At 32.9% G+C, this 66,350-nt stretch overlaps 1 protein-coding gene across 4 annotated transcripts; it reads left to right on the top strand.

Annotated features, from left to right (window-relative positions):
• Positions 1–21,269: 21,269 nt before the first annotated feature.
• LOC143249431 (fibroblast growth factor 1-like) lies at positions 21,270–62,612 on the top strand. 4 transcript variants are annotated; one of them, XM_076499267.1, is made up of 4 exons: positions 21,270–21,331; positions 53,999–54,113; positions 57,850–57,956; positions 58,245–62,612. In XM_076499267.1, exons 1-4 carry the CDS (start codon positions 21,302–21,304, stop codon positions 58,425–58,427), a joined length of 435 nt encoding a protein of 144 aa, XP_076355382.1. In that variant the 5' UTR covers positions 21,270–21,301; the 3' UTR covers positions 58,428–62,612. The 4 variants fall into 4 exon arrangements, with proteins under 4 accessions (XP_076355382.1, XP_076355383.1, XP_076355381.1 ...); XM_076499268.1 differs by lacking the exon at positions 21,270–21,331 and adding an exon at positions 33,985–34,583 and having other exon boundaries at positions 58,305–62,612; XM_076499266.1 differs by lacking the exon at positions 21,270–21,331 and adding an exon at positions 33,990–34,583.
• Positions 62,613–66,350: the final 3,738 nt, after the last annotated feature.

Here is a 66,350-nt window from a genome sequence, read left to right as displayed (position 1 = left end):
TCTTTTTATTATAAATAAAGGTACAAATGTCGATATAATATAGTAAAATTTTATAAAAATACATAGGCTTAAATATCAGAAAATTAAACATTTTTATAAATGAAAGTGGAATTGTCGATATAATATAATAAAATTTTATAAAATAGGTTAAAATATCATGAAACTAAACATTTATATAAATATAAATACAAGTGTCGATACAATGAAATTTTATAAAAATAGATAGCAAAAGTATCATAAAACTCAACTTTTTATGAATAAAAGTACAAGAGTCGATATAAAATTATAAAATTATATAAAAATAGGTTGACGTATCATGAAACTAAACTTTTTTATATATAAAAGTACAAATGTCGATATAATAAGATTCTATACAAATAGATAGGTTAAAATATCATAAAACTAAACTTTTTATTATAAATAAAAGTTCTTGTTTGTTTGTTTTGGAATTTCGCACAAAACTACTCGAGGGCTATCTGTGCTAGCCGTCCCTAATTTAGCAGTGTAAGACTAAAGAGAAGGCAGCTAGTCATCGCCACTCTCCGCAAAGTCTTGAACTACTCTTTTATCAACGAATAGTGGGAATCGTAACATTATACACCCCCACGGCTGGGAGGGCGAGCATGTTTAGCGCGACCCTCGGATTACGAGTCTCACGCTTTACGCGCTTGGCCATGTCAGGCCGTAATAATAGTTCAAATGTCGATATAAGATAGTAAAATTTTATAAAAATAGATAGGTTAAAATATCATGAGAATAAAAGCACAAGATTCGATATAATATAATAAATTGTTTTAAAAATAAATAGGTTAAAATATCATGAGACTAAACTTTTTTTTAAATAAAAGTAGAATTGTCGATATTAGACCATAAAATTTTATAAATATAGGTAGGTTAAAATATCATGAAAATATACTTTTTTTATAAATAAAAGTACAAGGGTCGATATAATATAATAAAATTTTATAAAATAGATAGCTTAAAATATCATGAAACTCAACTATTTTATAAATAAAAATACAAGTGTCGTTAAAATATAATTAGATTTTGTAAAATAGATATGTTAAAACATCATGAAACTAAACATTTTATCAAGAAAAATACAAGTGTGAATATTATATTTTTTAAAAAATAGATAGGTTAAAGTATCATGAAACTAAACTTTTTCATAAATAAAAGTACGAGTGTCAATGTAATAAAATTTTATAAAAATAGTTAGGTTAAAGTGCCATGAAACTAAACTTTTTGTAAATAAAAATACAAGTGTGGATGTAATATAATAAGATTTTTAAAAGAGATATGTTAAAACATCATGAAACTAAAAATTTTATAACAAAATTACAAGTGTCAATATTATACATATATTTTTTAAAGATAAATATATTAAAGTATCATGAAACTAAACTTTTTTTTATAATTAAAAGTACAAGTATCGATATAATATAATAAAATTTTATAAAAATAGATTGGTTAATATATGATGAAACTAAATTTTTGGTTATAAATAGAAAAACGAGATTCGATATAGAATACAAAAATTTTATAAAAATATATAGGTTAAAATATGATGTAAGTAATTTATTTTTGTAAATAAAAATACAAGAGTCGATATAATATACCAAAAGTTTATAAAAATAGATACGTTAAAATATCATGAAACAAAACTTTTTATAAGTAAAAATAGAAGTGTTGATATAAAAAAATTATAAAAATATATAAGTTAAAGTATCATAAACTAAACTTTTTTCATAAATAAAAATACAAGAGTCGATATAATATAATGAAAGTTTATAGAACTGATAGGTTAAAATATCATGAAACTAAACTTTTATAAATAAAAGTACAGATGTCAATATGATAAAATTTTATAAAAATACATAGTTTAAAATGTCATGAAAGTAAACTTTTTCATAAATAAAAATACAAGTGTCAATACAATAAAATTTTATAAAAAATAAATATGTTAAAGTGTCATGAAACCACACTTTTTATAAATAAAAATACAAGTGTCGATAAAATGAAATTTAATAAAAATTGCTAGGTTAAAGTCGATATAATAAAATTTTATAAAAATAGATAGGTTTAAATATCATAAAACTGAACTTTTTATGAATAAAAGTACAAGTGTCAATACAATAAAATTTTATAAAAAGTAAATAGGTTAAAGTATCATGAAACTAAACTTTTTTTCATAAATAAAAGCACAAGAGTCGATATAATATAATAAAATTCTATAAAAATAGGTTAAAATATCATGAAACTAAACTCTTTTTAAATAAAAATACAAGTGTCGATGTAATATAATAAGTTTTAAAAGAGATATGTTAAAACATCACGAAAGTAAAAATTTTATAAATAAAACTACAAGTGCCAATATTATATATATATTTTTAAAAATAGATAGGTTAAAGTATCTTGAAACTAACCTTTTTTTTTATAAATAAAAATACAATGTCGATATAATAATTTTTTTTAAAAATAGATAGTTTAAAATATCATGAAACTAAACTCTTTTTATAAATAAAAGTTCAAGTGTCGATATAATAAGATTTTATACAAATAGATAGTTTAAAATATCATAAAACGTAACTTTTTATTATAAATAAAAGTAGGTATTGTCGATATAATATAATAAAAGTTTATAAAATAGATTGGTTAAAGTATTATGAAACTAAAGTTTTTAATAAATAAAAATACAAGTGTCGATATAACATTTTATAAAAATTTATAAGTTAAAATATCTTGAAACTAACTTTATATAAATAAAAATACAAGTGTCGATATAATAAAATTTTATAAAATGAGATAGGTTAAAATATCGTGAAAGTAAACTTTTTATTATAAATAAAAATACAATTGTTGCTATAATATAATAAAATTGTATAAAAATAGATGGGTTAAAATATCATGAAATTATTTTTTTAAAGTTTTAACTAAATAAGTTGTACAACTAAGTCTTGATAGTCTTCAGTACATCGTATTTTATTCAGCACTTGTAATTTTAATGTAAAATTACAAGAAAAACTTTATTATAAGAGAATCAATAGAACCGTACAATTGACCTGAATAACATTTTATTGAGCAGTTCGATCAATTTATGTTGCGAACTCGATGTATAAAGGAGATGCAATCTTTCAATAAAACTGCAGTTAATTTCTCTCTTTACAAATTCTAACTATCACCGAGTGTTTCTTTCTAATCGATATTTATTTTACCCTTTAATCGTTATATGTATCATACATTCAATCAGTAAAAACCTCCCAATTTTCATCAGTTTTATATGTTTAGTTATTTTCAGTACTTTTCTAGATATATATATTAGTTTTAGAAGGTCATCCAATACCAATTTCTTACTTGTTTTATCTTCCGTTCTGCATATTATGAATTCGTAGGAAAACAGTAGTCTTAGAAGTTGGCACTCACGACAGCTAGTCTATGTGCATTATATATATTGCATCAACATTGAATGCAATTTCAACGAGATTTATTATGGGGGCAAAATAGCTAAAATTCTCCTGCAATTAGCAGAATAATTAGTAAAATATTTTTGGTATAAAATCTGGTAATATAACCATCCTTTTTCAGTCTGAAGTAGTTTAATTTGCTTTTCATATCAAATCTTAGCAAAAATAAAAACAATAACTAGAACTGTATTTGATTCAACGTAAATAAGTAATATTAACCCATTTTTCTACAAAAAAGACCTTTCAATTTCTTCCCAGGTTAATGTAGCTGTCAGATTAATGATAACAAAATATATGTCCTTATTTTTTCAGGTCTTACATAGTATATCACACTCTTCTTCAGCTCTAGCTTGATTTTATGTAAATCCTCTTCTCACTTGCGAAATACATAACACTCTTTATGTATGAAATATTGAAATATCATAGCGTTTTGACAGTCACAGACATGGTATAATACATGGAAAATAATTCGAAAGATGTCTTATCTTAGTATCATTGATAATAATGATCACTTTATTATCTCCTGTTACAAAAATATTACAAAAACTTATGAAAACACTGCTATTATAGAAAGTAATTAAACCAAGTCGTCATTTGAAAGTGAATTACATTTATTTACAACTACATGCAACACAATTGCTAAAGCATTAAACTAGAAAGTCCTATATCTTGGACTATTGTGGAACTATAGTTACGCATATTGTAAATTATTTACTGTTATACATTTATTTTAATATCTACGTTTATATCATTTTAATGGATATATTGATAAATGTTGTATTGCATAAGTCCCGCCTGTTCTCTAAATCTGTAGAAAATTCTCGAGTGTAAGAATCGACAATACGTGTTTTACGAAAACACTAGCGTAGCTTCGAATATTGTTGAATTTTCTAGAATCTCGCCTAACGACTATAAAAGGTCGCCATCGCCAGACACCAAAAGACAGTTTTAGATTATTGTTGACCTGCTATAAGCCTCGGAAGCTATGATTGTGATAAACTCTTGTTAGTCGGAAAACTACAGGTATTTGATCAGAAACGTTTATAGATTTCGAACATCACAAACCATTCAACTTCAGTGAATTAACTTCGGATATTAGTATTTGTATGACGACGTCAAACATCCTTGTCGGTAAAAAACCCAATTTGTAAGCGGTGTGAGGCCAGCCAAAAAAGAAACAACATCTAGCTTGCTCAAACAAATGTGACAATAACAACACATAATTAATTCTCTCGTCGTGAACCTGTACCTTTGATAAAATATTCAGTTCTAGATCAGATGGAAGACTCAGTATAGTTTGTAAAACTCTTGTAAATAAACCAATATTTGTAATAACCGTTATTATAAATTGTTGTGTGTATAATACAATATATTTGTGTTAAGGAAGAAAATTTTGCGTATCGATCTTGTTATTAAACATTATGAATTTGATACTTGTAATACGATTAACTTTTAAATTAAAACTAAAATTTCTGGCTATTTGAAATCGTAAGATGTAACTTAATAAATCGGCGGTACGTCCAAGATAACTTATAATTAGTAACAATATTCACAAAAGACACTCCAATACAGTAGGAAACTAACCTTGTGTGGAAATCTTAATGGTATACTAGATACATAAACGTGTGTAAAAATTGAATTAACTCTGGAAAGACGATTGATGGTGACAATGTAAGTATGCATGAATATGTTATAAAAGTCCTTGGTGTAGATAAAAGTTCAGTCCAGCAAATTACTTTCAGGGTTAATACAGACAACAATATATGAGACTTAACCCTGAACTTACTAAACTAAAAACTAATCAAGACGTGAAATGTATAGGCAATATTTATACAAAGAATGTATAATACTTAATAAATTACGATTTAAACACCTAAAGTTGGGGAAGCATTAAACCTTATTAATAGGCCTAACGTTCTCTTGTGAAATTAAATGTTGATAGAATTTGAAACGACAATTAATAATGAAAGATCTCAAGTAATAATTTACTTCAATCTAAGCAGTGTCATATTTCATGATAATTTTCGCATCATATGAAAGTTTCTTTTTATAATACTTTCAAGTTTTACGCTCAATTTTAATGCTTAGAACTAAGTATATGTAGAAAGAGTGTACTGCAAAAATAAATCCTATTTGAACTTCTTTGATGTTTTTCTCTATTATAACTTTACTGGATTAAGTCTAAAAGTATGATATATTATGTAGCATGTTTGTTTATCACATATATTTATACTTATGTAATAAAGATTATTTATATCCCCTTCGCATATTTTCATCCTACTATACACTGGCTATGTTAATAAATTACTTATAAATGATACTAAGGTCTCAGTGAATAATAAAAACGTGGAACGTTTTCATGGGGAATATTTGTTTATTTTTTAATGTATTAAACATGTACAATAGTATGAGCCATTTGAATACATTTTGGCAGAGAGTTACCAAATATTTGATATTAAGAAGCATGGTACTGATTTGGTGTAGCGACTATGCACTTGATAGAATAGCGTGCAACCCTTGTGACAATCAGTATCTATGTGAATAGAAACGTAGGGTGTGTGAGCTATGCATAAATCAACAAACAAGACTAATGAACACAATGAAACGATAAATAAATTATACCCTTTGAAATTTGAAGCACATTTCTTGTGAGGCGTTGTAGTTCCATGTATTGTTAAGTTTAATAATTGTCACATACTTGAATCCAAACGGATAATGATTGAGTATTGTAGTCTTAAAGTTTCTGCAACGTTTTTAAGTGTCACCATTAACAAAGTGGTATCTGATGTTTTAAAGACGAAGTTCATAGTTTGATAGTAAAGGTCACAGTGTGACATCATGTTTGTAACATTAAGATTTTTACGCAAAGCTACTCCGATTTGAACAGACAGACTAGTCACTATTAGCCATTATTATCTTACACACTGCTAATGTTTGACCGAAAAATGGAATTAATAGTCATTAAGACAAACAGTTCTGGAAAGCTAACCATTATGCAAGGATCACTCAATAGGTACAAGATTCAAGGGTAACCCAATGGACTTGGAGATTTAAAGAAGTAAGAGAGTGTATTAATAACATCTCTCGGCAACGTTCTCATAGTTGAACATAACCATTATGCCAGAAAGATAAATTTCAAACAGGAAAAATAACTTACTTGATGTTGTGTACATTTTATCTCGGACGATTGATAACATTATGTGAATAAATTGTTGGTTTAAAGGGAGAATTACAAGTATATATTCCAAGTATATTAGTCTTCTATTAAAAAAATAATAGCAATTACAATATTTACAAGAATGTCAGGAAACGATATATAGAGTAAAACTGAGTTAGGTGGTTAAGGCACTCGACTCGTAATCCGAAGATTGTGGGTTCGAATTCCTGTCACATCAAGCATACTTGCCCTCTCAGTCGTGGGGGCGTTATAATGTAACGGTCATTCCCACTATTCGTTGGTGAAAGAGTAACCCAAGAGTTGGCGGTGGCTGGTGATGACTAGCAGCCCTCCCTCTAGCCTTACATTGCTAAATTAGGGACGGCTAGCGAGAAAGAAAACAAATTCAATGTAAAAAAAAGAGCAGTAATATTAACTAAACAAGAACAAAAATCGAAGTTGAAAAGAAAACAGGACATTATTCCAAGAAGACAGAACTGATTAATATTTGAAGACAATCTGAATGGTGACGAGTCCTAAAGAGACACTGTAAAAAGTTGGGAGATAATTATAATCAAAGCAAATTAGCCTCATTTCCCCCAGAGCGCATATGTGCTAAGCAAGACACTGTTGATTATACCAATAGCGAATACCTGTCAGCAAAAATATTATTGTCTATCTGTAGTGTGTTATAGTAAACAGCTACCTTTGCTATAAATGAGCACAAGTGGCACGAAATGACTCAAAATAAAAGGAAAACAAAGCGAATTGAGTGTAACTACATTTCTTGACAAGGGTCTATTGTCGAAGCTTCACAAACCGTTAGCTTGGGTATGTGCGAAAAAATTAAAACTCTAGGTAAGAATAAAACGTTCACTTTACTTAACTAAAAAAACAAACAAACACTTGGTACTTGTTTGTTGATATGGACAAAGCTGCACTATTTGCTGTGGGCTAATTGGTGGGCTCAAATTCTGTATGTTATAAGCCTTTAAGCTTACCGCTGAGCCATTCTAAATAAAAGTACTTATTCACCTCACAACAAGAATTCGACTTTCACTAGAACTGTACTGAGAGATCTTAAAACTATTATTTTTTCAACACAATAGTAGTTTTAATATACAGAAATATTACAGTTTATACGAGTAAAATTTATGAAAATTTGGAGCTCTGTACTTTCAATCATTTTGGCTGAGTGTATTGTGTAAAACTAAAGAATAAAATCAGAACATTTTTCCCATGCAGTATTTCCTAGAAAATATTCAATTTTTCTAATTTTTCTCAGTAGAGTATGAATACTTTGATTACCAATTACTAACATAAACAGTCGGCCGTAGGGCGGCGTTTCTGCTAGTATTTATTATTACAGAAACTTTTAAAAATATGATTTAATAATATATCTACTTTCTATTCTTGATTTTGAAGTTTATAAGTTGATTAAGGACTCTTTCGTCTATTTTCAGATCGTGTGATAAAATACGAAGTAAAGAGAGCATTTTCTATATTATTCTAATTCCTTGAAAGACCAGAGGTGAAATATTTTTCATATTTTATTTTCGATAATGAATACTAAGTTGAGTTAGAAAAGTTTAATAAATTTATTGAAACCCAATCAAGGTCTACATATAAAATAGAAGTATCTATATATAAAAAGTATTATAACACAAAAAAGCACCTTAATGGCATAACGCACACAATACTACTTTGTAATATTTCCCAACTTTACTAATTACCTCAGATACATTTTCAAAATGGCATCAAGAATCTTTAACTGCTATCTAATTCGTAATCTTGTAAGTTTTATGGCATTCCAAAGGTTCTTTGAAGACTCTCACTTTTTATAATTTTATAATTAACACATATTATTTACTCGGAATTATATACATATTTTATAAAGGACAAAAATAAAGGTTAAGATATAATATCTTGGAATCGGCAAATTACACGTGAATTATGTGAACAAAAATTACTTTTACAAATAGTGGATAAATATTTAAAGATTAACTGTTTTACAATGCATAAACTCACAAATGTATTTACTAATGAGGATAACTCTCCCCCGGTGAGTCTGTTGTAAGTTAATGGGATTATAACGCTGAAATCGGAGCTCGATTCCAGCAGTAGACAGAGCACTGATAGCCTATAATGGTAGCTTTGGGCTGAAACAGACAACCTATAGTTTATAACTGCAAATGGAGAAGAACAGCACCTACCTAAATAAATCAGTATTACACTCATCTCCAACAAAGCGGTTTGATTTGCAGTTCATTCATTCGCTATTATTATTGAAAATAAAATAACTTAAAAACAAATTTGAAGTATTTCTTATATCATTATATTTTCTACACAATTTAAACGTATAAACACGAAGATAAACAATAACATTAGAGTTACACTGTTTATTGCATTTGCCATTTTTTCACATCTTTATCCATTGAATATTACCTTCTTAGAACCTTCAGTTTTAACATTACAAACTTAAAAGGCCTAGCATAGCCAGGTAGTTAAAGCACTCGACTCGCAATCCGAGGGTCGTGAGTTCGAATCCCTGTCACATCAAACATGTTTGCTTTTTCAACTGTGAGAGCGTTATAATATGACGGTGAAGCCCATTATTTGTTGGTAAAAGAGTAGCCCAAGAGTTGGCGGTGGGTGGTGATGACTAGCTGTCTTCCCTCTAATCTTTCACTGCTAAATTAGGGATGGCTAGCTCAGATAGGCCTCGTGTAGCTTTGCGCGAAATTCAAAAAGCAAAACGAACAAACAAGACAAACTTAAAGATGCCCAAGGGACTGTTGTTTTATAAAAGTACTCTATCATGTACATAACATTCTATTGATATGTAATTATTTGTAAAATAATATGAACATCTCCCCGAATGGGTTTGTGTGTAAAGAGTTGTTTAAGCACTGGAATTTTATATTTTATGAAATGGATATTATTTCTCCCAGCGTTTGATGCTTTGTAAAAAAAAACAAAACCTAGTATTTTCTTATAAATGGAGGTATCAACTCAAAAAGCTTATTTGCCATCTGTGGAGAAATATATTAAGAGATCACATAAGGTGGTGCGATAATGAAAGGATTGTCAAAACACTGAACCATATGTTAATGTTACTTAGTATATCTTAATCGTAGATACGACTTTTGAAGAAAGAGTAACCCTGTGCAATATGTGGTTGATGGCTTTAGTGGCAATGAGAAATTCTATAGATTATACAAATCGAGATTTGGTATTTACAATTTTCGCACTATCCTAAAGAGCACACCTTTCCTCTTAGTTCCGATACCCGATATGGGCGTAGCACATATAGCCCATTTTGTAACTTTCTATTTATCAAGAGACAAACAAATGATATAGAGCATTATTTCATTCGGTTGTATTCCTATTTTTAAATGTATGTGTGTGTGTGTATATATATAGACATAGTCTATGTTTGTATAGAAAAATGCTAGTTTTAACATAATATTGCAATCTCGAAGTTTAGAATGGAATATAGATGTATTACAAATAATCGTAGAATTTGATCTGCTTTCTTTTGTCAGTTTAATTACTAAACAGTCCCTATTTTCGTGGTAATATGTTTTTATTGATGTGCTTATTGATTTGAGACAGTTAGCGTCTCAGTAAGCTACGAGAGGTGATAGCCATCTTCTTTGTATGCATGGTTGTGTTATGTTGAACCTATATGGTTGCCATGGTAACTTATGCGTCGCATGATTTATGAAGGTTGGTGTCTACCGTCTGCTTTTCCTTCCCTCGTGCCCTCCTCTGTTAAGTTCCTGTTAAATGCCGTTTGTTTTATATGTAAGATTGTATTAAATTTCGTTGCTTCTCAACATGATAATCATGTATGCGTCAGGTTACACAGTACTTAGCTCTGACTACATGTTTGACTAAATTGACATTTATATAGATGTATTTTGAAGAAGTTTATTTGTTTCTGATACTTGAACAAAGCTGCATAAAGGTTATCTGAACTCACCGTCCCTCGTTTTACAACTGCTGGAGGAAATGTTCGTTTGCTTTTTTGAATTTCGCGCAAAGCTACTTGAGGACTATCTGCGCTAGCTGTTCCTAATTTAGTAGTGTAAGACTAGAGGGAAGGCAGCTAGTCATCACCACCCACCGCTAACTCTTGGACTACTCTTTTATCAACGAATAGTGGGATTGACCGTCGCATTATAACGCTCCCACGGCTGAAAGAGCGAACATGTTTGGTGTGACGGGGATTTGAACTCACGACCTTCGGATTACGAGTCGAATGTCTTAACCCACTTGGCCATGCGGTGCTACTAAAGGAAATCTAACTTGCTAATAAAAAGAAACTCTTCAGCTACTGTCATCCAATAGTGATATTTTTCCATCGCTTTTATAAAGCACCTACAACCTCAAGGTGTGGAGTACAATTTTTTGCAATGTGTCGCGAAACATGAACTCTAATGCTCGCAATCAGTTGCGAAAAATAGACCATATCAATCTCTCATGTATGCCTGAAATGTTCTTGTTTTTAAAATTGAACTTAAATTCAAACAAATTTATTCGTCAGAGTTGGTTGATTGGTCGGTTGTTTGGTGTTTAATGACACAATGGAACTTTATAATTATAAACGACAGATTTACCACTGAAATCTGTTGGGAAATAAAGTAAATAACTACTGATTATAAGAAAAAGTTGAAATTATTCTAAAGTATACTAATGGATAAAACTAGTATTTTTTATAACTTGAAACGTTCAATTCTGAACGCTTATTTGTCATTTGTGAAAAAATATATTAAGAGGTTCCTCGTTGAGACAGCGGTATGCTTACGGATTTACACGCTAAGATAGGGTTCGATTCTCCTCGATTGATACAGCAGATAGCCCGACGTGGTTTTGCTGTAAGAAAACCACATGTTTTAAGAGACTACATAAGGTGATGTGATGATAAAAGAATTGTCGAAGAACTGAACCATACGTTAATGCAACTTCAGTTAAGTGATTCAAATGGCTTATTTGGCTTCAAATGGACCGAATATGACATCAGTAAATTCTCCAAGGAGAAGAGTTCATGTTTCATACTTAATAACTGACAATTTCAGTCAGGAACAAATGTATTCCTGACGTTAATCTTCTGTTAAATAATGTTACTAACCACGTCATGTTGTATCTATCTTTGGATACGACTTCTGGAAAAAGAGTAATCCTGTGCAATATGTGATTGATGGCTTTAGTGGCAATGAGAAATTCTATAGATCAAACGAGTCGAGGTTTGGCACTTTAAATTTTTGCACTATCCTAAAGAGTACACTTTCACTTTTAGTTTTAAACTCTGCAATTACGATTTCTCTATGGCAGTCTTTAACCAAACCCCTTCCTCTGTACAGGTTAAAGTCAAAATTCTCTAATGAATTCCGCGACTACGTTTAACAAGAATTTTTTTATCATCCATACCATCTTCATGCATATCTTAACGAGGCTGATAAATTGTTGTTTTAAGTGTATCTAAGCACAGTAGGCATAGCAGAGTTTTGGTTTCAATAGATTGTTCATATCGGTTTCTAGAGCAGAAGTGAAGTGTCCTTCAGATGGAAGTGAAAGTTCTTTCTTCCTATCTTTTACAGGTGTTTAGGATTTAATACTTAAAGTCGGAAATTAAACAACTTTCCTTCGCCTCGCTCGTGGTATAAAATTTACAACGATATAAGAGAAAACAACACATATAGTGTGGATGGATCAAGTGCCAATAAATCGTATGTATATATATATATATATATATACACATATATGTGAATGTGTATGTATATAAACGTGTATGTAAACAAATTTAAGGTCAGGTAAAAGAGGCAGGCTGTGAACGATATCGGCTGCAGTGATGTAAACCTAATGTACAAGAACTGGATGTAGGAAGAAAACGAAACCACCCCTAGAGAAAAATCCATTTTCATTGGGCTGTCGCCTAAAAATGTTCCAGCCCTGTTTTCAAGCTATAATTTGAAGCTAAACGAAAAACAATCAGTTAAAGTGTCTGGAAAATAATTAATCTCTAACTCGAAATAATGATATCGCTAGCCTCACACTGTTCACACACTAGAGGGGGATGATATTACATGACAGAAATGAAGTTGAATGAGAAGATATATTTTTACCTTGAGGCAAATATGCAAGAGTTATACCCTGAAGACAAACAAAACCTCCATTTATTCTTACAGATAAGTTTATTAGATGTTAACATACATTTAAAAGTTTAAATCACCTGGATAACCTTTCTGTGCCATCCCAATAAGAGCAACATTTTATTAAGAAATACGCAATACCATTCAAAACAAACTGGCTTACAGAGTAGCGCTAGTAGATAATAAAAGGCTGTATCTTGACAACAAACACCTTTTCCTTTTCTTCAGACAACAACCACAACCCCATAGTAATTCCTTTAAATTCTGCATTTAATACCGATGTGTTCATGTTTTATTACAGAAAGAAAATATACTTTTATCCTGTTAGTATTATTATAATTATTATTATCACCATTATTACCCACACAATTTGTGTGTTTCTCATTATTTCCTTTTTGTTCATTTCCAAAATCAAATGTAATTCATATTTTAACATTATGTGACATCAAACACGATATTTATTACACAGGTATTCACAGCAACAAATACTATTACACATGAATGAGTAGCGTAATATCACATTTGAAAAAACACAAAACTGTTTCATTATAATATTAATAACAGGAAGATTATTCCTTTGCTAATAGTAGGCTAATACACAATATACCATTAAAGTTTAATCCAATGTTAGGCGAAAACGCCACATTTAATGGATAATGTTTTGACACTTTCTGACGTTATGTGTCGCTAGGACCTGGGACTTCTGTTGTAAAATACAGCGTACGTGTTTATTTCATAGTATAAAAACTCTGGTCTAAATAATACACGCGATATATTTTATTTTCTATGCACAGGATAAAGCATCTCAATTTATTTCAGTAGAGTTAAATTAATTGAGTGGATCGCAGCTTTATCAAGTGAATAACTCCGATATTTATTCACTAACAACACAAACTAATCCCGCTCTAGGACTAACCGTTCTGTTTGGAAAACAATAGTTTAATTTTTGAAACAAAAAACACAACTAGCATTAAAATATATTTATATTGTATTGAGGAAAAATAAATAGGGAGTAAAAAACATCAAATATACTAATGTAGCTGAAACTACTACAAATTATCACTGTAATGGACACGACATGTATATACGTACCTATCTGTGTGACCAATGTGGCGCTATCTATTGAATGTCACCACAAACAAACATTCATAAAAATTTCATACTTTGAGTATTCAAGATTCAGAAAATTAACAATTAGAAAACTAACTGTGATATGTACAATAACCATTTCTTTATAGTAGAACACAATCTTTTATAAGAATAAAAGGGTGTGTCCGTGTGTGACTGCCATAGTTTTAAGAAGAAAACATTTAGAAACCTGACATTTTGCACACATACTAAGTGGAGCATGAGGGCGTAAACCTGATATTATTAATCATTCACGTGCATGCATGCGCATGTACAAGTGCATCCTTTTATGAAGTAAGCACGCGAAAAAACACATTGAAAAGAATATGCAATTGCCATAGCTCCAAGAAGAAAGAACCTCGAAACCTGAAATTTTGCACATATACTAGATGGACCCTGAGGATGTGCAGCGGGTATTATTACTTATTCAAGTGCGTGCGCGTCTTTTCTATGAGGCAAGCTAGCAAAAAAATCATTTAGAGAAAAATATAACCACCATAGCTCTGAGACGAAAGGACCTGAAAACATGACATTTTACACCAATACTAAGCGGACACTAAGGGCATGAACCTAGGTATCACTTACATTGTCCACACGTGTGCACGCATTTGCGTGTCCATCTTTTCAATGAAACAAACTAGCGAGAAACCACCTACAAAAGAAGTGGTTTTCTATATAACAATTTCTAATATATAGAAAAGTCCGCCATGGGTATCAAAACTCGGTTTCAGACGTTGTAAGTTCGCAGACATACCACCTTTCGCCAATTCTTGGGTTACTCTTTTACCAACGAATAGTGGAGTTGACCGTTACATTTAACGCCCCCACAGCTGAAAGGATGAGATTGCTTGGTGTGACGGGACTTGAACTCACAACCATCATGTTGCGAGTCGAGAACCCTAACCACCTGGCCATGTAATTACTTGAGGAGAAAAGTCCAGTGTAAATTTAAGGATTGACAAAAGTTTGCATTAATAATGAGAGAGAAATCAAGGAAAGATTGTACAGTAGCAGTGAAAGTTGTGTGGAAAGAACGAATGAAGCTGAATGCATGACATATCCGTGTCGAAGCGAGATTTAAATAGAAAAAGATGTCTAATAAACAACCCACAGAAATGCCGATATGAGATTTCACCTGGAAATCTAACCAAAACGTAGAATTGTCTTATATATTAGAAATGGTCGCCAGAAATTAATCTGAAAGGTCACAAGTCATCTATTTATGTTATAGATGTAACGTTAACAATACCAAAAATATGGATGCAAGACAATCACAAGACAAAGTTACAGTCAGATATGGGACATCGTGTACATTCCTTTCAATGGCCACATACATGTGGAATGTCTTCATTACACATATATTGTGCTCCAGCTATGGGCGTTCACAGAAATTTCTCGAGGGAACGAAATCTAAATCAATTATATATATAAGTGTATTAAATGAATAAATAAATAATGCAAACTTTGAAAGTCAAATTAAATCAGTAATTCACCATTAATACCCCACCCCACAAGATGATTTCAGATTAGATTTTTAAGCTCACATTCTACATATACCTACATATGCTATATATTTTGTTTTAACGAATTCATTCTTAAAATGTCAGCAAATTTCTCTGAAAGTGTTTATTATTATGCTAGAGTTGTTAAAAGAAAGGGGTAAGCACAAATTACTGTTACGGTAATGATAACATCCACTTATTCTGTACCATCAAAAAAATCAGCTTCCTACGAAATCGAATGAGGCATAGCTATCACAAAATCAACAAAAAGTCCTAGATCTTACTAAAATTGTGATTGACTTCACTTATGCGAACAATCAAGGTTCCTTGGTGGTATGTAGCTCTATAACCACAGTAAGTACAGCTGACCATGATGGTAAATAATGCAATCACAATAATCTACATGTATACAGCTCGCATGCTGGTAACCAAAATTCTCAGTGTACTACAGTCGTACAAGAGATGCGAAAAATTTGTGATACATTATGCTAATGTATTTCACACATTCCTTCATCAGCTAATCAAACACACTATTAGTGAAGAATGTAACCGTACATCTAGACCTCATATTCAAGAGAAACAGAAATATGCACGACATTGAACTTTCAGTGTGTGTAAACCTATTTGAATCCGTAAAACTATACTTTTCAATAACATGAAATTAATTTACTTAATTTTTTCCAAGCTCCATGGTGACTGCATACCTGCAAGTGAGAGAATTAACAATTAGAAAATAAAATAATTGAATAATTATATCTATATATATAAAATGACAAGTACTTATACAAAGGCCTGTATATATATATCAAGTCATCCCATAAGTAATGTCCGAAAATTTAACACAGAGAGTTCATCATCATTTCTCTCTTTGTAGAAGGCTTTAATGAGTAAAACATGTAGTAGGACGTGTATAAAAATGCTCAGGCAAATAAAAGAAACTAACCCAACTCCACTTTTTCAGATCATTAATCAACTAAACCCTTATGAAGATGGATGTGTCTGAGGAGCACATTAGACATATAATACTTTATGAGTCTAAAAAAGGCAATAGTGCAGCAGAAACTACGCGAAACATTCAAGGTGTTTATGGTGCAGAGTCTCTCAATGAAAGAAAATGTCGAAGGTGGTTTGAGAAGTTCAGATCAGTTGACTACAGCTTAAGTGATGCGCCACGTTTAGGTCGTTTTATTGAGTTTAATGATAACTTGCTACTGGCTGCACTTGATGAAGATTGTGCTGTAACGGTTGAAGAACTAGCGGAGAAGCTTAATTCAACCCATTCAACAATTTACTGTTATCTATAACAGCTTGGAAATGTGTCGAAACTTGGAAAATGGGTCCCCAATATTTAACAGAAGCCAGCCTTAGAGCAAGAGTGGACATTTGAAATTCTCTGCACCTCCGTAAACTTAACTCACCTGTTTCGGTCAGGCTAGTGACTGAGATGAAAAATTGATATTTTATTAAAATGTTAAGTGCCCCAGGCAATGGCTCAGTGCAGGTAAACTGGATAAAGCACAGCCCAAAATGGACCTCCACCCTTGGAAATTCTTGTTAAGCGTTTGGTGGGATATTGTTGATGTGATCCACTTTGAGTTGCTGCCACTCAATGTAACGATTATATCAGACTTCTATTGTTAACAATTAGAGCGCTTGAAATGTTGCACTGAAACAAAGGAAGTCTGCAATCGTAAAGGTGTTGCGTTACACCAAGATAATGTCCTGCCCCATACAACAAGGATCACATTTACAGATGTTGAAGAGCTAGACTGGGAAAAACGTCCACATCCTCCTTATTCTCCAGATCTTGCCCCATCTGATTATCATCTATTTCGAAGTTTGCATAACTATCTTGATGGAAAAGAACTTGGAACACATGAAAATATCAAAACTACCCCTTCTAAACTCTTTTCCTCCAAACTCCAAGAATTTTATAGACGTGGCATTCAGAAGCTTGTGAATCGTTGGTAGGAAGTAATTAATAATAATGGAACATACATTATTGATTAAATAACGTTAATAGCGTTTGAAATCCCTTCTCTTTTTCTGAACCTAAAATCGGACATTACTTAAAGGATGACATGATATATATGCATGTATATAAGATTAATATACAACAATTAAATAAACAAAATCAAAAGGAAGAACTGCTTTAAAAACAGCGAATCCAAACCTCTTACTGGTGATATTTTCAAAGAAACAAAAATCAAAATTCCTGCACAAATCAAAATGATCCTTAGGGTATAACCTATAATATGGGATATAAAATGTATTCTAGCTTTTGGAAATGACTGCGGCAGTAGGATCCACATGTATGTGTATTTGCTTACGAAAGAATTTCTGGGATTTTACACTTTTAATGAAATAAGGTAATTCTTCTAAATAAAACTATCACCAATATGTAACTTCGTATAGAAGCAGAAGCGATTTTTTAAATATTGTTTTGGAAGTATCGTTAAGTTGAAATGTATTAACTTTAACTACCAAAGCTCAAACGTACAATGCTTAATATTTCAAAAATATTTGCAGGCTTACAATGCTAGAAACTGGATTTCGATACCCATAGTAGACAGATCACAGATCACAGTGCTTACGAAACAAAGATCACAAACAATGGAAGAGGTAGAAAAACTGTTGTTAAACCAACGAAAAACAGTTAGCTGGTGATAGCATTTCTGAGACCATCATTTGTGAGAAAGCAAAGCAGTTGCATGCTGACCTTCTGAAAACCACCCCTGGAACGAGTGCTGGTACGAGTGATGCCTTTAAGGCTAGTAAGAGGTGGTTTGGAAAATTTAGGAAGAGAAGTGGCATACATAGTATGGTGAGACATGGGGAGGATACCAGTTCTAACAAAGACGCTGCTGATAAATTTGTTAGGGAATTTAAGGACTATGTAGAAGCTGAGGGTTTTGTTCCCCAACAAGTGTTCAACTGTGATGAGACGGGCCTCTTTTGGAAGAAAATGCCAAAGAGGACCTACATCACCAAGGAGGAGAAGTCACTGCTAGGACACAAGCCAATGAAGGACAGACAATCTCTATTGTTATGTTGTAATGCAAGTGGGGAATTAAAACTTAAGCCTTTGCTTGTGTACCATTCTGAGAACCAGAGGGTTTTTAAGAAAAATAATGTCCTGAAAAGTAAACTAAATGTCATGTGGAGGGCTAATAGTAAAGCATGGGTAACCAGGCAATTTTTTATGGAGTGGGTCCATGAAGTGTTTGCCCCAAGTGTAAAGAATTACCTCACGAAAAAACAGTTGCCACTCAAGGCCCTTCTTGTGATGAACAATGCATCTGCTCACCCACCAGGCTTGGAGGACGGGTTGGTGGAGGAGTACAGTTTCATTACGGTGAAGCTCTTGCTCCCTAACACGACTCCTCTCATTCAGCCCATGGACCAGCAGGTCATATCGAACTTTAAGAAACTATACACCAAAACACTGTTTCAAAGGTGCTTTGAAGTGACCTCTGACACGCAGTTAATCCTGGAAAAATCACTTTAATATTCTCCATTGCTTGAGGATTATAGACAAAGCCTGGAAGAAATTGTGGCCAGACTCAGTAGCAGATAGAGACTTTGAAGGCTTTGAGGCTGAGCCTGTTGTCGAGGATATTGTCTCACTAGGCAAGTGTATGGGCTTGAATGTGAGTGGTGATGATATGGAGGACTTGGTGGAAGACCACCACGGAGGAACTCCAAGACTTTCAGAAGGAGCAGCAACAGAAGGCAACTAAGGAAGTGTCTTCAGATGAGGAGGAGGGAAGGGAGGATGTTCCTAGTTCACTAATCAAGGAAATGTGTGGAAAATGTGGAGAGTTACAAAGTTTTGTGAAAAAATTTCACCCTGACAAAGCTGTAGCAAACCGCAGCATAAACCTTTTCAATTATAATGTCATGTCTTACTTCAGAAACATTTTAAAATGCAGGCAGAAACAAACCTCATTAGACAAGTTTTTAGTGAGAAATAGGTCCAGCGAGTCTCAAGCAGGCTGTGGCAGTGCAAAAAGACAGAAAAGAGAAAGAACCCCAGAAGGAGAGTTACCTGACGTTTCTATGGAAGGTGACTCCCCTTCCAAACAATAATAACCCTCTCACTCTCCACGTTCCTCACCACCTTTCACTTACGCCAACATCTCTCCTCAGCACAGGTAAAGTGCAGTTAAATTTTCATTTATTGTTTTTTTATTGTGTTTATAGTTTTTGTGGTTGACTTTATGCATGTAAGTATTATTATACATATATAAATAAGCAATGTTTTTAATTAAAATGCTTCATAATGCGTAATTTTTGGAGGCCTGTGACGGATTGATTTAATTTACAGTATTTCTTATTGGAAAAATTGATTCGGTTTTCGAACAGTCTTCTGGAACGGATTAAGTACTACTGAGGTACTACTGTATTTGTTATATTACTAACCGGAGTTTTTGTTCGAGCAGTGGTAAGTACTTACACACATTAGGAACATATGGGAATCTAAAGATATATTATTTTTGACACTTAATATTGTAAGAAATCAAAGGTATGTCTACAAGTTTCAGTTACATAAGCATTTAATTTTGTTATCAGAGTTCTGACTGGTGCAGTCAGGTGGTTAGGGTGCTTAAATTGCAATCTAAAGGTCGCTTTTTAACCATTAAGATATTATAATGTGACGATCAATTTCATTATTTGTTGATGAAAGAGTAGGCCAAGAGTTGGCTTTCGCCCCAGTCTTTCACTGCTAAAGTATGGACGGCTAGCGCAGACAGCCCTTGTGTAGCTTTGCGCGAAATGCAAACCATCAGACTACTTTTTCTTGCACTTTGATTGTGCACGTTCAATCCTTGCCACGTGGGTTTGTTCATTTCTTTAGAAAGAAGCACAAAGCTACACAATGGGTTGTCTGTGCTCTGCCCACCACAAGTATCAAAATCTGGTTTTTAGCAGTGCGAGTTCGCAAGCATTCCGTTGTGCCACTGGTGGGCACCATACGGGAACAAGATATCTTTCAAGGATAAACGTTAAAAGTCATATACCAAAAGCCAGCCGTACATTGTAAACATTATCATCAGTGAAATGACACGTAATGAAAAATACGAAAAAGTGATCCTTTAAAAAGACATAACTTTAGAGGATACAAAGTATAGACATTGTATGTGATGAATACCCACACAGCGGCTTCAAATGAAATGCACTTTCATCACATGGAAACGGAGGATGGAAAGCAAACGCTGAAAACACAGTCGCTCGCAAAACGAGATCTGTTTTCATCTGAGAAGAATATGATAACAGCCTTAGGTTCCAGTTTTATTAACATACATGATTACAACATAACTAATTTCATTCCATGCAACCATAAGGAGGCGGATGGTAAGCTCATGCTTCATGCTACTAATACCGTCTAAGCTGGTCTTAAAGCGTAATGGTAAGTACAACTAACACAGATATAACTGTGATAGTCAGCTCAGTGGTGCATGAATTAGACGTGCATAAGTTCTAGATCATGTTTGGTATACGAAAGAACTTGTGATATATATATATATATATATACTCACGAAGTTGAAGGAAGTTTTTGATCCGTTAACCCATTCAGCGGTAAGAAAAACTGTTAAGTTACACCACCAGTACGTAATCATATAACCAAAACATCCGGTAAACCACATAGAATTGCTATAAAAGAAATAATTGTTGAGACGAGATGAAATGGCCTCCCCATTTCAGAAACGGTCAAGCAACATCAAAACGAGTTAACTCGTTTTCCCCAGCTAAGGGGTCAATTAATACAAAATAAAGAATTTATAAAATAAGAGAGAAATATACCTATCTGTATTGGGCGTGGTAAATAGTTTGAAGAAGACGCCCCTGGTGGCGGGTACGTCCTCATACTTTGCGACAGAAGCCAAATTCGAGATGAATAACCAGTCACATCAAGGTGTAAAGGTAAGTGTTATTTTGCTATAGGGTTGCAAGTAATACAAAAGTCAACAGTGTTGGATAATACTCAGTTCTAAAGTAAAAAATGAAAAAAACAACAAACAAACGCAGTAAACGTGGCTGTAACCTCACATAGCCGTAACTTTTCAAATATCGATCGATAATTATTTTATTGCTAGTGTCTAGAACAGTGATTTGAATTTCAAGAACCCGAAATTCACTTATTACTTTGTATTCCTGATATTCTTTAGTCATCTTTACCACTTACTCTAAATGCAAATTTAAGATATGTTTGTACATCAATCATTGTGTATTTAAAGAGTGTCGTTGGTATTTCTGTTATCAGGGTGGGTAGTTTTTTCGGCGCCCGCCCAGTGAAAGTGGTTTTCTCCGGTTTCTCCCATACCAAAATTTCTTGCCATTGTATTTACAGATCCCCGGCATCCAAGTCCTGAGAGGATCCCTTTATCTACAAGTTTTTTTCTTCTATCATTCTCTCTTTTTCTTTCTTTTTTTTACGTTAGTGTGTTTTTTTGTATTTAAATATATATATATATATATATTCACTTAGTATTTTATGTATTTTTCTTTGTTATTTCTTCTTCCTACTTCCCTCTCCCCGCTCCTTTGTTTCTTTTTCTCTCTCTTTCTCCTTAGATCAACGTTACGGGCTGCATCTTGGATTTCTTTGCTACTTCACAAATTTAATCACAAGATTGAATTCATTCTCACTGTAGCTGTCCTTATCACAAGATTGAATTCATTCTCACTGAAGCTGTCCTTATCACAAGATTGAATTCATTCTCACTGAAGCTGTCCTTATCACAGATTGAATTCATTCTCACTGAAGCTGTCCTTATCACAAGATTGAATTCATTCTCACTGAAGCTGTCCTTCTTCACAGTCTTCCTGATTTCCCAGACACAAAACAAGATATTCCCTTATCCTTCAAGACAGGCTTTACCTAGGAACGCGTGTGGGGCTGAAGAGAAACAATAGTTTCTGAGCGCCCCTGGTTTGCGGCTTGGGTATTTTCACTAGAGTTTTAAAAACCAGAACTACTACCGTGTTAATTTAGAGTTTCTGTTATCTGAATATTAGAGAAGGTAACTGTTCTGCTTTTAAATCATGGTATGTGACTAGTTTTTACCATCTAACATATTTCAAGCGTGTTGCTGTATTTGCATCTAGTTGTTGAAAGTTATCTTAACATACAAATTGTTAAGAGTAAAAATGTATTCTGAAATAATATTTTAGGCAATATGTATCTTCATGTCCCCTACACTCGTCATCAATATGTATCTTCATGTCTCGTCATCATGTATTTCATACCATGAAATAAAGAGAATGAAGTTGTCACTTTAAAACAAAATCTTTACTGCATTTACGCAATATCTGTTTTGTTATTTTTCAAGCATGCTACGAGAGGGCAATGCAATCTGTACTCTACACTGACACAGCAGTAATTGTCTTCATGCTCTCAAAAACGTTTGACTAGTTACTGTGCCACTGAAATTCGGAATAGTATTTAGTAATTAAAAAACAGATGATCTAAAATACCAAAACAAATATGAGATACGTATGTTTTTGTCATCCCTTAGATACACACTGTTTTTATGATGATTACATAACTATATCATTTCGTCAGCGATAAGTCTGGGGGAATTACATTGTTAAAATCCTGGATTTAGTTCCTCTCTTAGATTTGTTTTATTTTCAATTTTGCGGAAAGATACAAGAGAGCTATCTGCGCTAGCCTTCCCTAATTTAGCAGTGTAAGACCAGAGGGAAGGCAGCTAGTCATCACCACCCACCGCCAACTTTTGGGCTACTCTTTTACCAACGAATAATGGGATTAACCGTAACAGTATAATGCCCCCACGGCTGAAAGGGGCGAGCATGTTCGGTGCGACTGGGATTCGAACCCGCGGATTACGAGTCGAGTGCCTTAACCACCTGGCCATAAGGGGCCTAGAATATAATAATAAAATCCACAATAGACGAAAGCTAGTAGATAAAACTGAAATTTCAGTGGTGAATTTAGTGTCAAGTCTTTGTTTAATAGAAAAAATATGCAATGGGCTATTTGTGTTGTCCCTACTATGGGAATAAAACCTCAATATTTTAGTGTCATAAACTCCCAGACTTACCGCTAAACTACAGTGTTCAATGATGACATTCAAAGTATTTAAATGTTGTTATTTGACATCTTTCTACTTGAAATTTAATTATCTACATATTCTATAGTGTACTGCAGTTATATTCTGTGGTTTAGTATTTAAAGAGATTAGTAAAATAAAGACAAATAAATCAATAATTTATTATGACATATATTTATGTCTTTATGGTAATAGTACGACAACGCCATAAAATATCTTTGCAGTACAAATTGAAACTTCAGAACATAAATTAAAATATAATTATTATAGCAAGACTAATGTAAGCCCTATTTTGCCATTATATCTTTTAAATAGAAAGTAGAAAACTTATACACTGCGCCAATGTTCCAAGTAGCTCTATTTTTTATGGCACAGAAGTAGGAAACTTAGATTTTTATGAAACGTAACTCTTTGCTTTATTTTTTCTTTTTATATGATATATACACCATTTCAACTAAGATTCAGTAACCCAGCTGTACTTGTGAGCCCTGGTACTTTTCGAAAGGCTTCGTCGGCAGTGCGCAAAATAATAAGAAGATATAACTGAAGTACTATTAAACATAATACGATTTAAGATATCATCATTCTTATTGTGATGTAAAACCACAAATATTCTGCTGTTAAATGTCATGGACTACCAAGTAAGGCGTTTTCCAGTGGTCCTAATATATTTTTTCTCAAAAACAAATAGTATTACTTGTGTAAGCGATAACACTATGTAACACAAATTTTGTTCCTGGATAGTATGTATTATTTCGTAATTGCTTAGGTTGTAAAAGTACAGAAAATGGCCATTATTCCTTTCAAACCTTGCTTTTGTGACCTAGACAATGAAATTTAGAAATTAACCTATTTTCTATGTAAAAACGAACAAATTTGGACATTTTCATTTACATAAGGTCTGAATAAAACAACATATGAATCAAGATTTACATGTATTTTTATTAGAGTTGTACGAAAGTGAACAAAAATGTTTAGAAGTGAGTAGTTTTTCAATATTTGCGACTGTAATATAAATAACTTTCACGTATCGGCCCCCAAAATATAGTCTTCCATCATGTTTTCGTTATATGCTTCCAAGTCCGAAAAGCAAAGCTTGAAGAGAAAAATATGTCTTTTCTTTACTTTATGCATAAGTAATTGGGAAATAACACTTTCTGCCCAGGAACAAGAAAAGTAAACATTTTGTTACATTGTTTAATTTAAAAGAGGTGCAAGGACAACTTTACATAGAAAAGAGAGTTTTTACATAGTAGAAGTTACAATAGTAGTCATATAGACTGCATAATAATTGGTACAAAAGTCAGTATACGATTTTAATGAGAAGTACAGATATTTTTGAATAAAATATACATGATTTCACCCGGAGAGAAATACATAGATACATAAAATATACATGATTTCACCCTGATAGAAATACATAGATACATAAAATATACATGATTTCACCCTGATAGAAATACATAGATACATAAAATATACATGATTTCACCCTGATAGAAATACATAAATGGAACCTATTTTCCAGAAAAAAAACTTATAATAACCACAAGATAAAAGCAATTTAATTACTTCATTTAGTTAAGCAGTAACTTAGTTAAAACTTTGAAAACAAAGGATGTAATTTAATAATCACCAGTTATTCCGAGCCAAGAACATCATTTGGCATCAAATAAGTTTTCTTTCTGTGTAAATATTTTGTTTCATTATTCTTTATTTGACAATATTCAGAATAAACAACGACTTTTTTCTAATACAAACGGTACCAAAATAAACAAAATCAATAATTTAAACTGATGTAAACATTCACTATTCATTGCTTTAGTGCAACATACTTTTACAATAAATAAAGGGTTATGTTTCGTTACGATTTTGATAATGAATGGTTCCAATTTTCGCATTGACCATTAACTTGGATTCACATCATAGTTGTTTGGTTGTCCAAAGAAGATTCTTCACTTCATTCGTTTCTCATTGTTGCTGTATACATATAAAGGATTTGTTTGTTTGTTTTGGAATTTCGTACAAAGCTACTCGAGGGCTATCTGTGCTAGCCGTCCCTAATTTAGCAGTGTAAGACTAGAGGGAAGGCAGCTAGTCATTACCATCCACCGCCAACTCTTGGGCTACTCTTTTACCAACGAATAGTGGGATTGACCGTAACATTATAACGCCCCAACGGCTGGGAGGGCGAGCATGTTTGGCGCGATGCGGGCGCGAACCCGCGACCCTCGGATTACGAGTCGCACGCCTTACGCGCTAGGCCATGCCAGGCCTCACATATAAAGGAATCACATGATGATCTATCGAGCAGAAAGAAGTAAGGGCCTTCTCAGAGAATTCATCAATTCATTGTTGTAAGGAATACCAGAATAAGACAAAGTATTCATGTATCTATAAACTATTGTTAAAATGGGCCAAATTCAAACCAGAAAACCAAGTACACACTTTGGCACTACTCACAATTCATAGTTGGAACAATATAATGGTAGTCAAAAGTGTTTTTCAGGTTTCGAAGATAGACTCATGCATCTGAAGCAATCAATGAATAAGAGAATCAACCATTTCTGTGATCAACTGTATTTATATTATTCTATGGAGATGGATTCTGAATCGACTATTATGTGCAAAGTATTGAAGACAGCCATGAAGGATCTTTCCTTCCGAAATATTATCATGTATTAAAAACAGGTCTTCCTAAGGAGCCCTCTTCATCAGTATGACTATCAAATATTATCATGTATTAAAAACAGGTCTTCCTAAGGTGCCCTCTTCATCAGTATGACTATCAAATATTATCATGTATTAAAAACAGGTCTTCCTAAGGAGCCCTCTTCATCAGTATGACCATCAAACATTATCATGTATTAAAAACAGGTCTTCCTAAGGAGCCCTCTTCATCAGTATGACCATCAAACATTCTTCCCCTTTCTCTAGCTCATCAATGAAACTAGTGAAAAAGTACTCTTGTTTCATTTCAAGATCCTGATTCTTAGAGTTAGCTCCACAAATGAAGGAAAAGATGTTCTCGAAAGTGGCAGAAAGTGTTGATAATTAAGATTCCTTTTGGCTAATTTCCAGATTATAGTGACTGATAAAAACAAGAGAAAGTATCAGGAACTGCACTTGGAGAAAGTTCATATTTAAATTTCTCGGAGGGAAAGCCCTGCTCTCAGTGTTGCAGGCTACACTTCGACACTATTCATTATATTTTACTCGCACTTCGCATTAAAGCTGTACTTATTTTTATCAAGAAATGATTCACTCTAATAAACATAACAAATTGCTCTTCATTACAATAATCAACAAAACATTTCTTTTAAACTTGGTTTTGTTCCTTACTGACAACATAGTATTTCTTCATTCGCTTCTTTCTCGGTTTATTCGGTGGTTCTCACGTCTCCTGATCTTTTTTCCTTCTGTTAAATGCCTATCTTTTATACCTCTATTTCAGCTCCTTTTTTTAAGGGCCTTGTACCTGTTGTTCGTAATTAAGATTATAATATATTATAATCGTGCAGAGTTTCATAATCTCCGTAGTGGATATACAATAAGGGCGGCCATTCCTTCCAATAATTTGCTAACAACTTAGTGCTCTAATATCATTATTAAAAATAGACCGCTTTATCACATTTATCAACCCCAATCAACGTTCCTTACATCTAGTTTCTTAACGCTCAGATTCTGTGATATCCATTCATTTACGCCCTCTTTTTTGAAAATCCTGGATCCATCTTTGAGTTGTCTTGCATTTTTCAGCACATTTCTCACAGTAGATTTGTCAATGATCCAATAATCATTACTTTTTAAATGTCTACAACTTTATTTCATTTGGAATCTGAGCTCCAACTAGCTGCTTGTGGAAACCATTATAAATTCTATGCAACAGAACAGGATGTGATTTGAAACATCCACATTCAATGGAAACGAGTACGCCACTAACCTGGTGTAATGCAGTGTATATGTTAAAATGTCAAAAATCAGTCTAGTTTACAAACCTTCTTCCAATATATACATCATTTATTATATGTTGAGTGTCACATAATAAATAGGGCACAGATTTATTCACTCTCCTTATCTATCAAATCATTGTCATGTCATAAAAACCTTAACGAAATAATATCGGAACTTCACGTGTTACCAATAGTTACTTAGTGTAATATATGGACATTCTGTGTTGTCCGTACTTTTTCTACTAAATATGTATATTTTTTTAAAGTTTCAGTGTGTTTCAAATTTATTTTTAGTACAGTATATTGGTCAATGGAATTACTAAGTTTCTCTGTCTTGTTTATTTACGGAACAACTTCAGTAACCCATATCAATTTTGTGTTTTCCATCAGGGGAGTTCACTGTAGCATGAACTATGCTATGAATAGAAGCAGTGATCTGTTCTGGCACCACTTATTTACACGAGCGTGGCCTTAAGTTAAATGGATAGCGTGTGCGCCTGAGGAGAAACACTTTGCACATATCGAGTTTTCTTTGTCTGAAAATAATCGGTATTTTCATCATAAATTAAGTATTGTTAGTGAGATTCGCATATACAGTTGTCCTACCTGTTATTGAAATTATTTGCCTTATACATAATTCTTTGTTCAAGAGATTCTGTTATTCATATACACAGATTGTGTTTAGCACACCTTTGGCTTCAGCACAAAAATGGACAGAGAGTATAAAACTATCTTTTTACTACGCCAGGCATGGCCAGGTGACTAGGGCGCTCGACTCCTCATCTGAGGGTCGCGAGTTCGAATCCTTCTCACATTAAACATGCTCGCCTTTTCAGCTGTAAAGACATTATAATGTAACAGTCAATCCCACCATTTGTTGACAAAAGAGTACCCCAAAGCTACACGAAGGCTATCTAAACTAGCCGTCCCTAATTTAGCAGTGTAAGACAGTTAGAGAAGGCAACTTGTCATCGTCACCGATCGCCAACTCTTGGGTTACTCATTTACCAACGAATAGTGGGATTGACCGTAACCTTAGAACACCCCTACTGCTGGAAATATTAAAATATACATATATATTTAAAAATATATCTTCTGGAATATTTATAAATATACAAATATTGTTATTTATGAAAAGTATAAAATGATTACTTACAAATAGAGAATGATATTTAAATTAAAACAGTAGTGTTTATAAAATGTTTGTTTTTTGAGGGAGGGGCAGAGATGGATACAAATTTAGTTTGAGAGGCTAGACTGGGAGTATAAGGGAACACGTTTTACTAAATACAAAAGGAACAAGTGTTTTTGGCTTTAATAAGTGTCTGTTTATTCTTTTTAATCATCAAAGATTTGTTTTCTTTGAATTTCGCACAAAGCTACTCGAGGGCTATCTGTGCTAGCCGTCTCTAATTTAGCAGTGTAAGACTAGAGGGAAGGCAGCTAGTCATCATCACCCACCGCCAACTCTTGGGCTACTATTTTACCAACGAATAGTGGGATTGACCGTAACATTATAACGCTCCCACGGCTGAAAGGACGAGCATGTTTGGTGCAATAGGGATGCGAACCCGCGACCCTCAGATTACGAATCGCACGCCTTAACACGCTGAGCCATGCTAGGCCCATCATCAAAGGAGCTAAACTTGCCTCAGGAGCTTTTGTTTTGCACAACTTATTAGCGGTATGATGCTGATTCAAATTTTCATTAACTTCTGACTCTGATCTGACTGGAGATACATCATTCAACTGAACGTATATAATGTGACTACTTTACCTGTTAAGAAATTCAAAGTTTTCATTTTAGTAGGAGTCATTCACAATCAAGGAGATTAATAATCCGTGATGACGAGAAAACCCACATGTAAACAAGGGAAATTATCTTTAAAGACTTAATTCTGGTAATCACGATGGTTATGGGACTGCTGTGAGGAGAGGCGGCAGAGCTTTCCAATGAATGGTTTGACCCTTCCTTCACACACACACACACACGAAACACCCCTGGCAATTGTTTGATGCTACGCTCTCAGCTACACAATGGACTTTCTATGCTTTGCCCCCCAGTGGCTCAGCGGTATGTCTGCGGACTTACAACGCTAAAAACCGGATTTCGATACCCGTGGTGGGCAGAGCACAGTAGCCCATTGTGTAGCTTTGTGCTTAATTCAAAACAACAACAACAACAATCTATGTTTTTTTTCAATGTGGGTATTAAAACCCAAGTTTTAGTGTGATAAGTATTTTGGGGTAAGGCTTTCCTAATAGAATACATGGATTAAAGTATAGAATCTCAATACTTAAAAGGAAAATTATGTAGAAATACTTTTGTTATTTTGCACCAAAAGTATTCAACAATTTACATTTAACTATAAAAAAATCTAAGGACCCTTAGATTTAAAAAGGATTTTTTTAAACTATGAAAATGCAAAAAAATTATTATCTTTTATAAAGATAAAATGAAATAAAATGGATTATCCTTAAGCTACTTGTGATCAAATGAATTTCTAAACCATTTCATGCTATCACTTCGGATGAAATAAAACTTTTGGATGAACCATATTACATTTCTATTGTATTGTACTTATAGCTTAACTATATTTAATTGTATGTTTATTGTATCTTATTAACCAATAGGCTTTAAAAGCTTGGGCCTAGAGAACAACAATTTTAGGGGCGCATATTAGAAAAAATTGATCTAATTTATATATTTTATTATAATAAAAGAAATTTCCACCCATTTCATTGCATTTTAAAGGTCGCATCTAAAATTTTGAGCCTCGAGCGTTAGTTAAATCTAATCATCAGTAAAACAACATACTTCTTGAAGATTTACTCTGAATATATTTCATACTGTACATATTTATAAACTTTAGTTTCTCATTAAGTATAAAATCCTATTAAGTATTACTAAAATTTTATTTGAGACAAAACCAAATAAAATGTAAACGTTTTTCGAACTAGTTTGCTTGTTTTTGAATTTCGCGCAAAGCTACACGAGGGCTATCTGCGCTAGCCACCCCTAATTTAGCTGTGTAAGACTAGAGGGAGGGTAGCTAGTCATCATCACCCACCGCCAACTCTTGGGCTACTGTTTTACCAACGAATAGGGGGAATGACAGTCACATTATAACGCCCATACGGTTGAAAGGGCGAGTATGTTTGGTGTGACGGGGATTCAAACCCACGACTCTCAGATTACGAGTCGAATGCCTTAACCCACCTAGCCATGCCGGGCTCTCTCTCGAACTATAACAGTTCTACAGCTGGTTAATATTTAAGAAGTAAATCGTTCGGAAGAGCCATAAGAGTACATCAGAAAAATGTCGAACTAAGTTACCAGGCCCTCCTATCGTTTTGTATTGCCCTAATTCATAAAGAGTCACTACAATGGATGTGAGTAGTGTCAAAAACTACTATTGTCGTTCTATAACGTTCTCTCTATTTTATGCAAGCCGAATTTCAGATATTAGTACAAGTTAATTGTTTTTAGTTATATTAAAATGCTTTCGTGATATTTAAAGACTATTCGCCAATTATTAAAATATGTGATGCCTGTGGTAAGATTCTGCTCAAACTTGCAGTACCGTTTCGTTATTCCAATATTCTCTGATTAAATCTAAACTTCTTTATATCTTCAGTTGTGGCATAAGTCTTCAAATAACCGTTTTTAACATTCCTAAAACGCTTTATATTGTTCGTTTTGGTTTTTGGAATTTCGCGCAAAGCAACACGAGGACTATCTGTTCTAGCTGTCCCTAATTTAGTAGTGTAAGACTAGAGGGAAGGCAGCTAGTCATCACTATCCATCGCCAACTCTTGGGCTACTCTTTTCTCAACGAATAGTGGGATTGACCGTCGTATTATAACACCCCCACGGCTAAAAGGGCGAGCATGTTCGGTGCGAGGGGCATTGGAACCCTCGACCCTCGGATTACGAGTCGAACGCCTTAACCCACCTGGCCATGTCGGGCCACATAATTCTAAATCAATGAAAATTTTCTGTAGCAAATATATTTACTTAGAGACTTAAGACTATAAAAAGGTCTACAGAAATTTACCCGAGACATTTTAGAAGAACAAAACATTTATACAAATCTAAATACACCCTTGTGCAAATTAATTAAAACAAGACGGAAAATTACGATTTTTTTTCAGTTGTTTGCGTTTTATTTCTGAGAATCCAAAAGTTACTCACAAATTAATACATGATATGACCGCCTTTATTTTTCAGAAGATCATTAATCCGCTTTGGCATCGAGTCCACGAGTTGACTGCAATCTTTTCTTTAGTAATTCTTGGATCGCGGTACCACACCTCAATTATGGCCTCAATTAGCTTATATTTCGTAGTACAGTCTTTTCCCTGAGGTTTTTCTTCACAAATTGCCCAAAGATTTTCAATAGGATTTAAATCCAGAGAGTTTTCAGGCCAGTCCAGCATCTTTATTCGCGTGTAGTCATAAAATTCTTCACAAGTTTCGATGTGTGGCACGGACCCAGATCTTGCTGAAAAATGCCAGATTCATCTGAAAATCTCTTTTTCAATTCTGGAACGACTCTTCTCTGCAAAACATCGATGTACTGTGGTCCTCGCATCATACCTTCTACAATATGTAAGCCTCCAACGCCATAGTAGCTGAAAAAACCCCGAAACATCTTCTTTAAGGGATGTTTTACGAACTGATTGATGTGAGATTCTCACCTGGAGATCTGCGAACCTTCAGACTTATTTGACCCTGTGCGAAAAAAACGAGTCTCGTCACTAAATAACACCTTTCTCCATTGTTCTCGCGTTCAGTTCTTGTATTTCAGACCCCATTGATACCGTTCTTTCTTCACTGAGTTGGTAAGAAGTTGTTTTTTGCCTGGTCTCCTAGCCCTACTAACGTAATTTCGAATGACGTGATATTCCTCAAAATTTCGTCATATATCCCAAAAATAGATCGACCGTACTGCAAAACACAGCTTATGACGCCGTCTGTATGAAAAAAATGACTATTAAAGGAAATCAGCGGGTCCAGTGAGCCTACACCGGCCGCCATGCTGAAAATATTGTAAAATGACCATTTGTTTCAATTAATTTGCACAAGGGTGTACGTTAATTAAAACTATCTTCGATAACACAACTTATCCGGTAGGCTAATTATGTTAACTATTATATCTCTAGAAATATAGATCGAGGCCCAGCATGGCCAGGTGGGTTAAGACGTTTGACTTGTAATCTGATGGTCGTGGGTTCGGATCCCCCTCGCACCAAACATGTTCGCTCCTTTCAGCCGGTGGTGTTAAAAATGTGACGGTTAATCCCACTATTCGTTGGTAAAAGAGTAGCTCAAGAGTTGGCGGTGGGTGGTGATGACTAGCTGCCTTTCTTCTAGTCTTACACTGTTAAATTAGGGACGGCTAGCGCAGATAGCCCTAAAGTAGCTTAGCGCGAAATTAAAAAACGAACAAGAATGTATTTCACTCCAGAAAAGTTTGTTATTCTAGAGAAACTCGAGTAAGTGTGTGTAGAATTATCCATGATATATTTACTCTTTCCAGATAAATTTTGTTTATCGAGAAGTCAGTAATGCATTTAAAGTCCTCCTTATTCTAGAAGCCAGCTAGTTCTGTTTTACACAGAGTTACGTCGGAGATCCGTGTAGCATTTACCTAATAATAACCAGCAGTTTATCTTAACTGTATGCCACCAGACAGTTTTTGTATGTTTTTTTCCCCTTTTATGGCTGATGTCACCGATTTACATATTTTTCATAATTCATTTGTAAGAAGGGTTAAGAAATTGGTACAACGTAATTTATGTTTTGTAAAGTGTGTAGGATTATCATTATTATTTAAGCTGTTATTATTTTATCTTACACACGATTATGAATTTTTGAAGTAATAATACGTACCCTACGCACTTATGACTAGCAACGGTCTTTAAAACAAATGCATTAACAACGTAGAAGGAAGTCGCCACAAGCTAAACACTTGTTTTACGAATTAAGTTAAATGTATAATTGATCAACTTGTGAGTTTACATTTGTATTCATTAACTGGGACAGGCTATTTTAAAGCAGACTACAGAGCTACAAAAACAGAAATATGCACATGTGTGTAATTTAGAATCAAACATTATCAACTTTACAATGTTGTTAGACAGTAAACGACAGATGAGGTGACATCTAACTTTGATTTGTTGTGAGAGACAGCACCTTATTATTTTGTATATTTGTCCTAACACTGTTGTTAAATTGTACGCATGTTTTATAAAACTAACTATATAATTTTTACTAAATTTCACTTGAAAAATTTTATTATTTAGAAGCAAGTTATTGCCAGACTGAATGATAAATGTTACCATAGACGACGATACCTTAGAAATGAAGCAAACATATTTCATTAAGGTCTCACCAAGTGTTCTATCTTATTGGTTAATGTTCTCCCATTCATTAAGTCGTTCTTATGTTGGGCGGGAACAGGAAGAGGGGGGGGGAGATACTGAATTACTTGAACACAGTCTGTACGTTTGAAAAGTTAAGTCGTTTACTAACTTCCTGAGTTGTACCACAGTCGTCTCCACTACGCATAGTTAGAAGACCGTTCATTGCATGTTCACTTGACGTCGGAATCCGTGAAGAGTGAAGAGACGTTTGTGCTATTTTTAATTTAACGAGTGGCTGCTTCCATGTGTGTAGATAAGTCTACGTGTAATTATGCGGAGCTATGACTAGTTCAGTTAAATCTGCTTACTACCGCTCTCTCTCTCAGTAAAATAGACATTTACTAAAACTATTTTAGTAACTGCTTATTTACTTGCAATGGCCTGTTAGCTGTGCTTTCAGGTTGTCTGGATATTACCAGGGTAAGCAGTCGTGTGTTTCCGTGCGTACCAAACACAAACACTAGCCGTATTCTCATTCTTTCTGGATATAGTACGGTTTAAAATGTTGTGTGTTTCTATGTTTAGCAAACATTCAATAACTTCCCACATGAATGGAAATTCCATACTGAACGAAGAATACAAAGAGTGAGCAGCTGTCTTGTAAGCAATATAACTTAAACACTTGAAATGCCTTGGTGGCGTGCCATCTGTTGGTGCTGTAACAGGGACATGAAAAAATATCCATCTGATCCGAAAGACGAATCAACAGAACGCGAGGTATGCATTAATTTTATTTAAAAAGGAATAGCGAAGATACGATATTTATTAGAAGCTTATTTTACATTCAGAGTCGACTGACGGCACTTAGAACCTTACAAACTTCGTTTTTTAAAGGTTCACCACGTTTCATCGCTTGTTTGTAAAATGTTGTTTTTTTCCTCATTTGGTTTAAGTTTTCTCAACAAATAAAGTGATGAGTCTTAACGTACTCAATAAATTCGATTAATGATAGTGCTGTCACTTATCTGTTCTGTAGTAGCTGAAGGAATGTACTGAGATTATATTGATAAAATATAAGGGCTAATTGACCTCACGTGTTAAAGTTCCAGTTCGAGGGAAAACAAAGTGTGAAATCTGAATATTATGTGTCTGTATTGTACTAGTGGTTGATGATGTAAATATTTAACATTGCACGTGCGCTAATGACATTAACGGTCGTCATGTTATCTTTGGCATCAGTATCTTATTGTTGGTTCATTATCTAAATATTTAATAATACACATGTGTTGATAACATTATAAAACGCCATGTTATCTTTGATGTAGTTCTTGATTGTGTTCATACTAGTATGATATTGATAAACGTAACCGTTGCCATGTTGTGTTCAAAGATGGATTAGCAGAAAGGCAGATTAGGTAGTTTTCCATGAGTCCACTATATCAAGGGGTTACAGTGATCATGTTTTCTTTGTTTTTAAATCAGACTGCAATACCAAAGTATTATATATAGTGAAAGGCTGTTTTGATGGGTAAATTCTAAATGCAAATATATATATATATTGAAGTTTTTGGAGAGAGAGGGATATAGAACTAAAATTACTGTTTTCATAATCGACCGTATTGTTTACATCCAGTCATTTTGTGTTACTGGTATCAGGGTCAGATTAAGGGTTAGAGCTAAATTTTCTACCTGGCCTGTTATGATAGTGACTAAAAACTACAAGTAAAAAGAATTAAATCTCAAAGTATGTTTTACTTCTGGAGACAGTGGGAAAATAATATCCACAGTTTTGCAAGCCTCGTCTACAAATTAATGAGCAATATTAGATATTTCCTAAACTGGAAAGGGATACTGTAACACATACAAAATTTGCATTTCGACAGCAAACATAAGGACAGAATGTCGATAGGGGCGCGTTGCTAGGTCGCCATAGTGTTGAAATTATAGCTCGATACCAGACAGACGACGATAATGGATGATTTACCTGATACAGTAGAAAATGTATTTCTAAGTCGCCATGAAAGGCGGCATTCACTCATACAGTATATGTCTCATCCTGTCGATAATTAGTTATTAATTAATTAAATCGTTCCTAAAACAAAGATGGTTAACTCTGTTTCGTTAAATCATTTATTAGTTATTCGTTCTTAAAAAGACGCGCAACACTAAATAATTAGTTAATCCTGAAAAGGATAGTGAGCACTAATTCATTAGTTAATTAATTAATAATTAAATCATCCTTCCACGAAGTAGAGAATGTGTTTCTAGGAAGCCATAACTCAAACAATGCATGTTCCAATATGTCTGTAATTAATCACTAATTAATTAAATCATTCTAAAAAGTGTGTTTGAGTGTGTTTTTCTTATAGCAAAGCCACATCGGGCTATCTGCTCAGCCCACCGAGGGGAATCGAACCCCTGATTGTAGTGTTGTAAATCCGGAGACGTACCGCTATACTAACGGGGGGCTCATTCTAAAAAGGAAAATGAAGACAAATTTATTAAATTATTTATAATTAATTCGTTCTTGAAAGGACGCTCAAGACTAATTAACTTACAATTAATTCATTAAATTAATTATAGTGAATTTGTCATAAAAAACACTTGACACTAATTTATCATTTAATGAAATTGACACTAATTCATCATTTAATGAAATTGACTGTTCTAAATGAGGTAATTAAATATTTTTAGTGATATAATGAAATGTCAGAGCAATGTCAAAAACGACCACAGCTATATATGCTTTACCATGAACACAATACATGTTTGTAGGTGTAAGTCGCCCTGAAAAGGACAATATTACACAATATTTAAAACTTTGACTTTATACACCATTTTACATCATCAATAAAAGTTTTATTATGTAATAACAGTGTTACTAATTTGTGACAAAATAATTTACACGTCTTAGTAAGTGGACTTTCATGTATACTTAATTACTATTATTACAGTTGGATTTTAACACGTATACTGTGACAGTACGTCTACAAGTCATTAAGGTTTAGATGTAATTATGTTAAAGTTCATTATCTATATGATGATTGGTGTTATACAAGACAATTTAGTCAATTAGTGTGTTCTGTATGTAATTTTTATGATATTAATTATCAGTGTAATAAATCCGAATGGAAATGTTTACGCACACGAAACATTTGTGATGTCACTGCTATCAGAGAAATAAAAATTGGTCATTGTCAATAAACTCAACATTTTCGTATAACATACAACAACGTTTCGAAACACGTACAATGAAATCTCACATTCGAATAGATTCTTTTGTTCTAAGCCAACTCATACAGTCTGACCATTTGTTGTATGTTGAGCACAGTATTCTGCAACTGTACGTTAACCCCTCAAATCCCGATAATATACAGTTAGTGTTTTGTATGATTATGTAGTGAATTTACATAGGTTACTGATAATTACATTTCAAAAACGTACAGTTTAATTAAATACAAAAATTGTATTTAACTTATATGCAACAATACGTATTTAGTTTTGTGAAGTATATTTTAAGTATATTGTAACTACATAGATAGTGACAGTGTATTATAATTAACTGTTATTTTAATAAAAAATTTTCTGTAAACGATAAATATATTTAAATATGTAGATAGCAACACTGTGTTATGATAAATTTTTATTTTGATACAAATTTTCCTTAAAAATAAAATATATTATAAATGTCACATGTTTAAGTCGAATAGAACTTTCATTTTGCTCTAAGTGGACTGAAACACTCTGACAGTTTTTCCGGTATATTATATAATAATTTATGTTGGGTAACAAAATAATTATTTAAACGTTCACATATTTAAGACGAATTAGAATTTCATTTTATTCTAAACGGATTGACGTTGCTAAGCGACAACAAAAGTATAACAAATATTTTATATTAACTTGTGTGAAAATTAATTTAATCCAGACATATTTCAGAATATTATGCTGTCAGATAAAAGCTGTAAAATGGGATGAAATCGATATTTCTTTAAACACTTAAATGATTACATCTTCAATAAACGACAAATATTCGAATTTTAAAACGAAACTTTTTGTTATGAACATAACAGTTATAACGGATTTACTGACATATATTTGTTTTAATATCGATGTTCGTTTTAGTTAAATATATAATTTTAAAATGCATGTAACTTATACGGTTAAACATGTATTGCGAAATTCCCACCTATTCCATAAAATTGTAGAATATTCTCGAATATAAGACTCAACAATGTCATAAGTGTGTGAGTGAAATATTGTTGCCTACTGAACATTAGAGAACCTCACCTTATGGTTTATAAATCGACACGCCGAGAGATAGTTTTATAGTGAGTGTTTGCTACAGTTGATATACTATAAGCCTGGGAAGCTATAACTATAATTAACCCTTATTAATTGGAAAACTATAGGAGCGTTTATAGATTTCGAACATTACAAACAGTTTAACCTCAGTGAATTAGCTTCAGGCGTTAGCATTTCTGAGAAGACATCATATAAATTCAGCGGAAAAGACTCACATGTGAAGAAACTAGCTGGTTTCTCGTCAAGTGAAGCGTTCCTGTGTATCAGGAATTAATTAGAATTAATTAACTCATCGTGAACCGTCAATAAAGTATTCAGTTTCAGAGAAGATAGAAAACTTGGTGTTCTTTGTAAAACTCTTGTCTATAAAACATTATTTGTAATAAACGAAATTATAAATTGTATTGTTATTTGTATATTAAAATATATTAGTGTTTAAAAAGAAAATAGTGTGTATCAATCTTGTTGGGAAACATTACATATTTGAAACATATCAGCATTCTATTGACTTCTAACTTCAAGCTAAAATTTCCAGCTATTTGAAACCGTAATAGGTAACATTATAAGTCGGAAGCTCGTCCGAGATAAATTTTAATGCGTAAGACTGTTTATTTGGATTGTAAACATACTGAAATTATCAAACAAGACATAAAAGGTGTGTATAATAAAATTTTGCCATAACAAATTTGAAAAATACTGAAACAGGATTTCCAGATCGCACGCCCATTTTGTATAAAATAACGAAATACATGTTATTGGCGCATTCCCTGTCTATAAGTGTTTAATAGACTTGTTTTATTTACATCATCATACGAGCGAAAAATATATATTTCCTTATGGGTGACACTTTACAAGCCTTGATTTATATACTGAAGGTCAGCTTTATACTGTAAGTAATTTGCACGTCGAGTATAGTTTTCAAATGTTTTGTATAATATTTAAAATAAAGAAAATTTTGATTACTTGTGTAAAGTGAATATTAATTAGAGTTTATAATAATAAAATTATTAAAGTAACTGAAGTTATTTGTTACAAACAATGAATTGTTATCAAAACAACTTTTATCCCTTGGTTTATAGTTTTGAGAAACGATTTAATTAGTTAATGATTAATTATCGGCATGATGAGACTTGTATTTTGGCCCCTCACTAGTACAGCGGTAAGTCTACGGGTTTACAACGCTAAAATTAGGAGTTCGATTCCACTCGGTGGGCTCAACAGATAGATTGATGTGGCTTTACTATAAGGAACACAAACAAACAAACTTTTATTTTATGAGTCATGGTCGCCTGGCATGTCATTCTAGAAGTGCGTTCTCTACTTTGTGACGTAATCATGGAGTATGGTCGTCTTCTGATACCGAACTATAAATTCAACACTATGACACTGAAAACGTCTGTCTGATATCGAGCTATAATTTTTACGTGTTTTACAATTACATGTAAGGGAAACAATTTTCCTGTTCATAACCTTTCATTACTCATTAATTTACATAATTTTCGCCCAGGGTACGGGTGCTTCAGCTAGTATATATGTACCTGTTATTCATTGTTGTTGTATGCAGAAAATATGTGGAATAGAAATCACAGTTATGAGAAGCATATTATAATTACTATTCAGTTTACAATATTCACATTTCTTAACCATAATATGAATAAGGATTTATTTGGTTAAAAATCCATTTGTCAATAGTTAACCCCACGTGACCACTCTGTGTAAGTAAATTCTAGCCTAAAGCTTTTCTACATCTCTCTATGCACATTACACAGTCGGCCAATTTTATAGAATATAATTATTTACTCATATATTTCAAAAGATAGACTGTAGCTTATTAATCAGTTTATCAAACTACCTCCAATTTCCACTTTGAAATATATATAAAATAAAATGTTCTAGACTAATTTTAAAATGAGCAAAATAAAAATGTTTTAAACTTATACAGATAGAATTAATACTTTAGACATCACAGCTTTCTTTTATATCCATTTAAATAGATGTCATCACACAATTATGATTATAATAATTCTTTACACGTTTTGATAGTCAGCTTAATTGGTCAATAAATCTGATGTAAATTTCGCTGGTGAACTTTACGGTAAGCTGACATTCTGGTTAAAACTGAAGGAATACGAAGGGAGAGCATGTGTTTTTACAGGTGCGTTTTAAAAACTAGTGATGGACGAAAAACATTGGCGTATTTATTTGCTGGCATGGATTGGTTTGGTTTGTTTTGAATTTCGCGCATAGGTACACAAGGGCTATCTGCGCTAGCCGTCCCTAATTTAGCAGTATAGGACTAGAGGGCTACTCTTTTACCAACGAATAGCATGGATCAGATAAAGGTACAATGTGAAACAAAGGAAGAGGTGAAAAATAATACATAAGGCTGGTTCATTGTACAGACTGAGTAAGGTATTTTTAACTACATATTATCTTGAAGTTATCAAACTGTGAGATACAATAGAGATGTTGTGAAACAGTGGATGTGACACGGTTTGTTTTAAAACTAACAGTAGGAATTGCACTTCCTCAGTGTTACACAGAAAATTGTTTCTTAAGTTTTGTTCCATTTCTCGTATCCTCAGATATTTTCCCTCTTTCTAAGATACAGGAAATTGAACACTTGTGTCCTTGTCTCGTTTTCATCGAGTTATCGCCAAATAAGATCACATAATACTCGAACCCTCTTTAATAGCTATGATAGGTTATCTAATTTAGGAATCACTTTTATTCTGATTCCCACACTGTAACAACTATTATACTTGTATTTAGACTTTTATTGTTTTGTATCATAGCGACGCTCTCTGGTTTTATTTATAATTTAAGATGCTGAATGAATATACTAATTCACAGAACTAAACTTACCGCACAGAGAAACATGCTTATTCATGTTTTTGGCAACGTGCCATTTACGATCGTGACATCACCTCCTACTGTATTCCTAAAGATTAGACAGTTCGCTGCGTGTCAAACCCACGTGTATTCTTTAGTTAATGTCTTGTTAGGATGTTAAACAAAGTATGTTTCAGCTTGTCAGTTACCAGGCAAAAGATGTTTATTCTGAATTATTTCATTTCTTTAGATAAAGGTGTAACTGGGAAGCAGTTTTATTTGTAGCATTCAAGTTGAAAATAGTGTTTTTAAAGCTAGAGAATCAAAGTGATAAAATCAGGATATTCTACTCAGTATGGTAGGTTGGTCTTTTCTTCAGTAAATCTTTGTACATTTACTTTAGGACGTACCATACGAAAGCCGAAACGTTGGTATATAAAAATACATAGGATGAATTAACATGTGCCTGATATATATATTTATAGTCATTTGTTGTTTATTTTGATTTCGGGTATTCGCGTTAACCAATAAAAAGGACTATCAGTATGAGCTCTCCCTACAATTGAAGCTAATGAACTAAATGGAAAGTTTTTAATTAATTTAATTTTATACAGAAATATTAATCAGTAGACGCATTTTACCTTAGAGTTTAAAGTATATCTTTAGGGTATTGTGACCTTCTAAACGTTTCTGTTACTGTTAGTCGATTGTGCACGGACTGTCTGTCAGATTGTTGGAATTTGTGATAAGCGTGTAAAATGCTTGTTATCACTGATACCAATTTTTCAAGTTATAAATAATGTTTATTTTAGATATTTGCGCAAAGCTGCACAAGGATTATTTGCGCTACCCGTTCATAATTTTGAACTGATAGACAAGAAAGCACTTGGGCTACTCTAATATAATTATGGAATGAAACTACCACTCTTATAACGCACCGTCATTCCAAAGTGCGGGGCACAATTTTGCAGCAACGATAACAAAACATGAACTCTGAAATTTATAATCCATCACACTAACCACCAACCTATTCACTTTAGGAATAAAAATAGATCCTGAAAATTTAAGCTATTTACAAATGAAAACACACTCAATAAATCAGTATGAACATAAATAGTAGATTTACAAATTGTTGTTCTCCTCCTATCACAAATAGTTATATATTTCTATAAGACACAAGGAATGATTACATTTCTACGGTGTTTTTCAGTTCAGTAAAACGACACTGTAACACTAATCACTTGCTAATAACGTTGTTATATGAATAAACCATTTCCCTTAAGAACCGCTAGATAAAATAAACGTCAAAGATATATTTCAATGTGAAACAGTACAACAGTATAAAACAGACATGCTATGCTTTATGAAACTGGTTTACTTTAGTTGAAATGATGATATATATGGCAGATTTATAGTCCCTAGTTTCTATTGGATACCAATAATAAGTCACTAGTTTCTATTGGATACCAATAATAAGTCTGTAGTTTCTATTGGTTACCAATAATAAGTCTGTAGTTTCTATTGGATACCAATAATAAGTCTGTAGTTTCTATTGGATACCAGTAATAAGCCCCTAGTTTCTAATAATATATTAAAGTGTTAGCAAACTCTTTTTTGTTTTACTTCATATGCAAACTTATTGTTGAATAAGCCTGAGAGAAGTTACCAAACTTATTAGTAAATAATAACATGAACCATGAACCAAGATAACATGTTATCTTTCACAACGGATTTCAAAACAAAATACGTATTTACCTTTGATATTATACAATGGGTGTTTCACTGCAAATATTAATGCATCACATTTTGTTACCCAGTTTATAAGATGTATTGTTTTTCCTGTAACATTAATAAGTCAAGCCATTAGTCATAAAATATTGAATGTTTGTATTTAAAATCAGTTTCTAAGGTTAACTGGTCGAATCTTGAAATTAAGTTTGTTAATTTTTTTATTTTGAATAAGTATATAGTTTTAAATTACTGCCAAACAAGAGTTACACTAGTAAACATACAGTGTCAGTGTGCTTTCAAACTAGTGATACATTACTAAGTTTATCATTTTATATTACTGCCAATTTAGTGCTACATCAGTAAGTATGTAGTCTTTAGATTACATTCAGATTAGTGTTACATTAATAAGTATATGATTTTATATTACTGCCAACTTAGTGCTACATCAGTAAGTATGTAGTCTTTAGATTACATTCAGATTAGTGTTACATTAATAAGTATATGATTTTATATTACTGCCAACTTAGTGCTACATCAGTAAGTATGTAGTCTTTAGATTACATTCAGATTAGTGTTACATTAATAAGTATATGATTTTATATTACTGCCAACTTAGTGCTACATCAGTAAGTATGTAGTCTTTAGATTACATTCAGATTAGTGTTACATTAATAAGTATATGATTTTATATTACTGCCAACTTAGTGCTACATCAGTAAGTATGTAGTCTTTAGATTACATTCAGATTAGTGTTACATTAATAAGTATATGATTTTATATTACTGCCAACTTAGTGCCACGTCAGTTAGTACACAGTTTTAGAATACTTACTAGTGTTAAATCATTAACAATCACTTTTATATTCTAATTACAGTCAATCTGGTTTTGTTAAGCTTAGATAGAGCTATTCATGTATTTTACTAACAATGCTTTCATGGTTTATAAGTTAAAGTCTTATTACTGGATGTTACTGTAATATTTCATGACAAATTGTTGAATCTACGAACATGTTAAGATGTGCAAGTTTGTTGGACTTATATACCTGGAAATGATGCTACTCAAGAAATAGAAGGTGATTATGATATTATTTTAAATGGCTTATTTCATTTAATTTTGGTTTGAGTGACTAGTAACTATCTTAGAATGATATCTATTGTTATCTTTATGTATTTTACTCTTGAGCTGTTAATTACGACTACACTACAGTTTTTCAGTTTCGAACAGTATTACTTAAAAAGTAATAATGTTAATAGTTCAGAAACAAGAATGAAGACCACGTGTTTGTTAACTTTTGTCTTCACTTGCTGATTAGATTTATTTCAGTGAACACTTATGCCAGAGCATGTTTAACTAACCCACTGTGTAAAAACGTAGTGTCCTGTAAACCAAACATGATTTAAAGTTTAAATTTACAGTTCAACATTTGAAGTCAGAAAGAGAGTACCTAATCAGTGGTTAATATGTTATAAATTCTATTAGTATAAACATCCATCAAAAAGGACAGGAAACCACTGTTGAATGATTAACAAAAAATATAGAATTTAATCATAACGAATTTGTCTGTGATACACCTACTCTTCATTTATTTCACCAATCTTAAAATAATTCTTTAATCACCATATTTTAAGTAAAAGAAAAAAATCCCCAGAAAAATGAAATGTTATCGTAAACGAAAATAAGTGTACACTTAGAAATAGCAATCTTGAATTTTTTCGTAGTATTTTAGGTCTGGAACTAGAAACCATAGAGCGGATATTCTGACACAAAGTTTCAATTCTTTCGACTGTACGAAAGATAACAGATATTTGGAACCAATTAAATGTTCATTTTCTATGTTTTAATGCCAAGCACGTGATGTATGTTAAAATGCCAACTCATTGTCATAAAACTTCTGAAATAAACTATTTTGCTGATATATCACCGAAATTATAAAAAATAAAGAAAACCTTTCTAATAAATTAACGTGAATATCAAACATTCAACGTAAACACCATAGTTGTTCTAAGAACAATCATTTCATTGTGTTGTTGCTAAGCGACGATGTATATTGTTGAGCATTACAAAAAAGGAGCGTGAAAACGTTCTCGATAGAGCGACAAAGGGATAAGTCTTTTATATTTAGTGACGAATAATATATAATGTACGTGTTATTCTATGGCAGACAACAATGCTGTATGGTTGGTTGTTTTAGTGATGAATAATAGATAATGCACAGTCATGTGAAAAAGTTAGGACACCCGATGATATCCTATTTTTGGATATATAGATATTCAATCTCAATTTCAACAATACTGAGAGATTATAGTAATATAACTAAACAATTAAAACTGAAGAAAAGACTTTTCAAGATCTTCTGTAAATGTAATTCTACAAAAATGCATATTCTAACTGAGGAAAAGTTAGGACTCCCCCACATTTATTCCCACTTAAAATGGCTCAACTCACACACAGGTGTATCACACCAGGTGTACATGATTAGAAGATCGTTACTCAGCATTTTGAATGAGGCTTGCCCTATTTAAACCTCAGACATTTAATTTGGTGCGCTCCTGACTGTTGAAGTGAGAGTGAGCACCATGGTGAGAGTAAAAGAGCTGTCTGAGGCCTTCAGAAAGAAAATTGTAGCAGCTTATGAGTCTGGAAAGGGATTTTAAAAAATCCCAAAAGAGTTTAAAATCAGCCATTCCACTGTCCGGAAAATAGTCAACAAGTGGAGGGCTTTCAAAACAACTGCCAACTTGCCTAGGTCTGGTCGTCCAAGCAAGTTCACCCCAAGGCAGACCGCAAGACGCTAAAAGAGGTCTCCAAACACCCTAACATGTCATCACGGGACTTACAACAGGCTCTGGCTACTGTTGATGTGAAAGTGCATGCCTCTACAATCAGAAAGAGACTGCACAAGTTGCATGGGAGGTGTGCAAGGAGGAAACCTTTTGCTCTCTAAGAGAAACATCAAGACCAGACTGAAGTTTGCCAGAGAGAATGTAGACAAAGATTAGGACTTCTGGGATAATGTTCTTTGGACAGATGAGTCCAAAATTGAATTATTTGGACACCAGAACAGAGGACGTGTTTGTCATAAACCAAATACAGCATTCCAGGAAAATGACCTCATACCAACTGTGAAGCATGGAGGTGGAAGTGTCATGGTTTGGGATTGCTTTGCTGCAGCACGACCTGGACAGCTCACAATCATAGAATCCACCATGAATTCTACTGTGTATCAGAGGGTGCTTGAGGACCATGTGAGACCATCTGTACGAAAATTAAAGCTGAAGCGGAACTGGACCCTGCAACACGACAATGATCCAAAACATACCAGTAAATCCACCAAGGACTGGCTGAAAACTAAGAAATGGAGAGTCCTGAAATGGTCGAGCCAAAGCCCAGATCTTAATTCCATTGAGATGCTGTGGGGTGACTTGAAACGGGCTGTACATGCAAGATACCCCTCAAACATCTCACAGCTGAAAGAATTCTGCATTGAGGAGTGGGGCAAATTTCTTCAGATCGATGTCAGAGACTGGTAGATGGCTACAAGAAGCATCTCACTGCAGTTATTTCAGCCAAAGGGGGTAACACTAGCTATTAGGAGGTGGGGTGTCCTAACTTTCTCCTCAGTTAGAATATGCATTTTTATAGAATTACATTTACAGAAGATCTTGAAAAGTCTTTTTTTTCAGTTTTAATTGTTTAGTTATATTCCTATAATCTCTCAGTATTGTTGAAATTGAGATTAAATATCTATATATCCAAAAACGTAACAAAAATACACAAGCTTTCATAGGGTGTCCTAACTTTTTCACATGACTGTACGTGTCATTCTATGGCAGACAACAATGCTGTATATGATTGGTTATTTTAGTGATGAATAATAGATAATGTGTTGTCATTCTATGGCAGACAACAATACTGTATGATGATTGTTTGTTTCGAAAGAGTGAAGAAAATCGGTAGTTATCGTAACCATTCAATAACTCACTCAATAAATGTTTATAGTTTTGTAAATCTTTACACATTAAGTTTACTGACACTTAATTTAGTGGTAAAGTACTTATATTCCATCAAAATGTTTCTTAAAACCGACTTTAACCTTTTATTTAACAACCATTACAAACGCTTTGCTGTATTTATTTATTTATTATTTGTATTAAGGTGCATTATAATGAACAAACTTTAAGTTAAGTGGTCATAAAAACTTTTAAAAACAATAGCGCTACCTCTGGCAACAATATTGTAGTGTATGCTAAAAGTCATAGATTGATCGTTTAATCCTTCTTCTGTGTCAGTACAATTTTTAACCACTTCTCTCAGACAATGTAACTTATTATCAGAGATTTTCTCCTTAGCGACATTATTATGGATGACTCTTTGGGAAATATTTCGAATAATTACTACCAATAAGATATAGTCGTGTTAAAGCCTCAAATATTTCTTCTTAACAGGTGGATTTTTGCAGTAAAAAATAATATAGAAATAAAGAGAATTGCTCTAAAGGAAATAAAAAAAAACAGATAAGATTTCAGCCAAACGCCCTTCACTGGGATCAAGTCCCCTTGATTACTCTTTTACTTTGTGATTTTAATAATTTCTTTAAATTTTGGGATTCTTTCATACTGAAAGCTAAGTTACTTTTTTATCAATTTAAATGTTTGTTGTTCCTAGCTAAGTGCAAGTTTCCTTGATTAAGTAACAGCAGATGTTTTTCTTGGACAATATTCCACTCCGTAATGCGTTTATTTTTTATTTTTAGTCTAAACAAATTAAATATAGATATTTAAAATTATTGTATGGTTATTTTGTAAAAAATATTCTTGATTTCTGGATAAGTTACATATATTTTGGATTTCTAAACGCTCACTCATCATCAAATAGTAAAAGATCCTAATTCTTATATACTTGTAGTTTAAATTATTCACCACAAACTCTAAGGGGAAGGCAGTACTGTACTGAAACTAATAACAAGGGAAAGATTAATGCTTAACAGAAGTACACGTTTATTTCGAGAAGCAAGTCAGAGCGTGTTCAAGCTACTTATGCAAGTTCTCAGCGACGCCATAAAACCAGCATATGTTTCTTAGTGTTAGGGTTAAATGACCAGTTGAGAAGGGAAATACATTGTATTAAACAGATCTTTTACACATAATGCCAGATAGTACGTGCTCGTTAACTTGTACTAAAAATAAGGCTTAGATGATGATTTAGATTGATTTCATTCGTTTCATTGAAGTACTATGGACAATTTAGGCCCGGAATGGACAGGCGGTTAAGGTACTTGAGTCGTAATTTGGGGGTCGCGAGTTTGAATCCCTGTTACACCAAACATGCTTGCCCTTTCAGCTGTGGCGTGTTATAATGTGACGGTCAATCCCACTATTCGTTAATAAAAGAGTAGCCCAAGAGCTGGCGATGGGTGGTGATGACTAGCTGCCTTCCCTCTAGTCTTACACTGCTAAATTAGGGACGGCTAGCGGAGATAGCCCTCGTGTAACTTTGCGCGAAATTCAAACCAAACCAAACCAAACCAAACCAATAAACAACATAAGGAATTTTTTAAAAACATATCTGGGCTAGATATGAGTACGTGTTTTGAAAGTTTTTCGAAATACATTTACTTTTTCATTATTCAAGAAATTTAAGAGAACTCGAGAGAAAACAGAAAAACACACTTCTATTTACAGGCATATGGAAAATATTACCTTAAATACAGAAATTCTACAAAATATACTTCTAACAGTGAGATTAAAACTTCGCACAATCAAAGGATGACGAATAAAATTCAAGAGTTAAACATGAAACTTCAACCACTAGACTGACTGTCAGAAACCAAAGGATAAAGAATATAATTTTAGAGTTAAACATGAAACTTCAACCACTAGACTGACTATCATAAACCAAAAGATAAGGAATAGAACTCAAGAGTTAAACATGAAACTTCAACCACAAGACTGACTATCAGAATCCAAAGGATAAGAAACAAGATTTTAGGGGCCCAAGTTAACGGATAGATAAGCGAGTAAACCGGAAACTTTAGATTTGTTAAGCAATTAATCGTTGACTTGAAATATTGCCCAAGTTTATAACTAATGGAACTCGGAACTAAATAATTTCACTATACTGTTTTATGTTTATATTTCTGAATGTATAACTTGTTAGTATGCACATGTAAAGATTTGCAGTATTGAAGTATAATATGCAATTTTTAAGTATATTATATCTGTGAAGTTTTATTTGTAGCTGAAGGTATACTATTATTTTGTAAGATCATTCGTTTTCGAGTTAAATACGAACACAATATTCAGAAAGGAGCTTATATTGTCTAAAATATAAAATAACTTCGATAAGCGTTTCTCTAATGTAACATGCGCTAATGTGAACATCTTTTGTCAGCCCCATCTATGTGACATATTGTTTGTTATCAAAATAAAACTACAGTAATATCGGTGAAGCTGTAAAAACATGTGCTTCTAGAACTGAATCAAATGGTTTTGATATGATTTCTTACACAGTAGTGTAAGAACACATCTCTTGTTAAACAAACACAAGATAATATACTGAAAGTGTTAGGAAAATCTTGGTTAAGATGTACGAAAGATGCTGACAGTGTTAGTAAAATCTTGGTTAAGATGCACAAAACATGCTGACAGTGTTAGTAAAGTATTGTTTATGATATACGAAACATGCTGATAGTGTTAGTAAAGTATTGTTTATGATATACGAAACATGCTGATAGTGTTAGTAAAGTATTGTTTATGATATACGAAACATGCTGATAGTGTTAGTGAAATAATGATTAAGGTGCTGTAAATTTTGAGACTGTCCGAAATAACTAGATGAATAGAACATAAATAAGCAATAAATATAACTGTATTTCTGAAAACTATGGACACTTAGGGTTAAGCTCCCAAGAGAATTTAACTTTCAAATACACATTACTAGTGAGATGTAAATATACAAGTTACACAAAATATTTTAATAAAATAACATATCAGATAGTTTGCAAAATGCACTTTTTTCCTACCTTATTTTGCGAAATCCTTAATATCCAATGTATAAACAGAATTTTTTTGAACCACAACATTGCATTATGCCCCCCGCTAGTACAGCCGTATGTCTCCGGATTTACAACGCACAAATCAGGGGTTCGATTCCCCGCGGCACGCTGGGCAGATAGCCCAATGTGGCTTTGCTATAAGAAACACACCATTGTATTAAGCTTTTATCGTAACCTCTATTTCAGCACTGTGATCACTATGTTATTATTCACTGTCCTTATTAAAATTCTCTTTGAAACTTTACCGTGATTTAACATTTTGTACTTTCTTAAAGGGATTTAATTCGCCTCAGTCAGCTTTATATCACAAAAGTCTTAATGAACTACCGTGCTATAAGTAGTCAGAAATAGCACAGAAGGGAGAAATAAGCTTGTATTTATTTACGTAGTTCAACAAAGTAACATAGGGGGCTTGTAATTCATTCAACACTTGCGCTTTTGTACAATATATTCGACATTACCTTAAATGTGATCGTTGCTATGTAAGTCCAAATATAGTGTGTCTATGGGGATGTGGGAAGTTACTCCGAGAGCAGGTATTGGACTTCTTGCTAGTGAACTTATCGTTGTCCACGATAATGCTTGGTGTCATACAACTAAAACTGTAATGAACGACTTTGAACCAAATAATTCATTAAGTCGTTACCAAGAAGTCCTGGAACCTCCGCATACATCAATACATTAAAGTTGCAACGACTGAGAAATGAGGAGGCGGAGTAACACTACAACTGATTATAACTTTGTCCCACAGTTGATTGCTATTATTTCTCTCATACCAATACTAGTGGGAGAAATATAAGCATTGTTATTATCGTACTAAATGCAAATGGGGACAACTTGAGTTTTTCATCAGTAAATTGATTACTGTAAAAGGTGGGCCCAACATGACCAGGTGGAATAAGGCGTTCGACTCGTAATCTGAGGGTCGCGGGTTCGAATTCCGGTCGCAACAAACGTGCTCGCCCTTTCAGCCGTGGGGGCGTTATAATGTTATGGTCAATCCCATTATTCGTTGGTACAAGAGTAGCTCAAGAGTTGGCGGTGGGTGGTGATGACTAGCTGCCTTCCTTCTAATCTTATATTACTAAATAGGGACGTCCAACGCAGATAGCCCTCGTATAACTTTACTCGAAATTCAAAACAAACCAAACCTGTAAAAGGTACCTTGCTGTATAACTTTGGTACTTAACTGGTTCAGTTTTGATGGTTTGCCAAGGGATGTTTCATTAAATGTAAGTCAGTGAAAAAATCAAGACGTTATAAGATCATTCTTAATCAACAAACTCATTATTTAGTTTATTTTGTGAACAGTTTTTATTTTTTACAAGTTTATCTCAGATTCTGTATTATTTTCACAATTTAAGTGCTTAAAATAACCAATCTTATGGTGAAATTGATGGAGAATGTACCACTTGTATTACAGTTTTAATAAACTATTATTTACTTCTCATCATCTTGTCCGTAAAGAATAAACAATAAGAAGATGAAATTAGGCATCAAAAGAAATTTAAAATAATGGGCGGTTAATATAGTTTGTTATACGTACGGTTAATATAGTTTGTTATACTTACGGTTAATATAGTTTGTTATACGTACGGTTAATATAGTTTGTTATACGTACGGTTAATTTAGTTTGTTATACTTACGGTTAATATGGTTTGTTATACTCACGGTTAATATAGTTTGTTATACGTACGGTTAATATAGTTTGTTATACTTACGGTTAATATAGTTTGTTATACTTACGGTTAATATAGTTTGTTATACTTACGGTTAATATAGTTTGTTATACGTACGGTTAATATAGTTTTTTATACGTACGGTTAATTTAGTTTGTTATACGTACGGTAAATTTAGTTTGTTATACGTAGATGTTTCGTGTTTAAAGTGTGCATTAGCTCAGAGTTTGTTACATGCTTGTGGAAAGTAATCAAGCTAGTTCCTTGGTGCTTCCGCAAACTCGGATTAATATTTATCAAATAAAAATAAGTAATTGACTTTATGAGCAATAAAAATATTATTTCAAATTTCTAGCTATGTTGTGCCTTTTAAAGTAGCAGCTTTCTTAAGGTAAATTAAGTTATTTTGGTCAGTTACTTAGTCTTTGCGTTTCTTTAAGAGAAGCTAAACTGGGGCTCAATCATTGAGAATGGAAATCCACTTTATGAGGATTTAAGTCGTTAGCGATCCTAATATTCTGATTTTATATCAAAGTGGATCACAAAAAGGAGTTGCACCTCTTTCAAAATCCTAATTTAAGCACTATTCTTAAACAGTAAAAACCTATGAATTAAGAAATATTTTTCATATTCTACAAACGACTGAAACATATAAAAATATATTTTCTCATTACAATACCTTTTTACGGATATTACCACATTCTTCAAAGTAGAATGAAAATACAAAAAATCACTATGTGCTGCGAATTAGGTGTAACGTTTTTTGAATTTAGAATGACCATAGTAAAGCCAATGAAATATATTGAAACAAATTTGAACTAGGCCAAGACGAATACGGGAGAGTGACTTAGGTTACTATGGATTACTAGTCATATTAAAACTTTTTTCAAATATGTATCATCGATAATGAACGCTTTCCAAATTTAATAATCATATAAAAGGTATCACATGCATCTCTTAACACTTAACAGTAATACACTGTCATTTACACAAGCTGAGAGGCTTAGGACGTCAACAGTACAGTTCATGACATATCTCGACTGATGTGTTTTTATTTAGCAGGCGTACTCGCATTCAGTCAAATTCAATCAACCGAAATATAATCATCAAACATAAAATTGTTAGTATTATATCAACCGTCTTCAGCCAATGTCGCGTTTAAATAATTACAGTTATGTAGCAACACATAAGAGGTATTTGACTACAATTACAGTTATGTACCAACACACATTACAGGTATTTGCCTGCTAATTGATGTAAATTTATTATTGATATTTTTTGGTTTAAATACATATCTTTGAGACAAAACTGAAATAGAAACCCTTATAACCCGAGCACTTTCGAAAGGTGGACCCAGCTTCTTCAGGGGCACTCTGGGAATGAAGAAGAAAGGTCAACCTTTCGAAAGTGCTCAGATTATAAGGGTTTCTATTTCAGTTTTATCAAGACTTCTTGGAGCTACGTGTTTTTAGCACATCATGAATATTTTTGAGATAAGTAATTCCGAGTTTTCTAAAGTACATATCCATATCAAAATGTGATTCGGTTAAAGCAGCATGGTGTACGTTCCGTCTTCCTTCATTAACAGTTCATGACACACAGAGTTAACTGCATTTTACAAGAAAGATTTGCCCATACTGTGTATGTGTGTTCTTCTTATAGCAAAGCCACATTAGGTTATCTTTTAAGTCCATCGGGGGGAATCAAATGCCCACACTGAAACAACAATGTGTAGACTCAGATTTGAGCCGGTGCGACATGTTTAGCACTTACCTCTTTGGTTTACGACGAATTCCTAACCATTTCACAGTGCAGTGCTACCACATATGAAATTATAAACTGAGATTACCTGAAAAAAAAGCATATTCATATTGTGGGATAGTTAAACACTGTGGAGCTGAAGGATACAATAATTTGAATAAAGAGCTTTCAGCGTTCTTCATAGAAGCGAATAAACTTGGAATAATTACAGACTCTGAATTCCGGAACAGCGGTTTATTTGTAAAATGAAGGAGATTATTAAAGAAAACTCTCTGCTTCCCCCCAAGAAAAAAACGTAACAAAACATTGTTACGAAGTTGGGTGTAAATATTAGTCATACTTAAAATCAACAGCTGTTTTCATGAGAAAGAAAGCCGAAAAACTGAACTCACGGCAATTCCATTCAACCACAAGATGCAAATAATGGCTTCCCAGTGTACCTGAGACTTACTTTTGTGTTTTTAGCATGCTTATTTATGGGTTTAGAATCCGACGTTTCTTACAATGGATGGATGCAGTAAGATTATTATTATTTATGGTCTACAGTTGGCCTTACTATTCTTCGCAAAAGTTTTTTTTTTTTGCAATGGAAAATGTAGTCCTAAACAATAGTAGATTATTTTGACAATCAGAGTGAGTGTGGTGGACGTGAAAGACGATAATTCCAAGGGTAGCTTGAGCTCTGGAACATCATTATTATAATGTGCTTTTAACCCTCAGAATAAGACAGTGGATTACTTTGAAAATATCTATCACATGAAGCATTTATTAAGTAAAAAACTGAATACATTATTTTAATGGCTTAACATAATTCAATAATTCTCCAACAGGATGACGAGTCCAGCTGCAAGTCCAGCTACAAACGTCTTTACAACAAACACGGCTTCTTTTTATCCATGGATACGGAAGGAAACATATTTGGTCAAAGAGAAAAACACGAGCACGGTGAGTGTTAAAAACATTTGTGATCCTCCTTTTTTTAATTACTTTCAAATAAATAGAGAATATAACAGTGTTAAATTCACTGTACTAAATATTAGGAAAATGTTCAAGGTAAATAACTTGTGCATAAATTATTCACTCATTTTTTGGACCAGGCGTGGCCTAGTTCTAAGCATATTCCGACCTTGAATCACAAGGTTCAAAATTCGCCTCCAGTTACCGTAAAAACTCACTCCGCACTTTGGGGCGAGAGTGTTCTAGAACAGTGACAATAAAATCCTACCATTCAGTTAGACAACAATAGCTCGTGAGTTCATGGCTGCTTAGCCTTACTATGGTTTATCAATACAAAATAAGTCATGTCTACAAAGGTGGCTCTTTAAATAGTTTTGCGCGAACATTTGAAAAGAAAAGAAAGAATCGTCTAACTCTATAATATGTCATTTTTTTTCACAGATTATTACAGATTTTTCAAGTTATTGAGAAAGTCTTTCTAATTTTTGTATCATTTTTTTCTAATTAATATTTTTATTTCTATGTCTTTATTTTGTTAATAGCCGTTTTATTCTTTGATCTTTTGTCTTTTCTTTCAGTTTGCAACAAAAGTGCTGAAGTTAATGGATTTTTTAAAGTGATATATTTCTTCTAGTTTTTCTCTTCTCTAATCTTTGAATCTTGGGACTTTTTTCCTATTAAAAAGTCTTCATACGAAACGTTCACCTTATTTTAGAATCACTTTTCTTGGGTTGTTACACTTACACGGCATGGCCAGGTGGTTATAACGCTCGATTCGCAATCTGCGGGTCGCGGGTTCAAATACCCATTACCCTTACAATCGTGGGGGCGTTATAATATGACGGTCAATGCCATTATTTTTTGGTAAAAGAGTAGCCCGAGAGATGGCGATGGGTGGTATGACGAGCTGCCTTCCCTCTAGTTTTACACTACTAAATTAGGGACGGCTAGCGCAGATAGCCCTTGAGTAGCTTTGCGCGAAATTCAAAACAAACCACTTCTTTATTTTCTTATCATTTCTTCACTACATACTCACCAAACAAAGGTCCAATTTACACTACATATTTGTGTTTTTAAATTTTCTTTGCACTGGTCTCCCAGTTGCATATCGGTATGTTTGCGGACTTACATCGCTAGAAACCGGGTTTCGATACTTGTGGTGGAAAAAGGATAAATAGTTCCTTGTGTAGCTCTGTGTTTAATTACAACCAAAACTTTGCACTATTTTATAACTTTATTATTAAAAGTTCTTAATTACACATTCTTTACGTTAAATTGCACTGTCTCTTCATATGTTTCACCGTTTGTCTATTATCCTTAATTTGTTCAATTTTACATATAGCTTTGATAAAGCACAATTGCAACATAGAACAGTTAACATTTAATTGTCACTAAAATATATTTAGTGCAACAATTAATTTTCTTCTAATCTAAAAATAACAACGTAACCTCTTAAAAACTAAAAGAAGGAAAATATTGTTAGAAGTTTATTTCGATTGTTGTTAAGCTACCCAATGATTTCTACCCGCCACAGGTACCAAAACCCAAATTTTTGCGTTGTGAGATTACACACTTACCGCTGAGCCACTGGGCGGTACTGTTAGAAGAGCATTTAGTTTAATTGGTTTGGTTTATTTCGAATTTCACACAAAGCTACACGCTAATTTAGCAGTGTAAGACTAGAAGGAAGGCAGCTAGTCATCATCACCCAACTCTTGGGCTACTCTTTTACCAACGAATAGTGGGATTGACCGTCATATTATAACGCCCCCACGGCTGAGAGGGCGAGCATGTTTGGTGTGACGGGGATTCGAACCCGTGACCCTCGGATTACGAGTCGAATGTTTTAATTACCTGGTTATGTCGGGCCACATTTAGTTTAAACCACACCTGTCCGCCAACAGCAAAAGAATTGTTATGCTGTTTGTGCCTTTTATATGAAGAATGATCACAAGTTCATTTGCAATGAATGAAATAATAGTGTTGGGTGTATTTCATTTTTAAACACTACATTAATTTATCAAATCTTTTAAGGACTTACAACGCTAGAAAATGCAGGGCAGAGCATAGATAGACCACTGCGTAGCTTTGTTCTTTTTTTTTTTTTTCAAACAAACCAGAACCTTAGGAATTATTTGTCTTATTGACTGCAGAAGGTCTCCAGTAGAACAACGGCATGTCTGCGGACGTACAACGTTAGAATATGGGTTTCGATACCCGTGGTGGGCAGAGCACAGATGGCTTATTGTGTTGCTTTGTGCTTAACTTCAAAACAAACAAACAAACAAGTCGCTGCAAACCACGAGTTTCGCTCAATCCAGAGTTCTTCACTCCATCTGGGATACAATGAAAATAGCAGTGGAAGGAACACTATTTGAAATGTTACAAAGACTTTAAAAATTAAAGTTTTTAATTAAAAATTAACATTTAAAAAATTAGAATTCACAACAGATACAATGGGACACATCAGAGATCATGGTCGCCACTAAGAAATTTGTTTCTAAACAATTGTAATAAAGTTAATTACACTTGTCATAAAACATTTTAATATTAGTCTAATTAGATTATTTACACTCTTCTTATTATTCGTTGCTTTAGGATATTTCAAAAAAATAATATAATATATTATAGTGTTTTAACCACACTTTGTTTATCGTATCTATTGCCGACGACTTACAGTAACAATGGTTAATGTAACAAATGCCTTATATAAAAATGAAATAGAAACACTATAACCCGAGCACTAGCGATAGTAGAAACTTCTATCTACAGTTTAATTTCTATAGCAGTTCATGTTTCAATTTAAAACGAAACATGAAATACTCTAACTAATCACACATAATACACATTAATAACCTTCAATACCAGTGTGTTTCATGAGAAAATTAGTAGAATGGCTATAAAAGCATTTCAGGATTTTGTTAGAGTTTTATTCACATTAGATATATATAGAAATTTAAAATAATTTATTATGTGTAAAAGGTATATGTTTCTAGTTTTTAATCAAAACTATTTCAAACATTAAAAAACAACAACTCAAACAATATGTTTACTATAGGGACATCACTTTGATGACGCCACTTGAACAAATCTCTATGTATACACGAACACCCAGTCTACTCAGTTTTTCTGACTGTAATTTAGTTGAATCGGTAAAAAGAAAAATAGCGTTAAAGGTGTTTTTTTTTTTTTTTCTTTTCCTTCGACATAAAATAGTTTGTGGCTTATGTGATGTGTTGTTTGGTAAATCATATACTAAGGTTTGTATTTACCAATAAAAAACTAAAACTGACTGTTTTGTTTGTTAATCAAGTTTTAAGGTGAAAAGTTCCCCGCTAGTACAACGGTATGTTTACGGATTTACAACGCAAAATCAGGGGTTCGATTCCCCTCTGTGGGCTCAGCAGATAACCCGTTGTGACTTTGCTATAAGAAAACACATAATGTTTAATACGGTGAAAAACTATTATGTTATCAGCAGTCAGTGACTGTTATGAAAGAATTTTGCTGGCTGGTAACTGTTGCCATCTCAGTAAAACTACAGAGTAGTATTAATAATAATTTCCGATCAGAGTAACTACAAACATAGAACAAAATTAAAAACAACATAGTAACGAGTATAGCTAGTAAAATATTGTTCTTACTTATAAATACTATAATATATTATTTCATGATTTTATGTCGTTTTTATTTGTACTACATTAATATTTTTCCCCTATGGTAGCTAATTTTCATATCTTTTTGATGTCTGACGGGGAAGGGGTAAAGTTAAAAGCCGTAAGTGCAGATAAATACGTTGCCATGAACGACCAAGGAAACTTATATGGACAGGTACGTACTAATAACTGTTCATCATGGAAATTGACATTGATCATTTGGTAGTTCTAGTGTATAACATTTGTTACCTGTAAACGATTTCACATTAAATTTTACGTTTATAATATTAAATCATCGTGTAGCACTACAAAAGTTGTATAAAGAACCTTTTTTCATTTATAAAAAAATAACAACAAAAAACAATTCAAAACAAAATTGAACATCACTTAATATTGATAATTAAATAATAATTATCTGGTGTTAAATTATAGTATTTCTTCTCATCTATATTCCTTTACGTAGGATGATCCCAACTCCGATGAGACACTTTTTATTGAAAACATTGAAAATTACTATTTACAGTACCAGTCCAAAAAATACCAAGACTGGTTCATCGGGATAAAAAAGACTGGAAAGCCGAAAAAAGGAACCAAAACTAAATCTAGACAAAGAGCCGTTATGTGGTTAAAAACCGACTGCAGTTGAAGTTCTTGTAACATTCTAAATCTGGTCCACAAATAAGAATATTGTTATATCTAACAAGTAGAGTAATTTTTAAGCAAAGCTGTTATCTCGTTGTAGCTGAAATGTTTTGAATTTTCTTTTTTATATATTTGTTATAAACGTACATTGTTTTTCAAACTCTCTACTGTAGATTTTTGAGCATGTGTTTGGTACGCTGCCAAATCCTACCTTTTAAACCATATGCATGAGAAGAGAGCGAGACGAGCTATTTTTCTAAATAGAATAGGTTAGCCAAATAAATAGATTAGTTCATGTTTGTCTAAAGTCTGTGAAACTAGATAAAACAGGAATAGACTTCGGACAGGAAAAAAGATTTGGTCGCACAACGGAAATTTACGATTTATTAAGATATTTAATGTGTTGTCCAAAATAATAACAGACTTGAAACGTAATAGTTATATGACTATAAAGCAATGTTTCATGTTCTCGTTTTGTGTTTGTCATAAATATACATTGTTGACCATAAACTCTTTATTGTAGAGAATGTTTACTAGGGCAGTGGACGGCTTACTATTAGGCATAAATACATAAAAATAAAATCATTATATTACTTTAGTTATATGAAGTAATGAAATAACTCTATATATTTTTTATGAATTTCCAAAATTGTACAAAAACGCTGTATTATAGAAATTTTAACATGCGTTTAATTTGGCTCCATTACATGAACAAAGTCAGATTTCGTGAAATGCTTAAATGATATAAAATATATACTTAAAACGTTTACATTATAGTGATTCCACTTAAGTATGTTAGATCGTTTCCTAAAATGGAACATTTTTAATAAAGGTAAATTATTTTATTCATCAGAAACCACAGACACTTGAAAAAGATGGTTATAGTCCAGGGACCTACTTGAGTTGTCCACAGGGTTTAGTTGAAACATTTATTTACTTGTTGTGAATTACAAAGTATTGTTACTTTTCTTACTTTAATATATTCTGTGCGAATATATATTTTTATAACTGTATGGACCAGTAGTTTTCTAAAAATCCTTTTGAATATTTAAGAATGTTTTTGTTTTCTTATAATGAAGTGTGTGATTTAAATAATATTTAATATTTTGGTATAATTTCACATATTAACACTGATGAAAAAACGTTTAAATGTAATTTTAAAAAAACAAAATAATTTATAATTGTATAATATCAATGAATGTAACAGTATTGACGCCAAAACTTTAACTAACAAAGAAATCATGGTGTGTAACAATAATAATGTTAACTTTATCTAACAAAGAAATTATGGTGTGTAACAATAATAATGTTAACTTTATCTAACAAAGAAATCATGGTGTGTAACAATAATAATGTTAACTTTAGCTAACAAAGAAATCATGCTGTGTAATAATAATAATGTTAACTTTAGCTAACAAAGAAATCATGGTGTGTAATAATAATAATGTTAACTTTAGATAACAAAGAAATCATGGTGTGTAATAATAATAATAATGTTACCTTTATCTAACAAAGAAATCATGGTGTGTAACAATAATAATGTTAATTTTATCTAACAAAGAAATCGTGGTGTGTAACAATAATAATGTTAACTTTATCTAACAAAGAAATCATGGTGTGTAACAATAATATGTTAACTTTATCTAACAAAGAAATCATGGTGTGTAACAATAATAATGTTAACTTTAGCTAACAAAGAAATCATGGTGTGTAACAATAATAATGTTAACTTTATCCAACAAAGAAATCATGGTGTGTAACAATAATAATGTTAACTTTATCTAACAAAGAAATCATGGTGTGTAACAATAATAATGTTAACTTTAGCTAACAAAGAAATCATGGTGTGTAATAATAATAATGTTAACTTTAGCTAACAAAGAAATCATGGTGTGTAATAATAATAATGTTAACTTTAGATAACAAAGAAATCAGAGTGTATGACGATAATAATGTTAACTTTATCTAACAAAGAAATCATGGTGTGTAACAATAATAATGTTAACTTTAGCTAACAAAGAAATCATGGTGTATAATAATAATAATGTTAACTTCAGATAACAAAGAAATCAGAGTGTATGACGATAATAATCTTAACTTTATCTAACAAAAAATGAGGGTATATAACAATAATAATGCTAAATATATCTGAGCTTTACGATCTCTTTTATATATTTAGTAAGTAACGATCTTTAAATTAAGATAGTGTTTTACTTGCATTATTATTACAATATAAAGGATATTAAAACACTAGTTTTGCTTGTTATAATATCAGCTTCGTATTTAGTGCAAAAGGCAATTGATTGAGGTCTGTTATTGTGTATTTCGAAAAATATCTTAATGCTTTTAGTTACCATTGTTCAAGTAATTATCATTTGTTTATTCTACACTAGAAAACAAAGTTAGGTTAGTCTTGCAACAGTAAAAATCAGTGCTACAAATTGTGTTACCAATATGTATTCTGACAGTTTCGAAACACTGCCAAATCGTACTGCAACCATTACATTTATTTGCATTTTCGAGTGTTTTTCATCAACAGAAGGAGCAATCAAGAAGAACTCTAACGTACGGAAAACGTAGATTAATATTCTATTTAGTACCCCGTGTCATGTGGGTTAGTATTCTGTTTAGTACCCCTTGTTACATGGATTAGTATTCTGTTTAGTACCCCTTGCTACATGGATTAGTATTCTGTTTAGTACCTCTTGCTACATGGATTAGTATTCTGTTTAGTACCCCTTGTTACATGGATTAGTATTCTGTTTAGTACCTTTTGTCACATGGATTAGTATTATGTTTAGTGTGTGTGTATTTTATTATAACAAAGCCACATCGGGCTATTTGCTGAGCCCACCGAGGAGAATCGAACCCCTGATTTTGGCGTTGTAAATTCGTAGACAGACCGCTGTACTAGCGGGGGGTGGGCAAGTATTATGTTTAGTACCCCTTGTCATGGGGATTAGTATTCTGTTTAGTATATCCTTGTTATGCAGATTAGTATTCTGTTTAGTACCTCCTTATCATATGGTTTAGTATCCTGTTTGGCACCCCATGTCATATGAGTTACTATTCTATTTTGTACCCCTTGGCATGTGGATTAGTATTCTGCTTGGGATTCCTTGTTAAGTGGATTAGTATTCTGTTTAATACCCCCTTTGTCATGTAGAGTAGTATTCTGTTTAGTACCTCCTCATCATGTGGTTTAGTATTCTATTTGGCATCCCTTGTAATGTGGGTTAGTATTATATTTAGTACCCCATGTCATGTGGATTATTATTATGTTTAGTACCCCTTGTCATGTGGTTTAGTATTCTGTTTGGTACCCCTTGTCATGTGGGTTGGTATTCTGTTTAGTGCGTTTTGTCATTTCTTAAGAAAATAACCTCCTATTATGGTACTTGTAGCTAAAAAAAAGAAAGAAATTTGAGCCAGTTCATTGAAGTTGTTGAGGTACATTTGCATAAAATGTCATCTAAGTGTATATACTGTGCTGTTAACAGTGTTGAGAAGATGTAATCGAATCTAACAGTTAAAACAGATAACTAAGAAAAGCTTTGTTGTTTGTTGATAAGCACAAAGCTACACAATGGCGGGTATTGAAAACGTTGTAAACCCTCAGGCCTGTCGCTGAGATATCTGGAAAACATAAGCACGATTTCTGGAATAACAAAAGTGTTCCGTCTTCTCTTTTGTTTTGACCTATTCTGTAGCTTTTTTTAAAAAAAACAGGAAACAAGTAATATTGACATAAGTGTCAAAAATTATATTGTGTAATCTAATAACCGCTTAGCACAGATTAATAATCCTGTAGATTGTAAAATTGACCCAAGTGATTATGTGAGGACCAGAGTAAATCTTACCCGTTGAAAGCCAGTTTCATAATCCTAAAGATAGTAGATGTCAACCTATATTCTGGTTAGTCGCAGTTTTCGTTCCTATGAAAAATACCCCCATTTCTTAAGCTATCTTTTAACCTCTGACATTATTTTTCTTTTTGTTGTATTATTCAATATCGCTTATAGGATCGAATTCTACCTCAAACTGTACAATTTATAATCTAGAATAGTTACAATTCGGGCTAAGCGACTGTGGTCTTCCAGAAAGCTTAGTTATAAATGTATTTCTAGCTTAAAGCTTCCATTAACTGTGTTATATCCAATCTGAGAGGATAATAAAATATATGTCGGAATATTATGTGTTCATTTATTTTTATTTTAAGATATACACGGTCTACAATAAAAGACATCATACTAACGGGTATTCATATTAAGTTTATAACATCCAATGGCACAAGAACTAGAGGTATGAGGGTAACATATCCTCCGGCTTTAAGTACGGGTTGTTGCATATCATCTGACGTTCTTGGAAGAAAAGTGGATTTGAACTGTTTACGTCTTACTTCACGTATTTATCAGTAGTTCACATAAAGACATTTCAATGCGAATTTATTTTATTTTATGCGTATATATATATGTTACTCTTGTAGTGCTGTGGTCTACTGTAAGAAAACATTTTTCTAAGTTAAAAAAAGTCTGAAGTTATTGGATTTGGTTTGCCATCTTTTACGTTTTATGCCTAGTGGTAAACATTATAGTAAATATTGTGATTTAAGCATTTTTATTTCAATAGACAAACAAATGCTAATGTTTGCTTTGTTTTATAATATCAACCAAATGCGCAGTTTCTACAATGAACAGGAATTATGCTTTTATTTAGTGGTTTTCAGCGCTCTTATACAAAAGTTGTTAAAGTGTTAAAGGCAACAATATATATCTCATGAAGAATTACAAAAATAAGACAATATATGATAATTATGTACTCACAAAACCCTGTTTAGAAATAATACTTACACAATGTTATGTTAGATCATATTTTTTTTTTTTTTTTTTTTTAATTTCGCGCAAAGCTACACGAGGGCTACCTACGCTAGCTGTCCCTAATTTTGCAGTGTAAGACGAGAGCGAAGGCAGCTAGTTATCACCACCCACCGCCAACTCTTGGGCTACTCTTTTACCAACGAATAGTGGAATTGACTGTAACGTTACAACGCACCCCACGGCTGAAAGGGCGAGCATGTTTGGTGTGATGGGGATTCGAACCCGCCCTCGGATTACGAGTCGAACGCCTTAACCCACCTGGCCTCGCAATATCTGAGTAGCCGTCCCTAATTTTGAAGAGATAATCTACAAGGAAGGATAGCTAGTTAATAGCGCCTCTCACCAAGTTTAGGCTATCTCGTCTGAGCGAATAGTGTAATTTAACTATTAGTTTTATAGCGCGCCCATGTTTTCACAATTTAAGCTGCATTTTGTAACAATGGGATGCAAACCATGAACCGTCCAATACACTACATACTAGGTTACGAGCAGTCCTAGATCGTCGCAGAGATGGGGTTATTAACCTCAGGCCACTTTCACTGAAAATGCATAAATAATTACGTAAAAAGCTAATAGGCTGAAGATTTGTATGTTTTGAATTTTACGCAAAGCTACACGAGAGACATCTACACTAGCCATCCCTAAGTTAGCAGTATAATACTGAAAGCAAGGCAGCTAGTCATCACCACCCACCACCAAATTTTGAGATACTCTTGTAGCAAATAATAGTGAGGTTGACCGTAATATTATAACGCCCGCATGTCTTAAAGGGCGAGCATGTATAGTGTGACAGAGATTCGAACCCGCGAATACCTTACCCACCTGGCCATGCCGGGCCTTCCTTCAAGGAAGATTTCCGAAACATTTGGTGTTAAACTGGGGCTGAATTTACAATATCGTTTAACAGCAAATAATTCGAATCATAACGAATGTTCTTTTTTAGCAACTGTTACATTTCCATTCCTAGATTTCTAAATAAATAATTTGATAAAGCTACAATTTCAAATGCAATATTAAAGGGATATTAATGTCACTGAGGCACTAGGAAATTAAACATGATTAAATGAGCGATAAGAAATGCTAAGAAGAAACATCAGTATTATAATATTAATGTTAAAATAATTTGCTTTATGTGTAGAATTTCACAGAAACAAAAGTGAAATTCACAAAAATTATATAATGCATATTGTAGTCTATTCAAGCACCCTAGTGGCACAGCAGTATGTCTACGGACTAATATTGCTAAAATCGGGTTTCGATACTCATGTTGGGCAGATACTCTTTTGTGTAGCTTTGTGCTTAATAACAAACAACAACAAAAAATATTCATACATTTTAAAAGCATCTGTACCTTTACTTAAGTTATATTCAGCATGAAAAATGTGCTTGTGGTATGACAATAAAGATCTTGTCTAAAGACATTATAAGAAACAATAAACAGACGTAAGAATACATAACAAGAGAACACATGAGCCATACAGATGGAAAAACCGACTAAATATAATAACCAATAGCAAATTTTATGATATAACACACTTCTTCAGGGATATAAGAAAGTAAGAATGAGAGCTCATAACAAAAACCCGCTAGTTTTACGTCCTTAAAATTGTGTGAGGTGATGAAGATGGGCGTAAAAAATAAGAATGGATAACAAAGACATAAACGTAGATGAAACTGAATCTCGTACTTGAAAATATTTTAATGTTATAAAATGTATATAACTGAAATATATACGTTGTTATAAAATAAATGTTTATACATACAACTGTATGTCTGCGGACTCGCACCGGTAGAAACTGGATTTCCCTACCCGTGGTGGGCAGAGCATAGATAACCCATTGTGTTGCTTTCTCCTTAAGTTTGAACAAACGACACAATTTTATTTACATACATATAACAGGGACCGAAAATCCCATCATTCAGTCAATGTTGATCAGGTAGGAGACCCGAGGGCTGGTTAAAGTTTTAAACATTCTTCCTATTAGACTGCGTTACGGGCCCGGCATGGCTAGGTGAGTTAAAGCGTTCGACTTGTAATCTGAGGGTCGTGGGTTCGAATCCCGGTCGCATCAAACATTTCAGTCGTGGGGACGTTATGATCAATCCCACTATTCGTTGATAAAAGAGTTGGCGGTGATGGCTAGATACCTTCCCTCTTGTCTTTACAAAATAAGGGACGGCTAGCCCTCTAGTAACTTTGCGCGAAATTCAAAACAAACAAACAAAACTTTGTTATGAAACGTGCGTTCTTATACTCCCCCCCCAACCAAAATGTGGTCTTATTTATTTCAATACCCTGAATGGAGCCTCGAACCTGGCCTATTTTTAGACATTGTGAAAAATTTCTATGACGTCTGAAATGAAAAAAAAAAAAAAAAAGGTTTCTGCAACATGTAAATGGTTGGACAGATTCAAAGGAAATGTGACGAAAACTAACATCTCAATGGAGAAACACCTGAACTTTTTCTCAGTATTGAAACAGTAATATAAATTGTTATTCTGGATTAATATAAAAATTACGTACGTTTCAAATAACGCTGTAATGAAAAAATACTGTTTTCAATTAAAGATTTCTGTTTGATGTTAAAATGTATATATGTATTTACAATACAATTACAATTTGGATTTACAATATTAAAATCAGGGGTTTGAGTCCTTCGGTGGACACATGAGATAGCCTGTTGTGACTTTGCTATAAGAAAATACATGTGCACACAGTCATTAAAAAATTCACTTATACGCTCAGAGTCAGATTAAGCGTTACGTCAAACATGCACATGTGTGAGGCCCATGACGGCAGCAGAATGAATGTGGTTGTTCCTTAAACAAACTGAGGTATATATGAGGTCCATTAATATGTTCCAAATTTCTCTTAAGTTACTACAGCTAAAAATTTTCTATTTAAGTATATTATATTTTAAATTAAATGACACAAAATATCAATATATAAAAACCAGATTAATGTTTAGATAAGTTAGTATTGTAAGCTAGTGTGTTTGTAATATTGCTTTAACTATTGCAGCTCATTGAATTTATAGTTATTCCAAAAT

Source organism: Tachypleus tridentatus, chromosome 4 (assembly GCF_004210375.1).
Source record: "Tachypleus tridentatus isolate NWPU-2018 chromosome 4, ASM421037v1, whole genome shotgun sequence".
Taxonomy (NCBI): Eukaryota; Metazoa; Arthropoda; class Merostomata; order Xiphosura; family Limulidae; genus Tachypleus; species Tachypleus tridentatus.
Note: the sequence above shows the minus strand (reverse complement) of the source record. Positions and strands in the feature narration are given on the sequence as shown.

Excerpts from the sequence above, each read along its gene's own strand:
- LOC143249431 (XM_076499266.1), top strand. The coding sequence starts at position 34,494 with ATGCCTTGGTGGCGTGCCATCTGTTGGTGCTGTAACAGGGACATGAAA. Across the intron at positions 34,584-53,998 it reads ACGAATCAACAGAACGCGAG|GATGACGAGTCCAGCTGCAA; the intron begins GTATGCATTAAT and ends ATTCTCCAACAG. Across the intron at positions 57,957-58,244 it reads AAGGAAACTTATATGGACAG|GATGATCCCAACTCCGATGA; the intron begins GTACGTACTAAT and ends TCCTTTACGTAG.